Genomic DNA, 70286 nt, shown 5'->3' with positions numbered 1-70286 from the left:
ATTATAAACTAATATCCAATTACCATCTTCAATTGCCTTAGGTCGTAATAGATGTTTTTTTATCAAATCTTTCTTATTCTTTTCCCTTGCTTCTTTCAATCTCTCTATTGCCGCTTCAATATCATTAGATCTTCTTTCTAATTGTTGAATCCATAATGCTAAAAAATCTTCTTTGCTGAGATTATTCTTCTAAGATAATACATCCCATGTAGATTATATAATCCACACATGTGTCCTACCACCAAAACTTTTTTTACTTCAAATATTGATTTTATTCTTGATAAGGTTAAATAAACTTCTTCTAATCTTTTCAAAATCTTTTTACAATCATTAATATGATCTACCACAAACTTCTTACATCCTTTTGAATCCAAAGTTTCATATTTTCTTTCTTCTTCATATCCTTTAATTGATACATCATCTAAAAAAGGCATTTTTATTCTTAAAAAAAATCTCTTAATACCTTATGCATTCCATTTATCATCTTTGCTACAAAATTTGTACCTCCTTGTGGTAATTTACACATTCTAACCAATCCTAATGGTATCTTCATAGTTGTCAAATCTCTACTTTGCATTGCCAATTGAAATTGGTCATATCCTAAATAAAAATCATCTATTGAATATATTTCTCTTCCAGTAAATGCTTCTACAAATTCATCCACAATTGGACTTAAACCCATATTTCTAATAATCACTTTATTCACATGTTCCATGTCTTGTATAAATCTCATTGTTCTATTTTTTTTTAACACTATAAACCATCAATTAGAATAAAATGCCATAGATGGTTCTAAAATTCTCAATTTTATTTTTTCATTTAATGAATCTATTAATTTAGATAAATATTCTCTTAGAATTAGAATTGGTCGTAAATTCCATGATTCATGAGGAATAGTAAAAACAACCATGGATATTATAATATTAAGATCAATACATCTAATTTCATATGCTTCAAATGCAAAAGCCTTTTTCTGACATAAAAGCATATTTTTAAAATATTTTTGTTCATATTTTATCAAAAATCCATCACATCCAACATTTAAACTATCTAATGTAGCATCTAAAAATTTATGCCCTATCTTCCTTGAATCCTTTAAACTTGGTTGTATGGATGCTCTACATATCCTTTCTTCACAATTTTATGGTAGTGGCAAAGCCATTGATTTGACCTTTTTTGCTACTAATTTATATTTAGTTTCAACACATATCTCTTAGCGAGTTTATTTCTTATAAATCCTTAAATTTCATCATAAAATTCTTTAGAATATATATATTAATAACTCTATTCTCTCCTTGTAACTCACATTGCAATAAATAATTTAATTCTTCCATAGTATCTTCAAAACCTATTTCTTCAAATGCTTCTAAAATAAATTAATTTTCAACTAATTTTTTATTTTTTTTCAAATTTTTTTTAATATTTTAATATAATATTTTTCCATCTTTTTTTATCTTATCAATGATTTTAAAAGATAATATATAATCTTATGTCATCTTAATAAGTTCAATAAATAATATCTCTTCTTTTAAACTAAGCGGGAGTATTTTTTTTCTTTAATCCATTGCAATCCCACCTTATAATGGTGTGCGGTAAAAATCCTCAAGGTCCTCAAATTTCTTATTTGATAATAGCTTCTCTCTCAACTTATCATGATTTATCTCATGATTAGTACAAATAGTTAAAAATCGAACTGCTTTCATCCCATCTTGGCCTCTTATTCTTGCATAGGCTGAACCAATATCTATTACCTTTGTTTTTATTCGTGTAGCAATAATAAAATATGGTTTTTTCAATATAATAGGATATGTGGACATGTCTTGCATAAAAAAAAATTCTTTATGAATAACATTTTCTGTCGTCACCTTAATATTTGGACAATCTCCATACAAATCTTCTTTTGAATTATTTGTTGTTCTTATCATCCATCCATGTTTAGTATTAATAGGCCATTTTTCCTTGTTATACAATTCTTTTGACATCAAATTGATTTCAGAACCATAATCAATCAATACTACAAATGGTTCTTCTAAATCTCCCAATTTTATCAAAGTTTTTGTAGTAGCCCTTGCTCAATGATTTCTAAAATAATGATTAGAAGCTTAAATGACATTGTCCCTTTTTGTAAATCTTACTCGTAAGACATCTCCAAAATTTTGCATTTCATCTTTTTTATCTTCATTGCTTTTTATTGCTCTTGTTCTTTGTGTATTTGATGTCATAGTGCCTCCTATAGATTTTCCTTTCTTCTTTATTTTATCAATACTTCATGAAATTCATGCTTTGCAATTCTTAGAATTTCACCAATTATAAATTCAACCTTTCTACTTAAAATCAGCTCCTCCAATACCTTCTTCAAATTTGTAGCAGCTTCAATATTTAATTGTAATTTATAAGCAGGAGCCTTTGCTTTTTCTTTTCCAATTTTCCTTTCTTTTGTAAAAATATTCTTTGTTATTTCTTCATATATAAGATTCTTTTGTTGTCATGCTTTTTCTCCCCTTGTAGTTTTTTTTTAAGGATCCTCATTATTTTCATCTCGCCTTTATTTTTCTTCTATTAATGCTTCATGTTGATTCTTTGCAATATGAGCATGCACAGATAATCTATCTACTTGATCATCCCATCTAATAATTTGTTGAATATTATTACCAATACATTTTAAATCATTTTTAGTAAATTTTTTCCTTTTAACATAACTCATTGTATTTGTCCACAAATAACTAGATTTTCTTAAAAATTCAAGATTTATATTTAAACATTTACTAAGATTTGCTTCCACTTAATATATTGATGCTTTATTACTTAAGATTTTATGCACTTTAAAAGTATTTCCAATAAACACCTTCATTCTTCCTTTACCAAAATTTGTCTCCAATTTTTTTCTACTTTCTTTTAAATTTATCATATCATCTATAAAAAAAATAACTCCTTTATGTAGCACCTTTGTAAAATCTTCATATTCCTTTCTTGAATAATCTGTGCTATCACACCACATACACCTATGCATTATACCTTCCATTGGCTCTAATCTTTGACTTATTGATACTCTTGATGATTGGCCTTTCTCTTCAAGTTTTGTAAATTTTATTTACAAATCTCTCATTTCTCATGTAATTTCATCAATGCTCATTTCTTCTTTCTTTGATGTAGCCATTGAAGGTTCAATCAAAGATGTTAGATGGCTAATAGATATTTTTATCTTAGATACTTGTAATAGTCTTTAAATATCTATCCTATCTTTTCTCTTTTTCCTTTTTGCCAACAACCCTACTACTTCTTTCGCTTCCTTTCAATTTGTTGTCAATCTTTCATCTTCTTTTTTATCTTCAAGTAAGATTTTCAACTTCTCTTACAACTCTCTATCAACCACTTGAAGAAAGAGCTCTACTTTATTTGGCTCTAATAATTACCTTTCTTTCTTTGATAAAAAAGAATATTACTTTTTAAACTTTCTTAATAATTCTATTACTAAAAGATCCTTCTCTGGACTTTCAATCCATTCAAAAAATGATTTCTTTGTAATCTAGTCACTATCTTCCAAGAAAAATTCATCCTTCAATGTTAGAGATAATTTTTCCATAAACCTCCAAAATTTCCTATAATAGACCTTACATGATTTCTTATTTCTAGTAGAGTAGCCAATTCAAATAATTGAACCATCTCCCTTTCTAGAACATGCTTCAATTCTATTTCTTTTACATAGCACCTTAAATACTTTGTAATGTCATTTCCTTCAAATTGATCAATCTTATCCACAACCGCTCATAATGCTTTGTTTGCTATATCCTCTTTGCGCTCTTTAATTTATTTTTGTTGCATAAATATTACAAAAGCCTCAAATATACTTCTGAAATTGGGATCAAAATACATACCTTGTCTTCTACTAGTACTTCTATTTCTAGCTCCAATCAAAGTACCATCTATAGTCCTTCCTTCAACTCTCTTACCTTCCTTCTCTATAATTCAAATAATCCAAGAAAAAATTTCAAATACCTTCTACTTCAAGTTTTTCATGTTGGATTCACCAAATATATTGTATTATGTGAAGTGTTGCTTGAAAGTGCAATGGGTACTTGATTGTGGAAGATAGAATAGAAATTATAAAAACAAAATCCTAATTCTAATAAAATACTAAATAAACTCTAATTAAATCTTAACAATGCTAAAGAAGCTTTAATCAAATTCAAAAGAAACCTTAAAGAAATTACAAAAGAAAGAATAAGAAATCTTAAAGAAATTGAAAGATAATCCATAATAAATCATAAAAGAATCTTTAAGAAGCTATAAAAATAATAAAATAATCACAATATATATTAAATAAATTTCAAAAAAGTTTTAATTTAATCCTAGTTGAAATCCTAATAGACTTCAATCAAATCCTAAAAAATTCTTAAATCCTAAACCAAACCTTAGACAAATCTTAAATCCTAAATTAAATCCTAAATGAATCCTAAATCCTAAATTCAATCCTAATCAAATCTTAGCCAAATCCTAAACCCTAAATCAAATCTTAGACAAATTCTAAATCCTAAACCAAACCCTAGATAAACCCTAAATCAAATCCTAGATAAATCCTAAATCCTAACCAATTCCTAAATCTTAAATCAATCCTAACCAAATCCTAACCAAATCTTAAACTAAATCCTAAGTAATTCTAAATCCTAAACCAAATCTTAATCAAATCTTAAATCCTAAATCAAACCTTAAAGTAGTTTAGAACCTCAATATCTTTTGATTAAATCATTAATCTTATTTAAAATTTTATATACCTTTCAATCTCTTAATTATAAATAAGTATAAAAAATTTGAAGAAAATTTTACTTACCAAAAAGAAGAAAAATCCTAAGATTTGCTCTGATATTGTTTGGCCTTCTTCTCTAACTTTGATGCTGATCTTCCGAAGCTAACATCTTCTTTTTGCACCATTCAATTAATCTCAAAAAAATTATATACATAGAAAAACAAGTTTTTTACCTACATACATAGCTTTCATTTTAATCTAACTAATAGATTGTAAAAAATCTTAGAAACCTTCACTAGACTTAAAATTCTACTTTCTAAGACCTTGACCTGTTTAAACCTCAATAACCTTCAATTCAATTATTAGATCAAGCTCAAATTCATAATACTTATTAACTACAACTACAACCATTAATCCAAAAAACTTCACTTATAGATCTACTACAAAACTCCTGAAATTGCCCAAAACATCAACCCTATTTTATTTCACAAAAATCCGAGTCATCCAAAACAATCTTGACTTTGTAAGGCTCTTACAAAGTCATTACAAATTTAAATCACTCAAAACCAATGCTTATAGAAATCCTATCATGTTTGCTATCAAATTCCACTCTTTACTCTTTAAAAGAATCCTAGAAACACTATAAGTGTGCAGTTTTGTGTCTTGAGGTCTGATTTTGATTCAAGTTGACAACCGGTCCTCTTTGAGTATCAATTCTTAGCTTCTTGAAGTAAATTTTGCTTAAATCTATTCTTGATTCTCTCTCACACATATCTATATTATTTAATTTTCTAATTTATTTTATTTTATCTTATTAATGGTACTACAAAATAAATAGAAGCCCATTTTTGTAAAAGGAAATATTAGTATTTTTTAATTTTACTACCCTTTTGACTATTATCTATAATTTTAAAATAATTTTCTATAATATTTTGAATTAAGATCTTCTATAATATAATATTTTCCATTCTTTTACCTATTAGCTATATTTAGTTAATAAAGATCTATTCCATATTTCATATATCTCTTTTTAAACTATACAAGATAAAAAAATATCTCAAGAAGAAGATAAATGCCATTGCTTCTTATAGAAGTGGATAGTTATCAAGAATTTGAAGTACAAGAAATCTTACTTTCAAGGCAATGTCAAAATAGGTTGAAATGATTTATTTTTTGGCATAAATATAATATTAGTGAATTGACTTGAGAGCCAATAAAAATCTTTCAAATATAATAGAAAAATTTAAAACTTTTTATCAACAACATCCATCAAAATCAAGATGAAAAATTAAGCAATTCCTTGCTATAAAAGAAAAGATGTTCAATAAAGATGGTATGCTATCTTCTATTTTTTATTATAAGTTCTTTATATTTTAGTAGCACCAACAAGATCAAGAATCTATAATTGGCAGATTCAATTCAAGAGCCATCATTTGTTGACTTATCAAACAAATCATTGTAATTTTCACATCCTTCAAGTCGATGTAATTGACATGAAGATCTTCAAAAACAACATATTCTTTTTTAAATAGATAGTGAGATACAATGTGTTTGGTATCACAACCTTACAAGAGACTATTGATGTTTGATAATTTTATTGAAAGTAGAAATGATTCTTAATGGTGTAATCAATATTTTATTTGAAGGAAGTTATGAAGGTCTCAACAATGATCAAATAACAAGGTAATCTTGTCATCCTGGAATAGAATATTATCAATAGCTGAGAGGATCTAACAACTATTTTTAAAAGAACCAATGATCAAAGTATGTGACAAATATAATTTATTGCATCTTGGACTTCATCAATATATAATCACCACTCCTTGTAGAACTTCTCTTTGATAAGGAAGGGAGAAGGAGATAATATCATGGACATATTTATTTTAATAGTTATCTAGGTAATATGAACAAATAGAAGTATGTAAAAATAAATTAATTTGTTAAAATCTTATTAAAAAAAAACTTCCTAAAAGCTTCATAGACACATTTTCACCTTTATATATGTCAACAAGTGATTAATAAATTAGAAACTTAGCCAACAAACTAGCCATGTATTGCACATGTTAATAGCTTATAGAATAAGCTAACTTTGTGGTACACATATAGGAAACTTGTCTTGTAAATTAAATATGAGTCTTACAAATTGGACATGTGTTGGAGGTCTTATAGAACGTCGCCACATAGCTCTTAGGTAGATAGTATATTTAGAAGCAAGAGTAAAGCCTTCTTCACTCTTGTCAACTCTTTTTTTGTTTCTAATTTAGTTTTAAGAGTCTCTAGCTTCTTAGTCTTTGGCAATAGCCATTCCAATTTTTTATTAAATATATTTAATTTTTATTTCTATTTTATTATCTCTCTTTGATTCATTTTTCACTCATTTATATATCTTTTTTGAGTTCTTATCCTTTACAGTGAGTCATTTGTGAGTCAATGAGGAATTTATAAAAAATACAAGGTTATTCTTTCAAGACAATATATATAGGTAATGATACTTCATTATTCTATAATTGTTCCAATTTTTTAATAATATCCAAATAAATAATGGTTAAGGCCATTATAAATCAAGAAATTAATATATATCAACCTTAACTAATAGTAATATCTTTTAAATCTTTTTATACTTTTACATGTTTATTATGACATCTTTCTTAAATAAAAGACTTCTTAGGTTTGTTTAATTTTATTTAATGTTGTGTACAAAATAGCTTCTAAGTAGCCAAGGAAAATACTTAAATATAAATAATATAGCATAATATAATATATACTTAAAATTAGAAGGTAAACCTAAATTAATTAATCAATTGAATTATTTATACTAAATAAATCTTTTTTTCTTTTTCAAAAACTTCAATTTTTAAATTTTAGACATGACCTATTATCTAAATCATGCTTTGATTATTGGTTCTATGTTTAGATCATTTTTTCTGATTTCTATCATTAATAACTTAAACAACATGAAGTTGGACTTGCTATGGAATACTGTCAAGGACAAAAACTCGATGAAAAAACAATCCAGACAAGTGAGCCTTCACTCAAAAAAAAGGTAACAAAATATAAATAAATAAGTATGTATATTGAAAGAGAAACTAGAATGGCTATTGCCAAAAGACAAGAAAACTAGAGACCCTTGAAACTAGACTAGAAGCAAGAAAGGAGTTGACAAGAGTGAAGAAGGCTTCATTCTTGTCTCTATATATACTATCTAACTAGGGGCTACGTGGCAACATTCTATAGGACCTCCAATATGTGTTGACTTTGTAGGACACATGCCTTGACTCACAAGGCAAGTTTTTCTACGTGTGGGCCACATAATTAGCTTGATCTTCAAGCTAACAACATGTGTGGCACATGGCCAATTTGTTGACCACGTTTCTAATCCAAAAAGTCAATTAAAGACACCTATGAAGTCAAAGCAGCGTCTATGAAGCTTCTAGGAAGCTTTCATATTAAATACTATAGAATTAACTTACTTTTACCTACTTTTACTTACTTCAACCTATTTGTATATATAATTACTAGCTTACATGAGTATGTCCGTGACATTATCCCTCCTTTTAGGAACGAGTTCGACGAGGAGTGGTCATCATATGTTGACGAAATCTATGATGCGACGAATTATATTTGCCACATACTCTAATCTTTGTTCTTTTTGAAGATGATTGATAGGGCCTCTCAACCATCGATAGTATTCCATACCAGGGTGGGAAGACCACTCAGTTATTTGATCATTATTGAGGCCTTCATAACTTCCTTCAAATAGAACATTTGGAACACCATCAGGAGTTGTTCCTACCTCTAGCACAATCACCAAACATCGGGAGCCCCTTTCCAAATCGTGATACCAAGCGCATTGTATTTCGCCATCTATTTGAGAAAAAACATGTCGTTCTTGAAGATCTTCATCTCGATTGCGTCATCTTGAAGGTTGTGACAATCGTAATGTCTCGTCCGACAGGTCTGCAAATAAAGGCTCTTGAGTTGAATCCACTAGTTTTTGGTTCTCCATCTCCAGAACGTCACAACTACAAAGAAGCTACAAACAAGGATTGAAAGTAGAATGTTATCTTGCCTAGATGTTGTTTCTTTTATAAAGAAGATTTTCATCTTGATTTTGATGGATGTCATCGATGAAAAGCCTCTATCACCTTTGCTGCATTTACAAGATTCTTTATTGGCTCCCATATGTGTTCACTAATACCATATCCGTGCCAATGGACAAGATAATCTAATTTATTTTGGCGCCGCCTTAGGTCTAAGACTTTTTCTACTTCAAACTCTTCATTATTGTCCACTTCTATAGGAGGAGGTGGAACTTGTCATCTTCTTAGTATATCCACTGTCTTGTATGTTTCAAGAAGAGACACGTGGAATACTAGATGGATTTTCATTGATTCCAGTAGATGTAAACGATATGCAACTGGATTAATTTGTACAAAAATAGAAAATGGTCCTAGCCTTCGATAGTCCAACTTGTCACAAGGACAAGTGGTCTTGATATTGTGACGAAGTAGCCATATCTTATCACCCAAGATGAATGATGGTTGTTCTTTTTGATAGACATCCGCATTGATCTTTTGTTATTCTTGAGCCTCTTTTAACTATGCCTTCATCATTGCATATAGATCTGATAAATGAATCGCTAAATCATTCGCAGTAGGATTATCAACTTTTAAAAAGTCAAAAGTATCAAGTCGTGGATGATAACCATAATTAGCAAAGAAAGGTGTTTGTTTTGTAGAAGAATGTACCGTGTTATTGTAGGCAAACTCTGCCAATGGCAAAAGAGTTGTCCAATCATCTTGTTGATAGTTAATGGTATATCTTAAATATTGCTCCAAAACTTGATTAACACGCTCCATTTGTCCATCAGTTTGAGGATGGAATGCCGAAGATAGTTTTATATCCACTTTTAGAATCTTGAAAAGAGTCCACCAAAATCTTGATACAAATTGAGTTCCCCTATCTGATATAATATCCTTGGGTAATCCATGATAGGGATAGATATTGTCAAGAAAGAGCTTAGTTGTTTCTTCACGTGTCATAGATTTTGTACATGGTACAAAATGTGCCATCTTGGTAAAATGATCTACTGTGAAAAATATAAAATCATAAGAACCTGAGATTGGAAGATCCATGATGAAATCCATAGAAACAGAAGACCATAGTTGTTTTGGAATGGGTAATGGCTGAAGAAGTCCAAAAGGTCGATGACGAGGAGTTTTTGATCTTGAGCAAACATCACATGATTGTACAAAATCTTTGACTGCCTTCCACATTTGAGGCCACCAAAAATCCCTAAATATCAGCTCCAAAGTCTTATTATATCCAAAATTTTCTGTTGCTAGGAAGTCGTGACGAGCTTGAAGAACACGTAAACGTGCTTCTCCTTCTGGGACATATAGGTGTCCTTTGAAATAAAGTAGGTTATTCTTGAATTCAAATTTAGAGAGATTATGAGATTTAGAAGAATTATTCTTGATATCATGAACAAGAGGGTCTAAAGACATACTTAACTGGACTTGCTTAAGGAAAGTTAAATCAACAGTCAATGTTGATTTTATTGCTCGAAGATGAAGTTGCTCCCCCTTTAAGAGAACCGTTCTTTGTTGCTCAAAAGCTACATCTCCTTCTTTTGGTACAAGATACGAACATCTAGACAAGGCATCGGACAAACCTTATTGTTTTTCTGTCCGGTAAGTGATGATGAACTCGAATCTTGATAAAGACATGCTCCAACGAGCTTGACGACGATTTAATATGCGTGCTGACATAATATATTCGAGGTTCTTGTGATCCGTATACACAGTGACTAGACTGGAAGCGCCTTCTAGATAATGATGCCATTTTTGAAAAGAATCCACAATTGCAAGAAGTTCTTTGTCGTGGATCTCATAATTGATTTTTGCTGCTGAGAATTTTCTTGAATGAAAGGCTACTAGATGAATTTTGTCATCTGTTCCTATTTGTGATAAAACTGCACCTAGACCAAAGTCTGATGCATCTGTTTCCATAAAGAATGCTTTGGAAAAATCAACACGATACAAGATTGGTACAGAAACAAACGCTGTCTTCAAAGATTCAAAAGCAACTTCCGCTTCTTGATTCCATTGGAGTTTGTCTTTACAAGTCAAACGTGTAAGTGGAGCTGCAACTCGAGAGAAGTCTTTGATGAAGATCCGATAGTAGTTGGCAAATTCCAAAAAACATTGGACATCTCTTACCATTTTTGGGATCTTCCAATCTATAATAGTTTGAACTTTCTTAGGATTCATCATAAGTCCATCATTTGAAATGATGTAACCTAAGAAATCGACTTGAGTAGTGTGGAATATACACTTTTCTATCTTGGTATAGAGTCCTGCATCTCTTAATTTTTGTAACACATGACAAACATAAAGTTCATATTCTTCTGGATTCTTAAAATAGATCAAGATGTCGTCTAGATAACAGACCATAAAATCGTCCAAAAACTCTCAAAAAACATCATTCATTAGATGTTGAAAAGCTGCTGGTGCATTTGTAAGTCGAAAAGGCATGACATTGTATTCAAAATGTCCATACCTAGTTCGAAATGCAGTCTTCCATTCATCTCCTTCTTTGATGCATACTAGATTGTATGCTCCCCGAAGATCTATTTTTGTATAGATCTTAGCTTGATTCAGCTGATCAAGAAGTCCAAATATTAAAGGTAGTAGATACCTGTTCTTGATGGTAATCTTGTTGAGTCCTCGATAATCAACACACATCCACAATGATCCAACTTTTTTCTTCACAAATAGAATCGGAGCTCCTGTCGAAGATTTAGAATGGCGTATGAAATTCTTGGCTAGATTTTCTTCAATATACTCCTTGAGTTCAGTCAACTCATTTTGTGATAAACTGTAGATTGGTCCGAATGGTGGTTGTGCTCCTTCTTGAAGGTCAATTGAGCAACCATAGGGACGATGTTCCGAGAGTGTATCCGCATTTTTTTTTTCGAATATATCTTAAAATTTTTGATATTGGCTTGGAATGCCACTTGAAGTCTTTTCACCAGTATGAACAGGTGTGGCATAAATAATATATGGTGATTCTTTCATAGCAGCATGCAAGAAAGCTTTTGCACCTATAAATACGAGTTTAATTGAACTGGACTTATGACTCTCTACTTAATTAATTACATTGTTAGTTATACTTTTAGAGAAAGTAAGAGTTCGGGAAATCCAATCTATTTGAGGGTTATATTTTTCTAACCACAATAAACCTAAAATAACTCGATTAGAGGGAGATCTAATGATATTAAATACTATAAAACTAATGTGACTATTAATTATTATTTTTATAGGAAGGGTTTCGTGAGTATTATCTCTAGAAGACAATGGACGACCATCTATGACTTTTACATGAACAGGTTTAGTTTTCTTTACTAAAGGTATGCTATGTCTTTTAGTAAATTCTTCATCTAAAAAACACGCTGAGGCTCCCGAATCTAATAAGGTAGAGACTTTGTAATATTTAGGTCCTAAAATAATATTTAATTTAAAACAAGGAGAGGGCTCTGAGGAGAGAATAGAACCTTTGCTAGATGTTGTACAAGGTTCCAGCTGCACGGTCCCTATTGTAGTTGGACAAACTCGTTTTCCGACATATTGTCTTCTTTCATAGCCATACTCCTCATTTTGTGATTGCGTCGTTTCTTTGGACAATGTTGAGCAGTGTGCTTTGATTCTCCACAATATAAACATAATCCTTCTTGACTACGACGAGTCTTTTCTTGCTCAGTAAGAGGTTTGAAATGTACTGCATCAATTTGCATATCCTCTACTTCCGAATGTATATGTTGAAGAGGTGTTGGTGCTGCCATTGAATTATAGTAACGTTGAGGTCCACTTATACGGTTCTTAGATCGGAATTCAAAAAGGTGATTGTTGTACTTTAGAGCAAAGTCAATTGCTTGACTCAATGTAATCCATAGAAAAATTCGCTAATAAGTGCAACATCATCCCACTTGATATCAGTTGCAAGTTGTCGAAATTGTGAAGTATATTTAGATACAAGACAATTGCATCATGTTTTCCATACATGGATTGAAACTTTGCTAGAAAAGCCTCTAGATTATCCAATATTGGATCTTGTTGTTCAAGAAAAGATGAAAACCACGATAGTGTTGAACCTGAAAGAAGCGTACCAATGAATCTAACTTGTGATCTTGGAGTTGGATAGCTTTGGGATTGAAGTTCAATCATAAGTTGTACTTGATTGATAAATCCTTGAAACTTGGATCTTGTGCCATCAAACTTCTCGGGTAGTGCAATTTTTGGTTCTCTAACATTGGAAGGATGTTCCACCATAGGAGAAAGGACATGGTTTGGTGTAGATGTTGAAGCAGCTCCAACCATTTCTACATCTTCACTTCCTGCCAATCTTGTTGCTCCTTGTGGTGGTAAATTGAGTTGATGCATTGCAAGCATTAACTCCCTCAATTGCTCTTGCATTTGTGCCAGTGCATTCTTCATTTCAAGAAGTTCTGCTATGATAACACTTAGAAAAGAGAAGATATCTAATATCGCTCAAGACAAATAGAAGAGAGGACTTGAGAACAAAGAAAATACTAAGGACAATATCAGTTTAGAAGAGGGTAATCCGCAACTTCTAATATGCTTATATCTTGTCAAGAAAAAGGAATAATCCACTCTTAATCAAGATTAGACAAAGCTCTGATATTATAGGTGTACTCTTATCAATCTGTCAAGGACAAGAACTCGATGAAAAAACAATCCAGACAAGTGAGCCTTCACTCAAAAAAAGATAACAAAATATAAATAAATAAGTATGTATATTGAAAGAGAAACTAGAATGGCTATTGCCAAAAGACAAGAAAACTAGAGACCCTTGAAACTAGACTAGAAGCAAGAAAGGAGTTGACAAGAGTGAAGAAGGCTTCATTCTTGTCTCTATATATACGATCTAACTAGGGGCTACGTGGCAACATTCTATAGGACCTCCAATATGTATTGACTTTGTAGGACACATGCCTTGACTTACAAGGCAAGTTTTTCTACGTGTGGGCCACATAATTAGCTTGATCTTCAAGCTAACAACATGTGTAGCACATGGCCAACTTGTTGACCACGTTTCTAATCCAAAAAGTCAATTAAAGACACCTATGAAGTCAAAGCAATGTCTATGAAGCTTCTAGGAAGCTTCCATATTAAATACTATAGAATTAACTTACTTTTATCTACTTTTACTTACTTCTACCTATTTCTATATGTAATTACTATTTTACATGAGTATGTCCGTGACAAATACTACGTGGTATTTTTTAAAATCTTCATCAAACACTTTGTAATAAACCTTAAAAAAATGCAAAGTAAATCATAACTTAAATTTGAGAACAACACCATAAGCAAAAAGTTTAAAAAAGAAATAGAAGCAAAAAATTCATCAAACACAATAGACAACACTTGGATTATATCTATGTATAAGATACATGACGGGACTTTGTGCCTGCTAACTTTTCAATCCTTACTAATTCTTAACTATCTTATCTAACATTGATACGGCCAAAGGTAATAGTTCTTGATGAGTTACAGGCAACGACACATCAAGTCAAAAAATAGATATCAATTTTAAATAAAATAACATGAAAAATAAAAAATCACAAACCTAATTCTGAAAGCATCAAAACCGCCCATCATTAACTTCCAGATTTAGTTTTTTTTTCTCCCCGAAAAAGGATCCGAACATAGAACCGATAATCAGAGCATTGAAATAATGCTGATTTGGCACACTTACTTACTGCCCTGCTCATCGTGCAGGAAAAGCACCGGATTGCCATTAACGCATGAATCTAAAACGAAGAACACCTAAACTTCTTCTAGGTCAGAATAAAACTGGCGGCTAAGCACAGGATGCTGCTCTGCTGGATGCACATTAATGGAAGCAAAAAACTCTTACCAATATTGCAGACACCCACACACAACATACGAAAAGGGGGGCTTGAAAATCTGATCCCACCAGGGGCGGCGTTCACACGACGCGGCTCGCTGCCCCTGCTGGAGCTCGCCCCAGCTGGGGATGAATGACGCGCCGTAACGTGAATCCCGTTACGAAGCCGTTGACTCCCCACCTCCCGCAACGCAAAAGGAGCAGCAGTCCTATTCCCAAATCCCCATTTTTCAAGTCATACAATCAAAATCATTGTGGCTAGAATGAGTTGTTGACGAAGCAGCCAGCAGGTAACAAGCTTGCAGCTCATTCTACAATGTTGCGAGCAGGACTGGGAGATTCGTAACTTGCCTTGCGTCGCGCGACTGGATCGATCGGGTCGGAGTCGAGGTCTCCAAGTTGAGCGAAGAGGATCGATCCACCCTCGTGTGGAAGTGTCATTGAACTTGCAAAAAGATACTGACTTTGCTAAAGGAGTGTTCGGCATGCAATAGTCAACCTCGTTGCCCATTCACACGCGATGGAAAGCTGGCGATTTACGCTACACGATGAGTTACCGCTTGCTTTCATGATAATGGTTCTGTCTGTCCTACGGAGACTTCCAGAGGTCGGCCAGACATCCCCTACTTTGGCGCTGAGGTGTAGCGGAATCTGGCATTTCTAAATTCGGCCCAAGGGCTGCAACTGGGCGGGGAAGTGGTGCGCGAGTTTGCGGACAATGGTTGATGTGCTGCGCGTTTTGGCGCCTAGACTTTGTAGCGAGTTGGGGGGTTGGTTATCCTCGTGGGTGGCCTAGCCGTTTGTCCAGCCCATCGTTCGTGCTCGAGAATTATGGCCTGGTTGTCTACGCTGCGGGGAGGGGATTGTATTGGTGATTCGCTTGCGTAGCTGGAATTTGTGGGTTGATTCAGGTGAGCAGGTAGGGGTTGATCGAAGCGAGATCGGGTCCGGGCAGAAGAAGGAGGCTAAATATGAGAGCGTTGACGTGAGAATTCGTCGCGGGCCTTTCGAGTGCGCGAGGTGGTGGATGGTGAAGATGGGATGGTGCAGGAAGAAGCCCAAGGGTAGGGATTCCATATTTAGACGTAGATTTGGAGGGTGAATCAGTGGAATGGATGGGCAATCTAGGCGGTGGTGAAGTGGAGCAAAACTCGGCAACCCGTTCAGTTGCTGGATTATTGCAGGTTGTAGGTTGCATGCGATGGCGAATTGGTTCACCGCAGGGCGGTTTGCAATAGGGTTACTAGTCTTGCTCGGCTTGCACGCGCCGCTCTCGGAGGCGCAAAACAACGGTAAGTAGTCTGCTCTTTAATTGGGCGCCATCTGGGCGAGGGCTTCGTCGGAGAGCTAATTTGACAATCGCGTTTAATTTCAGACGCGGGAAACTTTTGTGCAATAGTTGAGGTTTTGTTTGAGATAGTTATGCGGCCGTCGCATTTCTAATGCCGCAAGTCGGTAGAACTAACTGGATGTCGTCGCTCGAGGCGATGAGTTGCGTAGAACACGAATCTGATGTAATTGCAATGCCGGTAGTGAAAGTGCATCTGGAAAACCTTGAGCTAATGTACGAGTTGTTTCAGATGCAAGACCTGAAACATGTACATGTAGACTAAGTTGTGAATATCGTAAGTCTTAAAGGGAAACTTCAGACGCTGCCACTAAGGTGATCCCCTGACGCGTCTCACGTAATTCACGAAGGGTGCAGACGCCTAGTTCTTTGATGGATCATATGACTTACCCGATTTTAGATTTTCTGAGTAGTGCCTGAGAACAAGAGATTCCGGCATGCCACAGCCACTCCCTAGTAGGCAGATTTGAAGTAATGAGGAGCGAATTCCAGCTGAACGGGGTTTCCACCGCAGAATGTGACCACACAGCGATTTTTCTTTGAATACTCCCGGTCGAATTAGACCAACACTTGCTTTGTCATGTGAAACGCCGAACTGGAGAGCGATGCCAGTTTCTAATACGAGTTAATGATTTCAGCAGATACGCTATGATTAATTTACCAATTATTTTTATTTTTTTATACTGAGCCATTTCGCTGGAGGTTTTGCAGGGTTTGTAAACATCGACTGTGGCGCTGAAGCAGAGTACACAGACACTTCCGGAATCACTTGGATTCCTGATGCTCCATTCGTCACAACCGGACAGATTTCACACAATGTTTCATCGCAAATTTACGGCGCCTCTAAGAGGCACTCAAGCTTGCGTTATTTCCCCGGATTGCAGTCCAAATTCTGCTACACTTTGAACGCAACGAACGACACAGCTTACATAGTCCGTATCACTTTCTTGTATGGAAAATACGACGGAAGGTTGCGATCTCCCACATTCCAACTCCTCATCGATACTGTTAATTTGGGTCTCATCCTGACGGATGGGTCAGACACCACGGTGGTGAAGGAGATCATCGTAACAGCCGTATCGGCCAACATTTACTTATGTCTAGCGCCCCTTCAGGTAGGAATTGATGTCCCATTTATCAATTCCATTGAGTTGCGGCCGCTGGGGTCGAGGATGTACCCAAAAACACGTCAGGGTTATATGATGATCAACAATTACCGGTACAACTTCGGTGGTGATGATGTCAGGTATGGTATCAGATTCGTGCCCAGGTCACGCAGGACAGGAATGCTTGCGGTTGTAGTCGAACGTTCTCGCTAGAAACTTCCGTGATTGCTTTTGTACTAATCGTTGTGGAAAATTTGATCTGTGTGCGCAGTTTCCCACAGGACAAGTATGACCGGACGTGGTGGAATTTTTCTGCTCCGGATGCTCGTTCCCTTGTCTCGACTCAGGATGTAACTGTGACAGATGGTTTTTCCCGAGATGAGGCGCCTCTGGAAGTCTTGAATACAGCGATTGTCTGGCAGAAGGATGTCAACTTCATAATGTCTCTCAATGCTAGCGGAGGAATAAATTACGTGGTTCTTCTGTGGTTTGCCGAGATTGAACAAGTAAACCAGATTCGGGAATTCGAGGTTGGTATCGACGGGAACTGGCAGGAACCAATCAATGTGAAAAATACCGTGGGTAAAATGTACGAAGCATATCAGTGGGGCTATCCCAGCGTAAATTTGACCAGCACTTCCTACTTAGGGCTGCGGTCCACAAATCGATCCCAGTTGGGGCCCATACTAAATGGATTGGAGGTTTATTTTGTATCCGACCCTGTTCTACCGAGAACCGATGTGCGCGATGGTAACATTCTCGTCTTCATGATTCCCGCAACCACCATAACTTTAAGGAATCATTGAGATAGCAAATAATTTGTATGAAATTTGCGTAGTTTGTCACTCTATCACTCTTTAAGAAGTGCTGTGCTTTTCAACTTTTCCAATGCAGTTGCTGCGATCGAGGCCGTCAAGAAACACTGGAATTTGAGCACTTGGACTGGGGATCCGTGCTTGAGTGTTCCTTACAGCTGGATCACTTGTTCGCTGGACATTATCCCTAGGATCGTCGAGCTGTGAGTGCTGATCCGTCTTCGAATGCTGATTCCAGAGTTATGTTGCGCAATCTTTTTGGCGCTTCTTGAATTTTGTGGCTGCCATTCTCAACAACGTTAGTTCTTTTTGAACAGGAACTTGACAAGCTACAACTTGAGTGGATCAATACCTGATGAACTAGGAAATCTGACGGAGCTTACAAGTTTGTAAGTATCAAACTTCCCTGCATCTAAATCTTGAGTAGCAGAATTACAATTTGGGTCTTTCATTGTCACGTAAGAGCTGAAGCTTACGTACTTATTCAGACATGCTGAGTTTAAAGCAGCCCTGATGCTTGCAATGTGCCTTGACACTTGGTGATTGCCGCTTCTTTCAGGTCATTAGAACACAATGCGCTGATGGATTCTATACCAGATTTAAGTGCACTAACGATACTCCAGAAACTGTAAGTACCTGTTGACTCTGCATAGTCTTTGCAGAAATAGGGTTTTATGTCGGCTATGTCTTGACTACGGCAATATTTCGAGTTTTGGTTTCCACCGTTCTCATTCTCACTACATGGCTTACAGGCATCTGCAGGACAATTCTCTCACAGGTGAATTTCCTGCATGGGTTGAGACACTACCTGCTCTCGAAGAACTGTAAGTAGTTCATTGCCATCTTCTTTCTAAAAGCCCCTAAGATTAATGTCAAAGGCTTGTGGTGGGGCTGGCCATGTTTTCAGTGCGCAGAACTCTTTTTAATATAACATGCTTTGGCGCAGGTTTGTAGAAGACAACAATTTGACTGGTTATGTTCCACCCAACCTACTTAACAAACGAAGCTTGTTGTTCACATATACTCCCAGTCCATTTCTCTGCACCGGCACCCGCACATCATGTACTCCATTGGCTTCACCGATGACGTCTTCGATAACCAGCGTCGACGACGGCGGCAACGGCAGCAGTACTGTTACTATCGTCATCGGTTGTGTGGTGGGTGGACTTGGAGTCACCCTTCTCATTTTCGTTGCTATTCTAATTTCTCGGTGGCGAAAGCGAAAGCTATTATCTAGGGCTTTACACTTTGCGAAGAAAGGCGGCGATCCAGGTACGGATTGCTTTTTTCAGTCAAACTTAGATGTTGCGTGCTTCTGCTTGTAATGAACCAGGTCATGATAGTTTTTACACAATTGTGTGGCAGTTCATGTTGCGAAAGGCCAGACGATGGCATACTCGTTTATTGAGGTCAAAGAAGCAACCAATGACTTCATAGACCAAATTAGGGAAGGAGGTTTGGGGCCTGTGTACAAGGGTAGGTTATCGAATGGAACAGAAGTTGCAGTGAAGAGATGCTGGCCTATTCATAAGCGGGGAGCCGTAGAATTTTTCAACGAGGTGGTAGTTCTCGCAAGAGTAAATCATAGGAATCTAACCTCCTTGGTGGGTTACTGTCGAGAGGGGCAAGAGCAAGCCTTGCTGTACGAATATTCCTCCAACAATGAACTTGGGACGTACCTGCATGGTGGGTACAAACCCCCAAAAGTGTCCTGACGCTCCATATCTGGGTGAAGAAAGTATATTTATCTGATCATTACTACATTGATCACAGATTGATTTGATACTACGACCTTATTTTACACAGATATTTATGATTTACAAATGTAAATGTGGGCTACAGGAAATGGAAAGCTCCTTTCATGGAGCACACGTCTAGCCATTGCTTTAGACGCTGCTCAAGGTACGTTCGTCTGCGAGCAAGCTCTAGTTGGGTTTTCTTGTGTGCGTTGCAGCTAGTGATCATTTTGATGTCCGCTTATTAACCCTTTGTGGTGGTTGTTGGCCAGGACTTGAATACCTGCACAATAATTGCATTATACACGGAGATGTGAAACCAGCCAACATTCTACTCACAAGCAAAACGGTTGTTGCGAAGGTGGTGCACTTCGGATTTGCTAATTTCAGCTGTGAAAGAGATACTACTCTTCAACTCCATAACGCTGATGCGAAGGGCACTGATGGCTATCTCGATCCCGAGTAAGTGCTTTACTTTGGACGCTGCGAGTATCTACATATACAAGGTCATGCGTAGAAGCAACAAACTAAGTGATGTTTTCTCCACTACTCAGGTTTCTGGAGAACAATCGGTTGACCGAGAAAAGCGATGTTTACGGCTTCGGCGTTGTGTTGCTGGAGCTCATTTCAGGGCAGGAGCCAATCAACATGACAGTGTTGGCTAGAGATCCCAGCTTGATCGAATGGGTATGCCCTCTACATGTTCGGGATTTCATCTGTTTATGGCTGAAGTCGTACGCAGTGGACACGTATTGTTTTGAGGCTTCTTCTTGCAGCCTCTGACTCTATCATTCGTAATTTTCCTGTTCAGATGAGGCCATTAATAGCAGCAGGGGAGCTGAAAGTGGTGGTGGATCCAGCTCTTGGAGATGACTACAATCTGGATGCTATGTGGAAGATGGTGGAGCTTGGAATGATGTGTGTGGAACCAAGGGATTACCACAGACCTAGTATGACAGAAGTGGTGCAAGAGATTCGAGACGCAATCGTCATTGAAGAAGGGTCTTCTGTCACCGCCCGTGGATTATAGTTGTAGGTTCAACGCTCAGAAAACGGCTCAACTGCATTGCCGCTAGAGCTAGGCGTTGGGATCGCACGTTGTTTGATTAGGTCACGATCCAAGCAAGCCGGAACCTCGTTCCCGGCTTGCACTTGTAACATACGAGAAAGAATGTTCCTCCACGGAGCTCTGGCAGCAGACCAAAGAAAGGGATTGAGCAATCCAGTTTCTCATATAGTTTCCTGCGAGGCCTCCACAATGTTGAGTCTTCAAGCAGATTGCTGCAGCCTCCTGAGGAACGACACCGACGTTCGAGAATCGAATGAGTGAGATTCTCTCGTCTTGTAATTCACAAAGTGAAGTTAGTAATCAGAAAAATCTGCATGGGGCCCTCTCGTTGAATTGGGCCCTTGCACCTCTCTTCAAACATCCTTGCACTCCATTCGCATGCCTTCAACATTTCTTAGTGATCTTCTTTGCTGCTTCAGGTTGTGGATCAGGCTGTCACTGCCGAATCCATAATAGCCAATCAGTGGTTTTATTGCATATCTAGCGATCCACCAAACATCGAGCGGCAGTACGGATGATTGTTTTTCCATCCCATAATCCCAAATCCTGTGAAATGGGCTCCGCTTGCAAAAGACACACGGCCCAAATTCTTTCTGAAGAGTCCCTGTGGCACACTCCTGTGTGTTATGTTTCGATGCATCCACCCGGCGATCGAAGCATCTTGTCACCGTGAATTCTACACAAGTCGCTGCGCATCTGGTGGCACACTCTTCACACCAGAAGCTAGCAATCAAAACGTGTCGCAGGCGAGACGATCTCCATGATCACAATTTGTGTGCGACGCTTACACCGAAAAGTTTTCAGTGAGAGACGAGAAACGTCAGTTAAGGATTTAAAATTTTAGGGTTGAGAGGGATCACTCACCCAGTAAGGACAACACATTTTACGTTTTGCTTCAACTTTTATTTACTGCATTAAATTTAAGAATAATTATAATCGTAGATATTGTTATTTATTTCAAATAATTATTAAATTTGAATGTGATATTATTTTAGATTTTTGTACAATATGTCAATGTTTTTTTCCTTCACTATATTGATCTAATGTACTTTTAAACAACATATTAGGATAGATGGCAAGCAGTTTAAAATTAAAAGATTAAATTGAGAACAAAAATTTAGTAATTCTAATCAAATTATTTCCAAGATGGTATTTGTAAATATAAAATACTTTTAAAATATTCATATGGAAAATATTAAATCAATCCACCTAAATCTTAAATTGATTTATTTTATTTCCATAATTTAATCTTTATAATTACTTGTTTAATTTGGAAATTAAAAAATCTATAAATTCATTCATTTAATTTTGCCTTAATCTCTTGGCAAATCTAAAGGTTCAACAACTATGTTTTGAGGCTCAAGAGAGGGAGTGGAGGGAAAGACTAGATAATATTGGGTGAAGATGTGCCCTCATAGTATGTGTGTGTCCTAAAATTAGAAACCAAAGAGTTTCAAAATTAAAGCCAACACAAGGCAATGCAAAAGAGACCCTAAATCCCTTCTCTTCCAAAGTACAATCTTGGATTCATCTCTATTATTGTCCATTAATTTCATAGGTTTTTCTATTGTCAAATTACAAAAGTAGTTGCAAAGATTAAATCACAAGAGTAAAATATGATAGTTTAAAATTTAGATAGATTGATTTGATATTCTCCTATACATATATGCTTAGATTTTTATTTATAAATATAAAATTTTAAAAAAACTATTAATTTAAATTTAAAACTACTAAATCTATTGGTCCAAGTCTACAATAATCCAACTTATTACATAGGGAACTTGTCTTGATATTACAACTAAATTTATGGGACCAATATTATATTCAAATATTAATAAAACTAAATATTAATATGTATTTTTAAATCTTAAAAAAAATATCATCAACATATTTTATAATTCATATATTAAAGGATACAATATGTAGTAATAATTTTGAAAGTATAAATATAACATAAGTATGAAATTTAATGCATCATTTACAATAAGTACAAAGATTTGTTGAAAAACAAAATATAGATTATATTATATCTTTCTAATTTATTATCCTTTCTTCTATTTTTTTTCTTTAAGAAATTGGCATAATACATACTAAAAACAAAAATCTTCTCTTTTGAAATCTTTTTGTTAACAATCAAATTAAGGACATGGTCAATGCGTGCAAGAATATAAATTTGTTTAATGGAAATCCTTAAGTATTATAAACAAAGAAAATATGAAAAAGACAAAGAAAGCCACAACAATATTGTTATAGAAATATACTAGGAAATGGTAACTATTGCTATTTTGTAAAAGAAATCAATATTATTTATATATTTTAAGTTTAAAATTATTTAAAAATTAAATTAAAAAAATCTATGTAAAATAAAATGTAACATGTTACATAATGTCTTCTTTATAAAACAAAAAAGCTTTTTATAAGCAAATTCAATTGATTGGTGTCATTCGAAGCACCATATGCTATAAGCATTCTTTAAAGAAGTTTATTTACATGTAGAAAACTAATATAAAAGCATCTTTTATTTTAGATATTTAATTTGCAAGTTTTGTGATCTTCAAGTTTTTGCTTCATGAACTTCTTGTTAGTCCATATGTACAAATAAAATTGAGATTGTTTTTAGGTTTTAATAACATTTGTTTTATACTCTAGTCTTAATTCAAGTCTCTTTTGTTTCTTTTAACTTGAAAATAGCTACATGTATTAAATATATATATATATATATATATATATATAATTTTCTTCACTTCTTTACTGTACATGAGTATATATTTGTCTTTTTCTAAGTTTACCTAGTTTCATACTCTCAACAAATACAGTTTAGAATTTAATTTTTAACTTTTTGGTTTTAGCATGTCTAAGAAACATATAACTTGTATATTGTATCTTATACATGCTATTCACCATTCAATATGATGTGATTTTAGTTTCATTCTTGAAAAATATATAAATATAAACATATTATATTAATTTTCTATTTTTAATAAATTAATTTTGTAGTAAACATGTAAGTGTAGATTTAATACTTATATATTATATTTTTGGACATGTAATCTAATTTGAGAGATATTATTATATACAAATATTTTATATTTGATTTTTTATAAATTTTTAACACTACCAAGTGCTGGAAATATAATGTAAATAAATTTGTAATGAAAAATTAATACATGTAGAAAAAAGAACAAAAAAAGAAGATCAAGAAGAGGTATATTTACTTGACAGTAAAAACCTAGACTTATGGTTGCAATCTCTTCTACTTTCAACTACTAACGTTGTGTTGATCCATACAATACAATACTCTTTTACAATCACTTAAGAATGATCAATATATAAAGTAGAAGTAAAAAATCATTCACTAACATCAATGTTTAGAATAAACATATATACAATACCAAAAATATTCCCCAGTTTCAACCTATTTCCAAAAACAACAAACGCCAATAAAACCAAAAACCACTACTATCTTACTTGACTTCAATTTTAGTTACCATAATACCATACTAGATTTACTATACCACCACAACCCATGCAAACAAACCAGTTGACAAACACTCCACATGGAATTGAGACGATGACAACTACTGCTTTAAAATCTTGCAGCAACAACAACAATCAACAAGATCATGAGGTCAACATGTTACACCAACATCGTCAGGAGAAGAGAATTTCCGGAGCCTCTCTGCAGTAGTCGTCGTTTACTTCCAACAGCAGTTCACCGGGCATTACAATAAGCACAACAACCACATTGAAGGATCACACTACCCAAAAGCAAAGAAAATAAAAAGATAATAAAAGAAAAAAAGAAAAAAAGAAACTGGGGGGTGGGGGGGGATCCTGACTTAGTTATAAACCCCGTTCTCTTTGCAACCTTAATTCTCACCGAAAACTCTGATCCATACCCCGACTTTCCTTTCACCCCCAGCATTGTTTGTTCACGAGAAGCTTTCTGCACATTCCGCATTCAAAGATGCAATATCGAGGATTCGAGAGGAGGTGTGGAGCAAGGGGATCACATTGACACCCACATGAGCAGTTGGAGGGAGTGTGAATCTCAAGAGGTAGATGTGTTGCTGAATCGATCAACTGGGTCCTTGGTGCCGTCCAACACATACTTGTCTTCGTTAGGGTTGTGCCCTGGACCATGCTTTCCACCACTCACTGCAGATGAGGTTGCATTTCCACCTATTCCAACGCTCTGAACAGGAAGATGGTCTCGAAGTGCTGCAGGAAGACGATCGGAGTCGTTACTGCTGACGGACTCAGTCGTTGCTGCTGCTGTTGATGCTCCGTGTTCTTCAGGTGTGCCGGCAACGGTGCTGAGGCGGGTCATGCTCGTGGAGCCCATGGGCACCGTTTCGTATGTGGCGGCTTCAGACTCTCGGCCGAGGTCCACCTCCACTTCTGAGTAGTGCTTGGAACCGCCGAGTAAGGGTGCCAACGCTGCCTTCACCTTTTCCGACATGCCCGTCAAGCTCCTCCTGTCCTTCACGTAGGGGGTTGTGTCGTCTCGAAAGCTTGTTCGCTCTTTGGTTCCTTGGCTTGGGCTGTTGCTGCCTTCCTCAGCCATGAAATAAAAAATGCTAAAGAAAGAAATCTGCAAAGAAAATGATTCACTGATTGACACTCAGCGGGGCTTCTCCACGGTCGTCCTCTTCGAAACTGCGAGAAATTAGACATGCTCAGATCATTAGGGTATGAAAATTTTCTCACGTGTGCATGCCAATGCAAGATCACAAAAAAATGTATTAAGAAACAATGACATTTCGATGCCTGAAGATCAAATGCCTGCGCCATGTAAACAGACGAACGATCTGCCGCTACTCACATACAAATTCTTTTGAAATCAACCCCTGATGCTGCAGATCTCTCCTAAAGAAACTGACCCGTCTCTATCTTTAAACCATCAACATTACAATTCACTTCATGGAGAATCACAAACCCTACGTCTTGGGAATTCTTCACAGGCTTCGCAAATGCTGATAAGAGTTCAATCCCTGCTGAATGTACTCACAAATCAACACACGACTGCATTCTCATCAAAAGTACAACCTCGTCTACAACCTCGAATGCCCGATCTTGGTTTCAGTCAACGAGTTCTCTAACTACTCAAAGAGAAATGAATCACAAAGAAGCATGTGGGGTTGGATCCACAGGACAGGGGTTAGCATGCGCATTTGTTGAGGCAAATACAACCCATGTTTATTGCAACTGCCAAGCACCTCTAGACTCTTCGCTGCCAAGTGTCATTGCCCATTACTAAGACCAATTGCCACTTGTCGTTCGTAATATCCCAGTGTCAGATTCTTAATCAGGTAATACGACAGGTCATATCCTTAAAGAAGGTAAGTTTAAGATCTAAGAAAAACGTAAAACTTGAGAGAACTTTGACGATTTCGAAAACCATTCTCTCCGTTCTTTTTAAATCATGCCACCAAGCTTTGCATTACAGAGTGGGTGTATTTGTGCTCAGAAGGACCTGACCTACGCTACGAACTAAAAAGTTTGTTTGCAAGTTTGAATATTCACCAATGTAGATTCAGTTTTCTGGGGATGCTGATGCCAACTGGACCCCGCCGCGGCCCCTTCAATGTAATCTACAATTGAAGAGGACGACATACGCCCTGAGAATAGAGTCGGTTGTGATCGTCTTTCATGGGAGATCGTCGTGTAGTCGCCGGAGCACAAAACATACAAGCGATTGAGAAGGGGAACCAGAATATTTAGGGTGAAATAGTTTGAGTGCTGTGTACTCTGCCGTTTTGGCAGTTAATTGTTCAGGTATGCGACATCACGCACATCCAGGTTTACAAACAACGTATGAGCAATCATTCTCATCCTGATGGAGAGCGAAGAGTGCCTGTTTTGCAACCATCTGCAGGTGTGCGTTTCGACATCGACGTGTAATCGAGTTGGAATTTTTCGCATGTGTGGAATTTTCGTACCTGGAGCTTTCTGTCAAGTAATTGGACTTAGCATTCTGTTGTAAACGATGAAAAGATTCTCACTTTTCTTTTTAAATGGAATTAGGTGATGCTGTCCATCTCGCATTCTCTGGAAGTCATTTTAAGTGTCGGCTCAGTTGACATTTTGAAGTCAGGGTTGCCTGATTTTGCAATTTGCTGATGGTTGTGGTTATGCTCATCGTTTTGTGTATGATAACATCTTCGCATCGAACAAATATTCCATAAGCATTATTAAGATTGGGATTGGCATTTTTATCTTTAGGCCACGTTGAGTTATGGAGCCTGCTCACTTGAGCAATCGAGGAAAAAACAAAAATCGACAGACTTTTCAGATTCTTGAAAGCAGTCCACACGAAATTTTGATTCAAACTGAGTACAAAGCTATGCCACCGGTTGAAGAAGGATTTACAGCTTCGATCCGGAAAGCCCTATTTTAGCTGGTGTATGTGGCTCAATTAGTAGATCTGTGCAGTCTTCTATGCTAAGCTTCAAGTATAATGCCTGAGCTCTGCCGTGTACTTTCAAGAGCAAATAAACTAACTACTGATTATTTAGCAGAACTTGAGAGGTTAAGCCTTACAAAGAATCTTAACAATAATTAAAAATTTCGTATACGAGGTAATTGGTTTGACGTTGATGTATGCAGCATCCAGATCTAATAGGTTATGGTGTTGCTCGAGAGACTTACGAGGAGCCTGCTGGACCTGATTGCATGAACCCTAATTTGCAAAAGCCTATTGATACTTCGCCTTCAAGTTAGATGCTTTGGACCGAACTATTTTATTCGAAAGTTGTTTGCTCTACTTGTTATGCACTTGCTTTCAGGTATCTTAACGTGGAACTGTGTGGAACAAGTCGCGAGGATACCCTTGCAATCATTCTATACAACAAATGTGATTAAATTTTATGAGGGTAGTGATGTGGGTCTGGCCAATCCCTTTACAACCACCTATCAACGTAAAAGTTCTGGAGCCTATCGGCCGTGTATTAAAAACTGTCGGAAAGGTAGTGCACTTACATCCTTGTCACAAAGTTTATGCTTGCGAAGGATCCGATCACAAACTTATCTTGGTTGTCTGTTCTTCAAAGTATGGACTGCTGAAATGTACAGCGTGTCGTAGACTAAGCCACGTCTTGTGTATGATCGATTACTCTTACAATCTCTTACAATTACTCTTAAGATTAGGCACCTTCTAGATATTTTGTACTTCTACACTTCATACCCAAGGTTTTTTAAGAACTCTTATGCTACTCAAGGTGTGAACTTTATCTTTTGCACTTGGATATTTGTTTTAGGTTTCTGAAGGGAAAATTTTTGTTCTTTTCAACATGATGTAAATCAATGATTTGCAAGGAATCCAATCACAAAGCTTAAAATAAGGACTTACACATGTGTTAAATCTTTTACAAAAAAATTTAGTCTAAATTTCTCAAAAAGTTGAATAATATCTACTATTCACAATACCATTTACAAATGGTTTTAGATTTTGTCATTCTTTCAATTTGCAAACTACTTGCAGTTCTCTCTTTTTTCTTATACTTTGTGCTTGATTGTAATTCAAGTTCCTCACTAATCAATTGATTAGTCAACTTTTCACTTGTGGCTTCTATATTTGATGTATTATTCATTGTTCTAATGAAAGAGTGATATAAAAATACCACATTGGAATGTCGTGATGTATTTGTAGTATTCAAACATTTAGAATTAAGTCCATATTTTATAGCTATGATATGATAGATATAATTCGTATTGAAATTTGTGTGGAATAAATATGAATTTATTCTTCAACAAGACTATCTTAATTGGATGTAGTTCCAAGATTGTTTATAATGTGGTATTTGCAGTAACTTCAAGAGTATGTATTATGTAAGACATACATATTTATCTAGATAAGAAGTATTAGGTAGAAAATAAAAATATATAGATTTGACATTATCTTATGGAAAAGTTTCTTAGAAGCTTCATAGATGCATATTTGAATTTATACATGTTTATAGTTGATTGGTAAATTAGAAACTTGGCCAATAAATTAGCCATGTATTGCATGTGTGGATATCTTATGATACAAGCTAACAATGTGGTACACATATATAAAACTTATTTTACAAGTTAAAACACATGTCTCACAAATTGGATATAAATTAGAGGTCCTATAAATTTCTATCTGAGATTGCTCTCTCTTGGTTTATACTTTTGATGGAAAAAGATTAATGATTCTTTTATGATCTAAATTCATTCTCAAAAGTCTTTATGGCTAAATCTAGAGAAAGCAATCGAGAAATGATAGTAGAGACCAAATTCCTAGCTTTACAATAAGGATCACATTTAATTACCATATATACTATAGAATTTAAAAACCTTGCTTGCAACATGGATTAGAATAACAAAGCTTTGATCAATCAATTCTAATATGGATTGAAAGACAATATCAAAGATTTATTATTGGCAATGTCTGAAGTAAACTCATTAGAGTAATTTATTACTCAAGCCATTGTATGCAACAATTAATTCTTTAAAAGACACGAAGAACAAAGGTTTGATAGAGAAGATACAAATTAAGTCATGGCGATAACTTCTAAGTTTGCAAAAGCTTATTCATCAAAGTCAAAATCTATTCAAATTAACATGGTATGTTTTAAATCACTTATTGAGCAAAAAAAGACTTAATGTTGTTAAGAAGGATTGTACTTATATTATGGAGAAACTAAGCACACTAGTCAACATTATCCAAAAAAACAAAGTAATCACAAAATGAAGAGCATAGTTGCCAAAGAAGACAATGTGTCAAAAAATAAGTTCTTTTAGTTAGAATATGGACTATGTAATTAGACTCTTATGTAACATCTAATAAAGGTTCTATTCTTTCTTCAAATCCTTCACCTTATTTTCTATTAAAAGACTAATTAGGTCCAAAAAATTGTAAATTCTTTGTCTTGTTAAATTCAAGAGCCTTGGCTTGTTTCATAAACAAAATCTTTATTAGAAAAAATAAAAAATATCTTTAATTAAGAAAAATAAATCCATGCATGTTGAAGTCATAAATGGTCATTTTTTGCCCTTTGGAGACGTTATCTATGAAACGGTTCTTTTAGATGTAGTAATTAAATATTATAATAATTTAATTTAATTTTAAAATTGTGATGACTTGATTGAATTTATCAAAAGATGATAGAGCTTGAATTTTTTGCATCAACTATATTTTATAAATAATTATGAAAGATTAAAGTTATTAAAGAAAAAAAAAAGGTTGGAATTGGTGTAAAGAAATGAACCATATTTTGGTGCATCAAAAAAAAATTGTCATTAAAATATAAAAATTTAGCAAATACATAATAGATTTGCACTGATGAGATTTATACTAAAAAGTTTTAAAATCATGTATTAATTAAATTAAATTAATTTCTTTTTATACTTATATATAATTTTTATATTATAATAATATTTTGATGTTTTTTTATGAGCTCAAGTTAGTAAGACCAGATCAAAGTATATATATAGATCATTCTAATTTTTTTATTGATTCATAGGTATTTTTAAAACCACCTTTGGTAGTTATGATAGTTAGAAATAAAGTAGCTTTATAATATTTAATTAATATTAAAATAAATTTATTATAAATTTTATAAATAGCTAAAAATTTATATTATAATTATTATAAGAAAATCATAATAAAGAGATTACAATTGACATATTCTTATATTATTTCATTTTATACTTGTTATCTATAAATAAGTTGTAAATATTACAAGATAAGGTTCATGAAGATCTTTTGGATTTTTAAAAAGAAAGAATTTAGAAGACAAAATTGACAAAAACAAGACAAGGTTCATGAAGATCTTTGAGATTCTCAATATAAAGAAGAAAGAGCTTTGAAGACAAGATTGACAAAGATAAGACAAGATTGAAGAAGATAAGACAAGGTTCATCAAGTAGAGGTTATGATCTACTTTGAAGTGGACATCATCAATAGTCTACTTCAACATTAACAAGGACATGAATGAGCATAAAGAAGAGATTAAAGAATAAAGTTATTAAAGATAGATTTAGAATTTAATTTTTTGACCTTGACTTTGACAAAAACTTCAATTCCAAGGACTTAAATGAAGGTTACAACTTTTAGAAGACAAAGAATGGTCTTCATCAAGGCTTGATATAAGTATAGAGATAGCTCCTATATAGAAACATAGAAGGGATATCCAACAATTTTAAGGTATGAAAATCTATGTGTTCAAAAAGTAATAGAACATTGTGATGAAGAAATTTATAAAATAAATGTTGAAGTACTTGATGAAGAAAAAAAATGTAAAGTTGTTCATTATTCATTCTTTTGGCTAAGAAAATTTGTCTAATAAACATAATAAAATTGGCAAAAATATTATAAAAGCTTGCAAAGGCTACCATTAAGTCTAAAAGTGATACAAGTACTTTTACGAGAGAATAAGATCTTAAGACATTGGAAAGAAGCTTTACAAAACTTGAAAAGAAAAAAAGAGTTGGATGGAAATGAGAACATAGGAACTATAAGATTTGAGAGATATTAAGAGTAAGCTTTAAAATTTTGAATGTTGAAGAAAAGAATATATTTTTAGACAAATGCTATAAGGTATATTGATTTATTAATCATTAATAAAAGCAAATAGAGATAGAATTTTAAGAATGCATGATCAACTATATGACATGGATAGAAACATTGTTAAAAAATAAATAGAATATAAATACTTACTAATGTGGAACTTGAATGTAGGTCCATTTTATGCATTATCAAAGAAGGTAATTTTACTTAACTATTATCTAAATAGCATGGATATAGTTAATAAAATAAAATAAAATAAATCAATATTTAAAGGTTGTAGTCTTTTATTGTTATATTACAAAAAATCTATTTTGATTTTTAGATGTATTTTAGTATAAAGTTATTATATAGAAAAATAAATAAATAAATAAATAACATATATTATATTTAAATTTTGTATGTACATCAAATATATTACAAATATAGAAATTTTAATATTTTATATATTTAATTATATTAATTTATAGTTAAAAGATTTATTTTAAAATAATATTATATATATATATATATATTGTATTATATAAGTTTTCATATTATTATTTTTGCATACCAAGTATTGTTATAAGGATACTAAGAATATTTTTGTATTGATAAAAAAAATCTATTAATTTAAAATATATATATATATATATATATATATATTACTAGATATGCCATTATAATATAATTTTTTAAAAATATTAGAAAATTTATTGCACATGCTATAAAATAAATATGTTTGTAGATAGTTTGAGGATTTAAATATCTTACAACATAACAGTTATTCTTTTATACAAATATTTTTCAATTTATTTTTTAAATTACTACATTATTAGAACTTGACTTAGAAGGATGTTCAAACTTGATTATGCTACCGAATATATCAGAGCATATGTCTTCTTTGAACATACTTAAAAGATTGTATAAGATTAAGATCATCATCAACAATAATGAAAGTCTTTTTACTTTAAAAAATCTTAATATTAACAAGTGCTCAAGCTTGACAATAGTACCAAATAAATTGTACAATCTCACATCTTAAACTACCTTTGATATAAGTGATTGCTTAAGCTTGACATCATTATCAATAGAATTGGGCAACCTCACATCTTTGACTACTTTATATATGAAGGGGTACTCAAACTTGACATCATTGCTAAATGAATTAGTCAACTTCATATCTTTCACTACCTTAGATATAATAAGATGTTCAAGCTTGATATCATTGCCAAATGAATTAGAAAACCTCACATCTTTCACCAATCTTGGTATAAGTGCTTAAGCTTAACAACATTGCAAAATGAATTTTACAACCTCGCATCATTGACTACCTTCATAATAAATTATTGCTTAAGCTTGAAATCATTTCTAAATAAATTGAACAATCTTATATCTTTAATTACCTTAGATATAACAAAATATTTAAGTTTTCTAATATTGCCAAATGAATTAGAAAAAGCTCACATCTTTTACTAAATTTTATAGAGAGGGATACTCAAGCTTGATATCATCATCAAAAAAAATTGTCAATGCATTTTTGCAAAGATATCTTTCAAAATAGGTTAAAATTTAATATATAATAAACTCATAAGTTGGTGAGAAACATAAAATTAAGTCTCAATATGACATGTATAAAATACAATAGTATATATGTTATATAAATATGTCCAATTTTTTTGACATCATTATTTTTAATTTTTTTGTGACTAATTGTTAATCTCACCAATTCATCTTAATTGGTAATAAATATTGAAATTTTTAATATTTTAAAAATTAATACTATTTAAAAATATAAAAATATAAATTATATAAATATTCTTTGATAATTTTAATATTCTTCAAAATTTAAAAGATTATATAAGTTTTAAAAGTTTCATTTTAAAAAAAAAATCATTTAATCAAAGTCTTAGATGTAATTATTATAGATGGTTTAGTATATTTTTCTAGATATTTATCATTTATATTTGGGTATAAAAATCAAGGTTTAGAATTTAATAATTTAGCATTATATAGGTATTTTGATTTTTTAACCTACTTATTTATCAATTTTAACTTAATCTATACATACCCTCATTTTTGCTATCTCTCATTCCAATGATGCAAATAACTTGTTCTACAAGTTCTTAGTTTGGAAGATATAGCAACTTTGACTTGTGCTTTTAAGGCTTTAACTCTTTATATAAACATATTTTTGAGATTAAGTTTTAGGATTTATGGTTTAAAATTTTAAGGTTTAGGATTTAGAATTTAGAATTATATAGATAGCCATGGTTTTTTTACCTTCTTATGTTTTGATTTTGACTTGATGTAACCTTCTAACCTCTCTATTTATTGTTATCTATAATTCCAACAATATAATTTACTTCCTTTACAAGTTCTTACTTTGCACAATATAGCAACTTTGTTTTAGGCTTTAGAATTTTTACCAAATTTAGGTTTTAAGATTAGGATTTAGGATTTAGAATTACATGGATGTGCCTAGTTTTATGACTCTCTTATTTTTACATTTTAACTCCACTTACTTCTTCATTTTTGTTCTCTATAATTGCAATAGTATAAATAGCTTACTCTGCAAAGTCTTAGTTTGTAAGATATAATAGCTTTAACTTAGGCTTTAAAATTTTGACTTTTGTTGTAGAAAAAAATTTAGAGTTTAAAAAACATTATTGGATCCATTTTTAGGATTTTTATTCTAAATATGATATTAAATTATTATAAAAGTGTATGGATTTGTAAATATTAAGAATTTGATTGTTTTGATATTTTAATTGAATTTACAAATGGATAGGAATTTATAAGTTTTGATTCAACCTACCTCTTTATCTTGGATGTCTACAAATCCAATAGTAGATTTAGATTATTCTACAAGTTATTCGATTTGAAAATACAAAATTTCTAATTTTTACACGTGGTAATTGCCAATTTTTCTAATAGATTTTTTTAGATTTTTTAGATTTTTCTGTTTGATTGTGATTTTGTTGCATCAAACTAGAAGTTTGAAGTTTTATAACGGTGTTAAAGAATTTGGCACATGATTTATTTAATGGAACATGCCTAGTTATTAAAAAAATCTACCATGTGAAAGTATTATTGAATTTACACCTAGAGCACAAATTGGAAAATAAATCTTGAAGCAATATAGAGCAAAACATATTTGATGTAGCTTAGACAAACAGGTGATAATTCAAAAAGGTTCTCAACCTAACGACGACAATGATATCCATTCCAACAAACACCCAGTATACAGTAAAAACATACACGCTTCCTTGTCATGTTCCTATTTAAATTCAGCCTCCAACCGTAGACCAACGTTAAGCAATCACAGTTTACAGTTCAGCACAACTGTAGATGAAGTAGCGCGCAGGCGAGGTGTTACTGATATAGATTTGGTTCATATAAAGAGGCATAAACAGGCAGGCCGTAGCGAAATGCTCAGAACGGGTCAGTGACTTTGCAGTTAACATGCATGATCGTGGCAATCACACTGACAGGGCTAATTCTGTGAGCATATGTTGAATTCTGCGGTTAACGCAGTGGAACCCAATCGAGAAAACAATTTCATTTAACGTATATACAAAACAAAAGTAGCTTGTAACAGCACTGTTCACTATTGACAATGTGTACCTACTATCATGATACTCTGGCATCTGGGGTAATAGAATAATGCTCTAGAGAATGTTCAGTCCCTCGACAAGCTCGATTGTCCCCGAGGTAACCTCTTGGCAATCTCCTGTCAAAATAAGATAACAGAAACCATTTCAGGCCCGGATTGAAGGGTGAATTCTGCGAAATTGATGGACCTTGGACAAAGAATTTCTCGACCGGCTGTACAGACTTGGATGCTTGGGCTTCCTGGCAATATCGCCTTCAGTGCATTGCTGCCAGGCAGTAGTGTCAGAAGCGGCTCATATACGAGTCATATTCAAGTATCCGAACAGTTTACTACTTCGTAGGTTCTGGTTAGGATTGAAATGAAGAGCGTAACCGACTAGACAAGCCAATCGAATAGCTTAGGAGTAATGTAGAGTACTTGCTACGCAGATATGAAAACAGACATTGCACTACTATTCACATGTGATAAGTGTCGATATTAGATCTCACTCCAGTGAACTCAAGCTGAGTACAAATCAGAGACATAACTGACGGACTAAAGGTTGAAGGGAGGATGAAGACAATGGCCAACTTCACAAAATTGATAGATATCTACCTCAAATAATTGGTTCACGTTCTCAGAAGTCTTCGCTGACGTTTCAATAAAGAACATGCCATTACTTTTGGCATAGGCCTGGGCTTCCTGCAGGAAGAACAAATTCACTCCACGCATCATACATCTGTTCTTAATGCATTCACAATTAGGCACAGGATCACTGAGAAAATCAATGTCTTGGAAAACCCAGATTATTTCACTATGAAAGAAAAGGATATCAGAAACTGAACCACGCTGGAAACAGACACCCATGATTTGAAGGTAAACGAGTTCTTACTGCATGAGAAACCTCTCGCTCATTCTCGAGATCGGCTTTATTCCCGACCAGAGCCATTACAATATCAGGATTCCCATGCTTCTGCAGCTCCTGTTACCAAAGATAAGGAGGCGATGAGTATTGTGATGAAAAGGGATCCAAGTTAACAATAACAAATAGTCAACTCTATTTCGGTAAAGCCAGTAACATTGAAATAAAGTAACTCCTCGTGCTTTTCGCTACAGCAAAAACTTAATACCCAGTTTTAAAAGACTCCTAGGGGTATGAATGCAACATACTTTGACCCAGAATTGAGCTTTCAGGAATGTCTCCGGGTTTGTGATATCATACACTACGACTGCCGCTGCTGCACCCCTGTAATATAAGGGCGCTAACGAAGCATATCTATTTCACAGTTCGAGAACACAGTTCAGAAATGCCGAAAACTAACAATGTTTAAGGTGAAAACTCCCGATTACGACAAGAGATCAATTAAACCTATAATCATAGGCCCACAACCTCCTACACAGAAGGATTAACGAAAATAGAATCTAATGAAATAAACTTAACTTCTTTATTAAAAGACTAAAAATAATAAAAGGGGTGATAAGTATTTGGGATGAAGTGACAAATCGGAACTGTAACTCACCGTTCTTGACCAGCAGTGTCCCATATCTCGAATTTAACGTTGGTTGAGTCTTGTAAGCTAATCGTCTGGGAGAGAAAAGATGCACCAACCGTCACCTGCACACGGCGCCGATGCAGCTGAATGAGCAAGTTTTATATACAGCCGGCTAGACATAATCTAGTTGTTTTCAATGACTCGTTGATGTAGATCAATTCAATCGGAACTGACCGTCCAGTTCGGAACCAAAACGAACCTTAGACGACGGATCGAATTGTCCACGAACGAACCGCAAGAGAATGCAGCTCTTCCCGACTCCTGAGTCACCCAACAGAACTAACTGCAAATCGAGGAAAGAGATCAATGGGCTGGAACACTTACTCTCCATGGGATTCTATAAAATACATGGTGAAAACAACTACAACTAATGAGAACTGGTGATACGACAAGTGAATGTAACCTTGATTCGTATTTGTTTGGAATCCAAAGCTTCAGCCTGAGAGGTGTGCAAGCGCCCAGAGCCTTTCACAGCAGCTATGACGAAAAATTTTGCTGATTAGGCACTCTGAAGACACGGCTGTCACACAGCAACACTAGGAACACTATGCTATCCCTAACTTGGGCCCACATTACAAGAATTTCCGATTACAAACAACACTTCTTCGATTGAAACCCTCTAAATTCAAGGAGAGGTAGATTCCGAGTCCGCTGACAGCAGCCCAAAGAAAAGAAGCCTCGGATCGTAACATCTGGAGCCCCACACACAGCTGTACAAAGCTTCACCCAAAAACTTCTAAGTGCACCTTGCCATCTATCGACGCTCGCATGCACTGAACAGAAAGGGAAAGGGACATACCGGGCGAAGAAGATGTACAGCCCATGGCAAATGGCTAATGCAACAAAACTAATAAAACCTGGTCTCCCAGAGGGGTCTGAAACAAGTGGGAACAACCACTGTAGTCATCTCGTCGCCATATCACGGACACAGAAAGCCACCACCCAGAAACGCTATCACACACTATCACCTCTTCATAATCAATTGCAAATCAAAGCCTCCGTATGCCTCCCTTCTTATCAAAGACCCTCCCAACAGTCCGCCTACTGGAGACTCCGACCTAAGGATTCACTGCTCAGGCTCTTCAGATCTGCGAACCACCACCCACAAGGCCTCTACAAGCAATGGATTTCATCGAACTCTGGTCTTATCGCACCACATTCTTTCGAACAGACACATTCCGCATGTTCCAGAAACTATATTCAAAACTGAATATCTTCCTCCCAAGCAACCCCGTCACCGAAACACTGCCCAGATATGGAGCAAAACTTGACAATCCAAGCGAACCCCAACTGTCACTCCCTCACTCTGGGTAAGGTGACGTTACTGTCGCACCACATACGCATCCAAATGGGGAGTGTGAGGCTTATGGGAGGCATGTGCCAGCTCCGGGTCCTGACAGCGCACCCCGCGAATTTCTGCACTACCGGTGAGTAAAGCGAGAGCTCGAAGTAGGGGACGGGGAGGGGGGAATTGGCTACAGAATGACGTTGGGAAGGCGAACACGGGATCAAAAACGCGGAATCTGCAAAGCCCACCACCCGCAACTCACAATCAATCAATGTCCCCGCAGCAAACAAGCTCTCCTCCCCGCACCACCTCCTCCACTTCCCGCTCCGACGCCGCCGCGGCGGCTCTTGGGATGAACACCCCCTCATTCATCCATTATTCGATTCCACCATCTACTTTCATTCGTTAACGTTCATCCGTGTGTCCGACGAACGACTCTCTGTGGCCTCCACGGGTATTAATGCCAAGTCGTAAGTTTTACTATTCATTTATTAGTGTCTGTGTGTTTGTGAGTGTAAGTGGTTTAAAGTTATATTTTGTTTGTAATGGATAGCCGTGTACTAAAGATACACTATTCATTATGAGATATTTTGGGTACAAAGGACTCAAATGTGCATGAAATATAATTGATAGAAGTTTCCTAAGAATGTTTTTTTTTTAATTTTTATTTATTTTTATTTTTATTAAATTTTTTGGTTTGGGAATGACTGTTGTGTCCATATTGCAAGTATTTGTTTGTAAGATTAAAGTAAAATAAAATAAAAATCTTAACTTTTCAAAAACAATTCTCAGTACTTGGTCAGCCTCATTTGGTCGAGTTTTCTACATTCGCTATCATGTTTAGGAATCCCTTTGCTAGTATTAACCAAGTGATCTTTGTTATTGAAATCCTTTCATAAATTATTTGAAGAAAATGTGTAATAATGGAACATGTGCATGCATATATGAGTGTTTCTATATATGTGTACATACGATTGTGTTCTTTAGTTCATTCAAGCAATAATGTGCAAACTCTAAATTTTTTTAACTACTACTTTTTGAATTTGAATGGAATAAACTGAAAAGTGTATTCCGATTACTCCCAATAAGTTGACTGCTGTAAATAAATGGCAGTGGCATTTTATGGACAAATTTTGGACTTAGGCCAATTTTCGTAGATGGTTCAAAATTGGTACACTTCCTTTACAAGAAATAAAAATAAGTCACATTATAAGCAAAGGTTATCTACCCATTTTTCAAAAGACTAATGAGATGAAGGTTTTCTTCATTTTTTTTTTCTGTATTTTTAGAATAACCCAGTTTTCCATGTATGGAATGCAAGCTTGAAATCAAAATGTCAACCATTTAATTTCATTGTTTTATGTGTTTCTATAAAGACAGTGAAACAGTGTTAATAACTTTTTCAACAAATGAAATCCTACTTGTAGTTACCCATTTAGATATTCTAATTGTAGAAGTCATGATGCATTTGATAATTAATTAATGCTTTTGTAAATTGATTTGTTAAATAGAAAATGATATGAAGTAAAATACCTTTCTGTTGCAATCAAGATTCTAGAGATATGGTTGACCAAAGCAATAGTCAAATTTCTTAAGTGCAGATGTCTAAAAATGTGTATATATATACTTTTATATACACTTATGCATATACAAGTATCATAAAAATACATGAAATCTCTAATACATCCATATAATTAGATCTTGCAAATTAAAACATAACTGGAATTACTTTTTACATATTGTATTGTATTTTTGGTGATTTCTAAGCCAACATAATGAATTTAAGTTACCGTATATGAAAATTGAATATTTTTAATATTAATTTGAATAGTAAAAACTTCTATTCTAAAATTATTTATTTGTGTTGAAATCATATATATATATATATCCTAAATTATACCAAACTATCCTAAAAAACAACGAAATACAATCCTTGCTCCAACACATGTTAACCCATACAAAGCTCCTTGTGTATTGACCTGTATGTGATACAAACATATGTGGTTCTCATTGCAAAATAAAATCTTGGATGTTTTTATTTAAGGTTTGTATATTTTTATTGCTTTGAATTTATTGATAATATCAGTATGTAAAATTAAAATCAACAATATATGAATAATAGATAAATGTAAATCTACCTTGTTAATATTTTAGTATTATTTAAACTTTTGTTTTCATAGAATAAAATACATTTTTTGGTTGCAAATTTTACCAAAAATTGTATTTTTATTCATAGAGGTTTTTTACAAAATACTTAAAATATTTGTATTGATTTTATTTTAATTTTTTATTATGAATAACTTAAAACTTTGCTTGAAAAAAAATGAAATGAAATTTGAATGCTATTTTTGCAGTCATGTCAAATTTAATTTAAATTTAATTTAGGTTGCATGCATACAATTTCATTTCATTTTTTTGAAAATCAATGCTATTTTGAAAACGCATCCAGCATATTTTTTATGGTGACATGTGTGACCACGGTTAGATTTTATTCTCGATGCATAATAGAATTTTAAATTCCAAAATAATGAATAAAAATAAAGGAAGAATTACACAGCATACCATCAAAATCCCGAATTTCAACAGTTCGACCTCGAGCAGCTCCTAACTTTCATCGTCTTCGTTCGCATGTCCGTCGTCGTTCACGACCCGTTCGTTGACTTGTTTGTTCGTTGGTTGGCTGCTTCGTTGGTTGCATGATTGGTTCGTTTGTTCGCTAGTTGGTTGGTTGGTTGGTTGGTTCGTCCGTCGGTATCAAGTTCGAAACTGGCTCTCATCCGTCCATTCTTCCACCCATCCACCCCATCTATCCATCCTCCAACAACCACCCATCCACGTTTCATCCACAATCCATCCATATTCCATCCACGTTTCATCCACAATCCATCCATATTCCATCCACATTTCATACATCCATCCATTCATTTCATGGTGGAGAAGGGAAAAACAACGCCGCCCCACAATGATGATGGAGCATTGTTATAGCAGGCATCACGAGCAGAGGAGGAGCCACTTGCAGTTGGGGATCCACATCGCAAGTAAATACCACCACCAGGTGGGGGGGAATTGGGTTCTTCTCCTCGAGGCCGAGGAAAAAGAAGAGGAGGAGATTGGGATCTGGTTGTGGAAGCGCCGCTTTGTGGGTATCGAACTGTATAACTTGATTGGGGTTTTTCGGAGGGGGAGGGGGATTGATTAACTCCTTCATTTAAGTATTCATGCCAGGGGGGCGGGGGGCGTCAGCTTGTCCCCCATGGTCGGCTACCTATAATTGGTGGCCCATGACAGAGGAGTGCTGCTTCGAATTTGTACGACGGTGAATAGGCATTGATGAGTTAGGGGAAAAGCATCTTGATCGGGTGCAGGGTACAATGGGGAAGGGCGACAAGTGGGCGCGCTGTTGCCATATGCATATTAATACTGGAATTGAATAGGGGATGAGCAATCAATCCGGTTGCAGTCGTTGAGACTGATACGCCAGCATGCGAGCATCGTGTGTGGCTTAGACTGGGACGTGGAGTCGTGAGTGTGGGAATTACAGCATCTCCCCGCGAAGCACACACTGCTCTTTCGAGCTCCGACAATGTCACAGAACACAAGACATGTATTGTTGTGGACGAAGCGTAATGTTGTGTAGCCCCGGTCACGGAAGATGTACTGCAACAATCTGCTTGGACCAATATTAGTAACACGCAGCTGGTATTCAATCAAAGGGATTCTCGCATTTTGCCCGTTCATTTGCCTCTCGTGTAGGAAAAGCTGACATCATCTGAGCAATGCTTTTTGCCTCGACCACAGAACCTAGCATCTCTGCAAACCATCCAATGGTGAGCGAATAATCGTGTGGTAGATCTCAATTCATTCGACAACCTCGAAATGAAAGTTTGAAAGTCCTTGGATGGCGATTATCAATCATGGGTGGGGATCTAAAAATGTGTCCAAATCTTCTAGCACCCACTTTACAGAGACTCGTTTCTGATGACCGACTTGCTACTTCTTCCAATTAGCAACTTCGTGAACCACAGAATCGAATAACTCGATGACCCACTCATATAGTTGCGCGGATTCACTGAGCGTAGACTTGGTTTCTGCTTTTAGCGCTATTTGCCAGTCAATCAAAAATCAGGTTCTGCAATAACAATGCTTTGTTTCTTCAGAAGATCAAGTGAAGTAAATTCAGATAGCCAACTATTTCACATCAAAACTTATCAAATTGTCCCATCAGCGACAGAATTTGATGAGCCAACACATAATTTCGTTCCCTTGCTGGTAGTTTCTCAGGCACGACATTATTCACCTGAAATCATTAAGAAAGCTCAGATAATGATAAAGGAATTACGGAAAAGTGAAACATACGACCAAGTACAACAAAGTAATGAAGCTGAAGAATTGAGGCTAAAAGAGCCCACTGAAGTCACCCAGTAACGCTTATGATTCATCAGAATAATTTTGAGCATTCAAAAAATACGCCACAACGTATAAGAGAATAGAAGCTTACCTCCGTTTCTACAACTCGAATATCACGTTGTACCATTGCCGAATCACCACCGCCATCTGATGTTGGCTGCGGCTTCTTTTCAGGAGCTCCTGATAGAAATCTTAGTCGAATTTCAGGTGCTCGAGTAGGATAGTCCACACCAATTGTTACCTACAAACCATGTCACGTCCCAAAAATTAATAACGCCAGAGAATGATGTGCATAGGGAATATCTCAGTAAGCACATTGTTTAGGGGGAGTGCTGAGGCATTTCATCGTCGCAAATTTAGTGAAGCTTCCACGTGCGAAGGTTATTACCTGCGCCTCCAACTCGACACGCTTTCCAGAGGCTCCATTCTCTCTGCGTAGCACAGCCCTGAATGTACGAGCCCCTGGGGTGTTCTCTGGTGAAGGAAGTACTGTTTCCTCTTCTGCGTTGGGTGCTTTAGCTTCTGCCATCTCAACATCTTGCTGCCTAGTCTCTCCCTCAGAACCTGTAGTAGCTCGTGTCTCATCACTCGTGATTTCCTTAGCCGTGTCTTCACCCTGTTCTGTTCCTTCAACAGCCATACTATCTGCACCTTCAGTAACATCCCTCCTAATTTCAGAAGTGTCAACTGCAGGTTTAGTGTTGCTCATTGTAACATCCATGTCGGTCGGACCAGTAGACGGGAGTTCTCCGTCCTCTTTTCCAGTGTCACTCTCTGCAGTCAGCGAATTTATATTTGATGGCCTTCTATTGGTAGGTGAAGTTTCATTCGTCGACAGCTTTCCATTTTTACTGTCTACTTGAGCCCAAGCTTGCAGAATGGTCTTGGGAGTATGGGAAGTCCAAGACAAGGAGGAATCAGATTTGACAGAGGGACGTCTCAACTTTCCTAGAGAATCGAGCTGGTCTCTGCATGGTTCCAGGCAATACTTCCAGTCAAATGATGCTAATGGACATAAAATAATATGCCTGAAATTAATAGCCATCATGATGTAGTTAATTGAGTGATGGTGTTGTCGTAGTTCCATAATAATAGTAATAATAAGCCAGCGTTCATTGTATAGACCAGATTTGCATAAAACTAACCCCACAAAGAATATTAACTTCGAAAAATGTAAGCAACAATTTCAAGAATATCAGATTTGTTCGGGTTTCATTCGTAAAGCTCTTTCAGATGTAAGAGTACTCACTTCAATGCAATTTGAGCTTTTTTACGAGCTCGAAGATGCTGCAGAACATTCTGAACCCGATGCTGTTGACGATAGACCCGTGATTCTTTTCCCTGTGGAGGAGAGATGGGAAGACTGTCTTTTCCGCCAAGATATTGTACCCACTTATAGGGCCGTAATGTCCTTTTCGCGTCGAATACAAAACCAAAACCTGCTCGTAGCCTTGATGCCTGAAAATGAGAACGGAGTTAGACCAACAATTGAGTCATTATCTTAGACGGCAACTGTTGGTTTTGTCCTAGAATGTTTCTTTACCTTCGTTGGCAAATCTAGGCCCGGGTCGTTGGGAAACAAGTTGGCCAGTGAGAAAGCAGGAGACACGCCTCCCAAAGTCGTGCCTTCCTCACCAACACATAACACATCCAGTGTCGTGAGAAATTCAACCTTCAAGGTAAGAAGCTTGTTCCCTCTCTGCTTTTCATCATATACATGGATTGTGAGAGTCAATGGATGAGACTGGTACACATTGTCCTTCTCAAGGGCATCCTTGTCATGCGGCTTCTTGGCTCGTTTTCGCTGCCTTTGGTTGTCATCATCTTCTGCAAATTCCTGATCACGTCTTCCTCCAGTGCTGCCTGCCGACTTCCTACCTGGAGTAGGAATCAAAATCACAAGTTTAACAATCCAGTTCATCATCGTGATCACAAGATGAGCCAAAATATACAGTCTGTTCCTCAGTGCCTGTTCAGGATGTAAGCATACTCAACCAATTTACACAATTAAATCAATTAACTGTAATAAGATACAAGCAGATGCATGTTTATCGACATCCTATATGATCAAGCGGGGTCATTAGCAGAACACAAATCCTCTCCAGAAAAATAGTAATTATATTCACCACAAGCACTTTAGAGCATAATTAACTTTAACTGTAGAATTCCGGTTCTAGATCAAGAGATATATTACCAGCCTCCTTCAGTGCAAGCTGTTTTGCCATTGTAAGAGCATCCTTGCTACTCCCGACAATTTCCAAATCTATAGCTTCACCAAAAACTTCTTTGTGAGACAACAGCTCCGTATAAAAAACATACAGTGGAGCAGGTAGAAGCTCTGCAAGAGAATCCTGCTTGCTCCGCTTGGTGTGTGGAATCCCCAGCTGATTCTGAACTGGTACAGTGGCTTTCTTTAAGGTTTTAAGATGAGAAGCAAGAGTTCCGAGGAACTTCCGTCGGTTAGCGATATCCCCTTGCAACAACTTCTTTCGAGATTCTAGGATGTCTTTTTGTTTCAGCAATTCCTTACGCTGTCATCGTACAATGCCACAATGTGAACAATTCTTTTTGTTACTGTATGTAGAAGGAAAGAGCAAATAACTAAATGAACAAATCAAAAATAAAAGACCCATCTTGTTCCTCCGAATTAAATCTAATGATCCACAGAATAAGAGAGTTCTGATCTCATCTACTCCAACTGCTGGCCGGAGACACTATGATTGTCAGACACCACTGAGAACTCGTTCAAATTCACAGAAAAGTGAGGAGTGACAATCACCTGATAGAGCTCGAATTTTAGACGCTGTATCATAAGTTTATGAGAGTCATCTCGCAATGCAGGATCAGATTGAAGTTCTTGTGGTGCACTTTGAAAAAAAGTTTCCTCAGGCACTAGGTCAATGTCAGGATATTTAGACCTAAAATCCTTGCAAGTCTTAATAGCCTTAACATAGTGATTCTTTTCGTACAGCAAATTATGAAGTTGCAATGTGATTTGATCGATTGGAGCTTTCGCAGCCTCTGTCTCTAATTTAATTTTGTCCTCCTCTTGCAAAATCTCTCGGTTTTCCTGCATCCATCAACACTTTAAATACAGATGAAAACTTCGTTGCACTGCAAATCACAGCGTAGAACTAGCGAAAGCCTCTGTACCAAGTTATCTTACCCACGCAAACCTAGAATATTCATCAGATTACAATCCATGGAGCTTCATAATCTTGATGTCCCACTTCAGCAGGAAAAAAAAAGAAGAAAAAATGGGAGTCTCGAACACATCTTCCATATCCCCCTACCAAAAAGAAAAACCAAGACTCGAGAGCAGCACAATTCAGCTGAAAGTGGTAACTCAATCACCCAGTTCACCATTTCATGACCAAGATCAAACCAAACTTAGCCCAAGTTCAGAACTCACCCGCCGAAGGTCAATAAACAATACGGAGGCTTCGGTGACGATTTCTCCCATCTGCACCGAGCCCTTGATAATCTGCCCATCGCGCTTCAAGGCCAACATCCGCGCCATCAAGTCCTCCAAATTGCTCCGAATTTTCGCCACGCCCTCGTAGGACGCCTTCTCCACCTTCTCCATCTTCTCAATCTTCTCCGTCGTCTCCATCGTGCTCAACCTTGAGAGTCGTCCCGCTGATACCAATTTGCAAAATGTAGTTCTTCACTACCCCATAACTTCGATAACCTTTGTGGGGTCTAGCTCAACATCATCGGCATCAGTAATCCACATTCTTCGCCATTGTCATCGGCATACACCTTTCCTTTTCAATGCCCAATAAAACCCACGTTCGAGTTACACAATTCCTCTGTCAGGGTTAGGAAAAAAAAAAAAAAAACAAAAACAAAAACAAAACGCACACACACACACACACATTGCCGCGAGCGCTTCGTAAAGAAGCCACGGACGTGATAGCATCGAACAACGATGGTACTGTGACCGAGCATGTGCATGCCTGGTCTTCGAAGGTGCTAAACCAGCTTTTTAGGGTTAGGGCCTAGGGGTTTACTTCTCCTCTGCCCCACTTTCTTGACTTATAAATTTTAGTGATTTTATGTCACTTTTCATGGAGTTTTATCTTTTGTTATTGTTTTTGTGAGTTGTGTTTTAAATTGTGAACATTATGTAGTAAGATAGAAAAGTTGAATGTTAATCATTATTCTAGTAAAGAAAGTTTTTTAAGTAAGTGTTATTTTTCTTGTATATTATATTTCAAAGTTGTAGTGCCACCAAAGTAATAATTATCACATGACATTAATAATCCTTTACAATGGCATTAAATAATATCATTAAAATAAGTATTTATTGATTTGAGTCTAATTATCTCATTGCCCTCTCTTTGTACAACAAGCTGAGTGTTTTTGAATTGGTGAGACCAAATCATGTGTTTTGTTTCTCAATCTTAAGTCTCTTTTTCGTATTTTTTAGTATTTAAATTTGTAAAATAAGACAAAAGTATATGTATAAAATAAATAATCACAATTAATTGTGAGTTATTTGTTTTTTGATAATGCCTCTAAAATACGATTGTCCTTGCTATTTCATAACACCGATGATGCAAATAGGATTTGTTGAATAAGTAATACTAAAATAAAGATCTTATCTAAATCTATAAGATATAATATCTTAATTTAGAACCCTCTTATAATAGTACATGTATATTAATACAAGGTTATTAGGATTTTTAATTTTTTTAGAGTGTTATAATAAATATATCTAAATTTTAATCACACCAAATTATGTAATGATTCATTCTTAACCATTAAGTAACAAATTATTCTTTGAATATTCAATCATAGAATTTTAAGATATCAAATTTATTTTCTTATAAAATTCCTTATAGACTAGAAGTACTACATACAAAGAATGTATGTTTTATGAAAACCTTAAATACTAATTTATTGATGAAGATTATGATAAGGCATCTTAATTGCCACCACAGTTGTCTAAATATAATTGCATGCATATACATAATTGTGGAAAGATGCTATCAATTTAATAAATATTGCAAATCTAAAATAAGTATTATCAACTTATATCTTTGTGTAAGGTATGGACAATAAGACAGTCATACATAAAAGATGTCAAAGATTTACAAATAAATTCACAATCACAATGTGACAACATTAAAGAATGCCAAGTTCAATTTATTCTAAATTGTTTAATAGATAAAAGCTTAAAATTGATATTTACAACTAGTTATGCAAATAAAGATTGTCACTATTAGTATAGTTGAAAGAAAAGAATGACAAAAATATATGTGAGTTTTTTTACATTGATATGAAAATAGTTATAAGTTGTCATATTAATCCATTGATTTATAAAGCATTTTAATATACTTCATCAATATATATGGGATGTGATAAAATAGAAACATCTATTAAAAAAATGTTTATATATATAGTATTTATTAATAATTATGTTATATTATATTTTAAGAGGAATGTTAAATAGACTTAGATTTTTGCTAAAACAACCTATCCATAATGAAGTATAAGGTAATCATAATGAATGAGGTTGGTTTTTATCGAATTTGGATCAAATAGTGGAGAAATGAATCCCGAGGTCATTTTTCTTTTTTCTTTTTTCATGATGAGTATGTGAATTTAGTGAAAACCTTGGTCTATTTCACATTCAACTATTTTAATTATAAATAAATTAGATTCAAGGTTTTGCAAAACTTGTTTTGTGGGCCAAGGGCTTCATTTGTATATGGCATCTAATACAACTAAGTGTTTAAACTATCAAAGCCTTAAAGTCTCAAATGTTGTTTGTTTTTACTTATTTGTGATGCATGGCTTGTCCCTTGTTTTTTTAACAATCCCACCTGTAATATTCATACTTGCAATATTTTAACAAACTTCAAAAACTTAAATAATTTCACCTAAAAACATCTCTATTTTCAATTCACGATATATTTCTAATAAAACATTATCCCAAATGGTCAAAATTTATTACCTATATATCATAATGGTTCTTTTTTAATACTACAACAAATCAAAGTACAATAGAATCTACAAAATGATTCATATTAATAATAAATGCTAAAAAAAATTACGAAGTAAAAAAGACAAGATCAAAGGTTAGTTTAGAAAATATTAATCTATGTTTATAGTTATTATTTAAGGATATGTAATCTTATAGAAAGCTTTTTTGTTAGTTATATTTATGTATGAAGGCAAAATAGAAATGTTTTTTTTTTTTTTTTTTTTTTCCAATAGCTTGCTCATATTTCAATCCTAATTCAAAAATATATATATATATATATATATATAAAATTTTATAGCCATTTTAAATCCTTTTGCTTTATAAATACTAATATATATATATATATATATATATATATGAGAATATTAAATAGACCCAAGCTTTTACTAAATCAACTCACCCATGATGAAGAATCCAGTAATCATGATGAATGTGGTTGATTTTCATTAGTTGTAGATCTAATAGTAGATAAATAAGTTTAGATGTCATTTTTATTTTGATGAATGTTAGGATGGGTTTGTTGATTTAGTCAAATCCTAGGTCTATTTAATATATATATATATATACATAAATACAATATATATACATAAATACACTTTATATATTATCAATAAATATTTTAAATTATTCATTCTTTAAAATAAAAACAGTTGGTTTGTTTTCTTCCTTTAGTATTCCATGTTGCACAAATAAATTAAAATATGCATACACAACACAATAATGCACAAAATAAGATTTTAATTTTTAATTATCAAATAAACAAATAATCTAATTTTACATTTGACTCAATATTTTGATGAAATCCATTGTTGTTGTTCATTTAAGAGAATATATATAACTTGCTTATTTAAGAAAAAATATTTTGTATTCTTATCTCTCCAATTGGATTATTGATCAACTACTGTATAAGTGATTTTAGAAATGGGTATGCTAAGTTGCCACTGTTGAAAGGTATTGATTTAGTGAATGGGTTAAAAATGTTTATTATTTTCAGACCTTGGAACTTTTTTAATGCATACATTGGGTTTTAAATATCTAATTAATCAGTGATATAATTTGAAAATAGAAAAAAAAAGTTAAAAAGTACAATTATTATACAGAAGAAGTTGTAAAAAGTAACTTATCTCAATGTTGATTTAAAAAGAAAGCATATTGTGTATTGATACAATCAATCATTAAAAGAAATTTGTTAACAATCTGCTTGCATAACACATGTGCACATGTGTGCATAACTCTTACAGTGCATCAATGTCATCAATTATGATATTATATGTTATTGTACATTAACAATCTGCTTTAGCATATTTCTACTACTGCAAATCAAGGGTCTTTGAATGCTACTATGCAGAGATACTATTAAGATTTTGTTTAAGAGATTTGTGTAAAATTATGATTTTAAAAGTATGAATTTTTATTTTTTATTTTTTATAAAAATGAAGTCTAAATCTAAAACCACAGGATTTACGAAGTTAAAATTTCAAATCTAAGTGTGTTTCTTATATATGTATACATATATATATATATATATATATATATATATGGTTTGTTTTTGTTATGTTTTTGTGTATGTGTAGGTTTTTGTTTGTAAAAGTTGATTTAATTTTAATGTGGTATTATTGAAGCATGTTTGTACAATACTTGGTTTACATTTTCAGCATAGAAATTTATTAATGTATTTACTAATGTATTAAATTTTTATTTTACGTCAAAAACTTGCTTTTTAATATATCGCTCCTAAACCAAGCAATTCCCTCTAATCCTATTTATTCTTACCATTATATTTTCCTCAGTCCTCAGCTCGCATGGGCATATGGAACATGTTCCCATTTCCAACGTTCCCTTCCTCCCTATTCAAATGACTCACAGAGAACATTATGGTACTCGGTCGAACGAATGAGAACGTTAATGGGAACAGAAATTAGGGTTTGCAGCATCGGACGGCAGGGAGCGGAGCCGGAAATAGGGACTGCGAAGTTTGGTTGTAAGGGTTTGCTGGAGCCTCTGGTGCTCTCTCTTTGAAGCGCCTCCCCCTCAGGTTGCCCCTCGTCGCGCTCTGGTGCCGTTGCCCTGGGAGCTCGCTTCGCCATGGTTCGTGTACCTCACTGTTTTTACTACTTCGCCCTCATCAAACAAACAAACCACCTCTGCTCTTGCTTTGTTCGCCGTTTCCTTCGATTCAGCGCCACTCACCGTATTCGTTTTTCTATGTTGTGATCAGGCTTTTATCAAGCCTAACAAGACCAAGGCCTACTTTAAGAGGTTTCAGGTCAAGTACAAACGCCGCAGAGGTAAGGTTTTTATTGTCCCGGACTAGTTTGTGATTTCGTCAGGGTTGTAGTGTTTTACACTACTGTGTCGAATTTTTAGTTGTTGATGAGGATTAGGGTTTGATGGACTAGTCCATGGAGCTGACTGCGAGTGGCTGTTTATACAGCTGGAAAGACCGACTACCGAGCTAGGATTCGCCTGACCACCCAGGACAAGAACAAATACAACACCCCGAAGTACCGTTTGGTCGTGCGATTTGTATCCTTTTATGTGTTGCTTTGATCATGAGGATCTTTTTGCAAGTCGTTCCAACATTTGAGAGAACTATGACGGTGGCTTTTTTGAAGCGTATCTGTTCATCGCCGTCCTCTGACCTTGCTGGTAGTCATTGTCAATGCGATTCTGCATTGCGTTTCTTCTATCTATTGTGTTAGGTTTATTAGGGTTTACTCTTTTATGTGTCATTATTACCTTCCTGTCGTTGGAACGCCTTAATTCTACTCTTCCAGACCAACAAGGACATTGTTGCCCAAATTACCTATGCTACTCTGGCTGGTGACATTGTGCTCACCTCTGCTTACGCCCATGAACTCCCCCGATATGGGCTTAAGGGCGGTCTAACTAACTACGCAGCTGGTACGTTTGCCACATGAATGCCTATCCTTTGTATGTCATATGTTTTGATGCCTTCCCTTGAAGTAAGATTATGTTGACGAATGCGGTATCGTGGACAGCTTACTGCACTGGTCTCCTTTTGGCCCGCCGTCATCTGAAGAACTTCGAATTGGACCAGGAGTACGTTGGTAACGAGCAGGTTCGCTTCTTCACCTGCGAAATGTTGAAACGTTCATGATTTGGTCAAATGCAGGCATTCGATTAGACATTATCGCGGCTGTACTCCAATATATATCTATCACCTTCATAGTTTGGAATCGGATCCGTACATCACATTGATTTCCTAGAATCCTGTTCAACATGCAAATGCAGATGTGTAGTCTACAAATAGAAATGTACACATGATACACCAATTACGTAATTTTCGTTTTTTTGTTTACATGAATTTCGCGGTTTTGTTTTGAACAGGCTACTGGTGAGGACTACAATGTTGAAGAAGGAGAAGGGAAGAGGCCATTCAGAGCTCTTTTGGATGTTGGTCTGGTGAGAACCACCACAGGCAACAGGGTTTTTGGTGCTCTCAAGGTATTTTGTCCCCTCCTCGATGCTGGCTAATGAGAGCTTCGTTTATCACGGGTGAACGGCGCTGATGACCCAGTAATCCATAGGTTAAACTTGCGTGCTTACATGATAGTGCTCTGCTGTAGTTGTATTTCGATGAGAGGACCAATACGACCCTAGAGTATGTGCCTAGCTGTCTACGTATTCACGATCCCTATTGCGAAAAGGATAAGTAGATATTTCTTAACTTTTGAGATTTGAAATTCTGCAGGGTGCCTTGGATGGTGGATTGGATGTTCCCCATAGTGAGAAGCGGTTCGCTGGTTACAGCAAGGAGGATAAATCCTTGAATGCTGAGACACACCGCAAGTACATTTTGGGTGGACACATTGCAGACTACATGAGGGTGTGTACTTTTATTTCAAACTTGAACTTCACATTACTTTTGTAGCGCCGGTCATCTCTTCGTGGTGACTTACCTCACTTCATCTTTTCCTGGGTGTAAATTCAAATTTCAACTCTCATTTTATAACCGTTTCGGACTCAATATCTGAGATATCTAAGTTGTTTCCTTGAGGTTTTGCAGCTCTTGAAGGAGGATGAGCCTGAGAAGTATCAATCTCATTTCAGCGGATTCATCAAGGCTGGTGTCGAGGCTGATAACCTTGCAGAGATGTACACGAGTGTGCATGCCGCCATTCGTGCAGACCCCACTCAACAGAAGACTGAGAAGAAGGCCCCGGCTGAGAAGAGGAAATGGAAGATCCAGAAGTTGACCTACGAAGAGCGACAGGCTGCCTTGGTTAAGCGTCTCAACGCCGTCAATGGTGACAATGACGAGTAGTCCTAGGATGGAATGCCTGCCACCGTTTTTCGGAGATAGGGGTGTTGTAGGTAGGTCCTGGCTTTTGCTAGAATGTCGTACCTACTTTGTTCATGTGCAATCGAGTTTAAGATTCTCATCTTATCATCATTTTATCACACGATCTGATCCCTTACTTGTTTGGACTTCCTTTGTGTAATACTGTTTGAGTTCGAGTACGTAATCAAGCTTAACACCTGGTGCTACTTTCATGGTTAGAAGCATGTCAGTGAAATCTTGCTGTTTGGCTGTGACCCCACACACTTCCTTTATGTCTACTTCCACAGCGAGTCCAAAATAGCCTTGTTGAGTTGCAGTTAACGCACCTCGCTAGTGCTGTGCTAACACCGGATCGTTTTGCACCTGAGTTGTGTATTAAATTCAATTTGCATGGTGTTCTCATAATTCGACGACACGGAACTTGTGTTGAATCTGTCAGTACACTCTCACTGTACAGATTATACAGTATGTAAGAGATGTACGTGACTAGAATCATTCTATCCATTGCTCTGGATTTTCTTTTGGCACATCTGTCTCTAGATAATTAAACTTTTTCCAAGTAGGTTCCTAAAACAGTAAGTATTCGTTTTCTACTGTTAACGTTTGAGGATAGAATTCTGTGATCTGCACAGCTTTCAAGACTATCCTTCCCAGACAGATAGAAACAATGAACCATTGAAATCAACGCCCGAGGGCTGCCACTGTTCTTGTGTGGGACTCATATTTTTTTGTCCCTTCCTTGGCCGCCCATTCGGTTCGAATGTGCCCACAACGCTATGTACCGTACAAGTCCCTTGGAATGGACCACTCTACTTCTATTGCTGCAAAAAATCCGAGTTCTGGTCCACACCACGTGTGGATACCACACCCTTGAATGTCATCCTATGGCTTTCAATCGAGTAGTTTGTGCTTTGTGACATATATATTATGTTCATATTTCACAGGCACACATTCTTCACGTGCCAACACAAAAGCGCTAGAATGTTCAAAACTCTCCCCCAGTTGTGAAGACAAGACTTTTGTGTCCTTCTTGATCTGTGTCTCTTCCGATGATATTGGACAACAACCAAAAGGATAAAAGCGTCGTTTTTCTTACGCAATTTGGTATCTTAAGTAAAAAAAGATTACATATATATATATATATATATATATATGTATAGATATCTACTAGCGGAAACCTGTGGAGTTGGGGACCATGATCGCTGCCATCCATCCATTCCCTTGTTAATCCATGTTTGGTCAATGAGAAGGTTTCTTTATGTGCTTATTTTAGACCTAAGATGTTATATATATATATATATATATATATATATAAACTGAAATTGAAATTCTAATCTTGAAAGAAAATAAATCTGTAATTTGTCTATGATCCAAATTGTAGATAGTAACCATTGTGGGTGAATGTCCCACTTAAATCCCATGCATTTTAAACAATATATGTGTATATTTTAAGTCAAGGTTATATAATATATATATATATATATATATATATTTTATTAAAGAGTTGTGATGATTTTATGTATCACTAATTTTAAAATGATTGAATTTCATTCTTTTATTATTATTATTATGGTACTATAGTTATTGATATTACTTCTTACATGATTGAAGTTTGTTGAGTATAATATTAAGGATGATTTTAAAAAAATAAGAGTGTGAATGAGTGAGGTTAGAAGAAATGTGATGGTTCTTTATCATATGTATGCATGTATGTATATTTGCACACAACTCAAATCACTTTTGATGTTGAAATAAAAAAGTTCAAAACTCATTATTGTTAAATGTTGAATGTACTTTATCACATTCATATAGTTATCACTTTCAAGACCATTCGAAACTGGATTTCAAGATAAAACATGTTCATGGAAACACAATTCATTTTTGGTCAAGAATGAAAGATCTGCTACAAAAACTCCACATCGAAAAAATGAAGAACACCTTTAACATTGCCAGGAAGGAAGTTTAATGATGAGATTTACTACCTCAGAGAAAAACAACATGAATACCAATAAATTTAGAAAATCCAAAAGTCTCTCATTATTTATTTATATATTTCTTCTTCTGCTTCTTGAGGCAATTTTACTGAAGAGGGTGAGAATAAGGGAGATCTTTATCCCGTCAGTAAACCCAAAGCAAAACATGAATACATGAATCATTGAATTATGAATCCAATGATTCATATATTCATATTTTTATATGTCAGAGGAGAAAGCTGGACAAACAAAAATAGACTGTTACTTTAATCCACCACTTTTACTGACCACCGGTGCCAAAAAACCCGCCAGAATTTTACACTTTCTTTTATAAGCCTGTTTAGCAGTTTGATTAATCTGATATTGAAAGCCGTAGATACCCAACTCCAACACACTTCACAATCACTGCTGTACTAAGCATTAAGACACATCACCGCTTTGCAAACAAAGTTGACGAATTCATTCAACAACAAACTCCCAGGCCATGCTAAGAAACATACGTTTCTTTTTTCTTTTTTCTGAGCATTGCTATAATTATATAATTACATGAAAAAAGGATAAAACGTACACCACTGCTTTCTGTCATTCTGATTCTTCTGTCACTTATTTGTTGTTTTGTTGATTTCTGGCTTTCTCTGTCTCTGCGCTGGGCCTCGAGAAGAACGGAGCTCATTGGGAGTGGCGATGGTGCTGTTGAGCTCTGACTGCAGAACGAGACCACCGTAGACTGAAGCTCCCGTGTGCGAGTGAGGCTGTTAGTAAGTGGCTGCAGAAAATGAGTCCCATACTCTTCATGGTCATTCTGATGCTTGCTCCACAACGCTAAAGCATGGGTGTTGATTCCCTCTTACCTCTTTTACTATTGTTGTTGTTGGTCTCGCTCCATCTCGAGTGTGCATGCTCCTTCCTCTTTCTGCACAGGGAAACCTCCTATCTTGCCGCTCCTCGACCTCACCATGCTGCTTCACACGGAGGAGCCTGCTGACATGGATCCATTGTTTTTATCGTCCCCCTCCCCACAAGCACTCAGCTGGCACAGCCAGTCAAGATTCTTTGGCATGCTAGCCATCGATTCGGAACAGATTTCTGCACTAAAGTTGTATTAAAATAAAAAGAAAAATAGAACTAGGGCTTGGGGTTTGTTGAAGTGCTTTATTTGGAGTGTTCGTGTGAGTGAACCTGGGTTGGTGCAGTGAACCCAGCAGTCGGTCGAAACTGGGGGTCCTCCGAAGATGCCTGATTATGGTAGAAAAAAAAAAAAGAAAAAAAAAGAAAAGGTAAACATTTCAGATTAGGCCCATGGAAATCCCCGTTCCATCGGTGTGGCTAACGGACGGAACTTGACCAACACTGGTCCGCTGCCAAGTGACGCCTCGGAAAATCACCTAGCGCCGCCCAGTCGTGGAAGCCGTCGCCGGAAGATTCTGGGTCAATTGCGTTTCCTCACATGCGCCTAGTTGCGTCACTCTCTGCTGCTGCTCCTGCTGCAGACGCTGTAAATGCGACGAGTGGCATGGTGTCTGAAGTCCAACACTCTCTGAATGTTGCAGTTAGGAAAATCATCACATTTTGTATAAAGAAATGCATTTTTTATTTCTTTGTTCTATTTGTTTTTTGTTTTGTTTTTTTTTTTTTTTTATAGTTTCCTGGTGCTTTTATTTTATGCTTTTGGCAGTATTCGAATGGGAATCAGGTGCTAGATCTCGAACCAATCAAAATTTTCAGTTTGACGGATCGGTACATTGCAGATGTAAAAATAATAGCAGGATGAAAAATCTTATGATATTTCACGTTTTGAGTTTTACTTGATATTTCAACGAATCCACAGAACGTGAAGTGTAGAGAGAGAGAGAGAGAGAGAGAGAGAGAGAGAAAAAAAATAAAAAAGAGAGAGAGAGAGAGAGAGAGGAAAAAGGATCCCCATAGGAATAGGATTCATCAATTAGATTTAAGACAAAATTTTGACATCCAGGGTCGTCATGCTCACGATCCAAGAGGAGGAAAGACAGAATACATGACGTAGTAGTACAAGTTTTAATTGGCTAATAATAACTAGCAAAAGTTAGAACAAGTATCATTAACTCTTACATCGTTTCGCAGGAATGATCTTGTTTGTTTCTACAATTACGTGCCTGACCACGTCCACCAAAAACCTTTGAGACAAACTCTTTCACTGTGAACCAAAATCACATCACAAATTTCAAAACAAAACCAATATTGACCTACTTGAACTTCACACTAGAACCTCCACAAACCGCAATGAATTTTTGGTGGAGAGACAACGTCGAGGAAGTGTGGGGGAGTATAATGAGTAAAATATATCCCAAGGCAACTTAATTAAACATAACTTCTTTCGTGTGACTAGGTAGTGGCAAGAGTTAAAAAAATCTGCTGTGGATGTACGTATATTGCGGCAGGACGGACATCCTCTGCTGCAGAATGGAGGACAGGGGCATGTCATGTCATGTCAAAGGCACGATAATTCATGAAATGAAGTAAAGGCCAGACTGGAACTTTCGGTGCTCACTGCTGGAGATTCTTTGCCGGGGTAGAAACTAGATTGTTTAACCGGCTGCGTTAAGTTCAAGCTCTTAAGATAGATTCTTAAGAATAAGAGTGACTGAGCACATGTCTGCAACTCGGTTCCGGGGGAAGGCTTCTCACATGCATGAAACATGCCCGGGATTGGCGCCCGCAGTTTGACAATAAGGAGAGCGTGGGCTATTCCGGTCAACCTCGTGGGGGTGGGGATCAGTGAGGTTAAAACCATATTGTGGCGTAGACTTTGTATAGTCGTCGTTACCGAGTGTGCATTGTGGGTTACATTCGTATACACTACCGAGTGTAAAGAGCCGACTTGGAATCCGGCCCTAGCAGGTGCACAACTTGGGGTGTCTGTGTAGTTGGGAGTTGTTGGGGAAGCTTTCAAAGTATAAGAACAGGATTTGTGAGGTGGGCGTGGTGTGTGTGTGTGTGTGTGTGTTTGCAAGTCCTGGTGGTAGTGTTGGGCAAGCATGGCAGTCCCTTCATCCAAGCTGCCGTTGAAGGCGATTCCTGGAGACTATGGAGTCCCCTACTTCGGTGCCATAAAGGATCGACTAGACTACTTTTGGTTGCAGGGGGAGGAGCAGTTTTACCGAAGCCGGATGGCCAAGTACAATAGCACGGTGTTTCGTGTCAACATGCCGCCTGGCCCTCCAATTTCCGAACACCCTCAAGTCATCTGCCTCTTGGATCAGAAAAGCTTTCCAATTCTGTTCGACGTTAGCAAGGTTGAGAAAAAGGACGTGTTCACAGGAACATACATGCCGAGTGTGAGCTTCACCAGCGGGTACCGCGTTTGCTCCTACTTGGATCCCTCTGAGGAACGCCACACGAAGCTCAAGCAATGGTGCTTTGAAGTCATTGCGATGAACGGGCGGAACTTTCTTCCCGAGTTTCACAAGTCGATTGAAGAGTCGATGGTGCTCTGGGAGACGAGTCTGGCCAAGGGCGAGAAGACTAGCGTATCGGATGAGGTGAAACAGTTCGCGTTTAATTTCCTGATGCGCGCTGTATGCCATCACGACCCCGCTGCGCCTGGAGAATACAGCTTAGGGCGTAATGGTGGCCCGTATGCAACCGCCTGGGCAAATCCCCAGCTCGCTCCGATTGCAGGACAGACGGGTCTCCCCCATGTCGTGGAGGAGCTCGTGTTACACACCGTCCCACTCCCCTCTGCCCTGGTCAAGAAGAACTACGATGCCCTCTACAATTTCATCAAAAACTACGCCACCGAGGCGCTGGATAGGGCTGAAGCTATGGGCATCGAGCGCAATGACGCCACTGCCAACCTGCTGTTCTTCCTTTGCTTTAACGCCTACGGCGGATTCAACATCTTCTTCCCCCTCATCACTATCCTCATTTCTTCATGCGGTCCGGAGCTCATGCACGATCTCCACGACGAAGTCACCAAGGCCGTCGCCGCCACAGATGGGAAAGTCACTCTTCAATCCATCGAGAACATGCCATTGGTGAAGTCCGTCGTCTACGAAGCTTTCCGATTCAAGCCCCCAGTGCCATACCAATACGGCAAGGCCAAGTTCGACTTCACCATAGAGAACCACGAAAACTCCTTCGAGGTCAAGAAGGGAGAAATGCTGTATGGTTATCAACCTATCGTGATGCACGACCCCAAGGTCTTCTCGGACCCAGATCAGTTTCTACCTCGACGATTCATGGGCCCCGACGGCGAGAAGCTCATCAAATACATCTTCTGGTCCAATGGTTACGAGACTGACAAGCCGACTACCGCAAACAAGCAGTGCGCCGGAAAGGACTTGGTGGTCACAATGGCGCGAGCATTCGTCGCAGAAATGTTCTTGAGATATAAAGAGTATACCCTGACCATGGAGGGCGCAGGAAATGCGACCAAGGTTTTCTTTTCCGATCTCAAAAAGTGAGGAGTTCGTCTCCGAGAACAGCTCTAGGACTTGTATATAGGGAGCACCCAAGACATAGCCAAACCCTGTGCATCTGTCGCCTACTTCAGATTGTCCGTTTCGTTGCTGTGACTAAAGTTAGAAGGACCTGTATGCCGAGATGTGAGGACTAGTTGTCCCACTCTCAGTTCATCAACTTCCAGAGCTTTTGTAATTTTGCATTCGAGATTTTCGAATGCCCGGGTGAGAAATGGATTCATTTCTGCGGCGAGAGCTTGGAGTTGTTGGCGCGCAACTTTCTGGTGCGGCATGGCCACCAATCGATCTCCAAGTGTTTGCGTTATATAATCAGAACTAGGGCTATCTGTTCAAAATTTTAAGAGAACGCTCTGATATCGTATAGTTTGTAATTAGTTTCAGATTCCAAGCACCCTTTCTTTTCTTTTTGTTTCTCCTGCTTTTTCATGCATTCCTGCAATTATGTCCGTTTTCGCGAGGTCTCTCTCCTACATCCAGCTTTTGCAAAAATAAAACTCTCTTCGGCTTGGAAGCTGAACAAATGAAAAGCTGTAATGTCACTCTGTATAATCTCTTTGGAGAAACGTGGTTTTTCTGAGTCAAAGTCCGACAGCTACAACTCAGAGCTCAGTACCTAGTCTCAGCTGTTGGATGTGGAATCCTTGATATCTTCCATTGGTACCAAACCCATTTGAACTACTACTCCTGGAAACGGAAGCCGTGTGCCCAGTCAATATCGACATCGATACGGACAGTTTTCTTCCAGGAAACTTTGGTAGGGATCGCAAAGCTAGATCATCTTCACCGTATATTTATACGCTTGAATGGCCCTCCCTTGTTTTCAGATTCCAAACATAGTCACACTCCTTGAAATCGTGACGCTGTTTTAAGTGGATGGATATGGCCTTTAATCACGAGCATACAAGCGTCTCGACCGTCGATTCTTCGGTGATGTAGTCGCCAGTGAAGCACAGGTTTGCTCATTTATAATACCAACATCCAACGAGGCTGTGAAGTTGTGTCTTAACATTAATCGACGTTGAGATTTTGCTCACATGAAAATGTCTCCCATTTGTAAGATCACATTTCTTTCATTGAATATATATATATATATATATATATATATTATCTTTAACTGGTGTAAAAATACACTTCTGACTTCGTAAAGTTAATCTGGGTGTTGATGATGGTTGACCTAGTGTGGAGAACAGGCTAATAGAATCCTTTTTTTGGGTGGGAAGTAAAAAAACATGTGTTATATAAATCTGTAATAAGATAAACATGATATTATTTTAAAAGAAAAAACTGCAAATTAAGAAGATCGAATCAGAATTATTCTTTTTGTCATATGTCAAGTGGTTGTGAATGTGAAAGTGGATGCCAAGACAACTTAATGACACAAAAAGAAAGAAGTGGGAATCCACATGGACTTATTGAAGGTCCCACAATGACATAATTTTATAGCTTGTGATGTCACTAGATTCCCTCTACAAGTCTATGTTCACCCACTCAACTAGAAAGATTCACATAATGAAGATGTGATGGCATATGGTGTTGCATGATTCTATGTAACTTGTCATTAGAAAGCCAAAAGAGCAAAGAAGATGCACATCATGGCATACTTTGCGTGTTGACCATAACCCATCGTCTTCATAAACCAAGAAGATTTGTTAACTACATCTACTTAAGCTAAACTTAAAATAAAATAAAATAGATGTAGTTTTTAAATGGTACATACACTTTAAAGTTATTAGAATTTTTTTTTTAAAGAGATATGTACAATACTTAACTAATTTTTGTATTGTTTTACTTGTTAACAATCTTTGGATACTTCTTTGATACTTTCTATTTTCTAATATAATAAATGCTTTCATAAACAAATCTCAACGCATGGTAAATTAAATTCTTCTATTGTCTAGTTTTATGTTATATATTTTATTTATTAAAAAAAATCAATATTACATATATTTGAAATAAAAACAAGGATAAAAATGATCAATGTCATTTTAAAAAAAAATTTAAGTATTTTTTTTCTTAATCATTAAATATTAAAAAATTAATATATAATAATAAGTATTTTAATTATATAATTATGTGTATAACTATAACTATAAATAATATTTTTATGTTGTGTTAAAAAATAATATTCAAATATAAAAGTATAATTTACATAAGAAATTATATCAATCTTTATTGGCTAAAGCAGCAATCTCTATATTCTTCTATGCATAATGTTTTTTATTTTTAATTTTTTTTAAATATCAATTTATTCTAAATTATTTCTATTGGATTCTAAATTTGTCAAAATAATGAAATGAGTGTAATTTCTACTTATTAAACTTTGAAGTTGATTATTTTTTTAGAAGATTTAGATTACAAGATAAGTTCTTTAAAATTTTGAACCTTGTTTTTAAAATTTGGTTCTAAAAAATTTATACAGAAAAATGTCACAAAAAAATAGACAAAATTTAGTATAATAAAGTTACTATGACTTTCATCTTCTGTAAAGCAAGATCCATAAATGACATTTAATTTGTTTTTTAACTATTGTTTTGTTGTCTAGGTGCAACTTAATCATTACTCATCTATCTATTTCCCTCTCATTTTTTAGTATTTTATTTTAAAAATATTTCGTCCGTTTCTTCATTGAACTCCAGGATAATATCTCAAGCTTTCAACGTATTTCTTCTCTTTTTCTTCTCGTTTTGTTTTTCTCACTTTTGTGCACATTTGACCATGTTAAGTTGGGGAAAGGAGGGGAGATTATGAGACATCGATTTTATTGTGAGCAACACACATACTTGTAGCAAGAGAGGAGCAGCAGGAGGAGGAAATTAAATGTTAAACGTGGAGGATGAGGCCTCAGGTAGCAGTAGAGAAGGTTTTTGGCAGATTGAAAGGATGGCCGATTCGAAAAGCAGGGACAGTTTTGTTTCATGGGAGTGATGTTGCTGTTTGTGATTGAAGTGGTTGTATGAGCGGTTAAACAACCAATTATTTTTCACTTGATTAATCCCATCACCATAAGTTCAATTTTTTTTCTTTTTCTCCAGTGCAAAAGAATTATTCAGTTTCCTGCATCACAGTTTTTAAACAACAAAATTGGTTGTCTGGAGTTTGATCAGTTTCGGAGGTACCTCAGTTGTATGCGGAGACAGTGTCACAAGCGCCACTCAACTGGGTCCCTTGGGCTCGGGAAGCAAATCAATGAAATGCTGTCTGACGACGTCGGAGATGGAAGATATTTGCATAGAAGTGCATCTTTGGTCGATGCAACTTTTTCTTGAATGGTTCTTCTAGAATGTGCTGTAGGGCAGAGACCCAGAATAGACAAGTCATCGGGCTGGCAACGAGCAAACTTCCTGTTGCAATTCTCAGAGCTTTCAGCATTTTGGGATTTTGGCATTTCACCATAGTATCGATCTGAGAGCTTCATGTGTGACTGATGTGGGGACTTCTCTTCGATTTTACTTTACTCATACGCTACATCATCACAGTACCGACGTTAGAACCAGGCATTGCAGTTTGAAAGTTCCAAAATCTACAGTTGCGAGTGCATGTGAAAAGGCTAGAGAATTCGAGAAATGAACATTGAACAACTTGCACACTATAGGTTCTTCAAAATTCTCGTGATAGTAGTGGGTGTTTGATGTTGGAGGAAGAAATTTTCCATCCCCTGTGCAAGATTATGTAACCAGTCAGGGTTTGAAACCAGAAGGATGTGTGCTTTATCCCTGAAGCAACATGCATAAGCATCTGTAAACATGTCTTGGCTCCGCTGATGTTCAGTCATGGAGAGCTGATCTTGCTCCGAGTATGTCACGTACTTCTCTTTTCGGAGGCGGCAAGCAGGATGGCGCATGGGCCAAAACACTTAATCACTACCATATACAACATGTGTTCGCAGTAAACTCTTGAGCAACAACGTAGAGATTCCAATCACACGAATACTGGATATTTTAAGGCTTCTCAACATATGAAGAGAGTTCGTTTAAACGTGCTTGCTCCTCGCTGCTTCTGCCACAAAGAATGCTCCAACACGGGCCGTCGGCAGTTTAAGTCAACATGCCGAAAGAGCAGTGTCATCTTCCTGTAAAATTCCCAAGAGGTAAAGAAAGCATCCATTTCACCGAAACCCAGTGCGTTCGTTCGCAAAGACGCATGCGGCATCTTCAGCCTGCGAAGCAAAGTGGGCCTCGAATTAACCCAGAATCAGCCACTGAGGCCTCAGCAGTCCCTCATAAACGACTCAATCCGCACGATGACGAGCTCCAAAACCAAAGACAAGAAATTCTTCCATGTTGAATCATGGTTGAAGTAGGTCATATCTGTGTTAGTAAACATGCTTGCAAGAGTGAACCCAGGCTCGCTCCATCGCAGAACCCTGTACGGGTGTTTGTCTCATGTGAAGGAATAACAAACTTACACAAAACCCAACTACTAAGTCTGCAGGTTGAAATACAAGCTCAGCGATCACATCAGCTCTCAAATACTGGCAGCCTACAAGAGTTACTGCATGCAATTCCGCACCCACTCATACCTAATTTGCTGCGGAGGTCAATCACCATGAGATCAAGACTCATGGCCAACGGAGTCGCTGGAACGAAAATCTCGCCGAGAGCCTACAAGATTTGTGACCTAGTAGAAAGACATCGCCAACGATACATACCATCACAGAGAGATATTAGTCGCTCACTTGTACAGCTCAACTACCCAACATCAGATTTTTCACTCGCCTTCGAACACTTTGCTCAAACCCGATGCCTCATTGGCTCGCCGGCTCCGACATCCACTCTCGCATTATGAAATAAGGAATTACTTCCCAGCACAGGAGTCCATTCGCAACCACAGTCTTGACGCATCACGCCCAATGGGTACTGCAATTGTCTTGTATTTATCTATATATGTATGGTAAAACAATGGTCAGATGAGTAAAACCAGGAGAAAAGAAAACGGAAAGTCTGGATACACACACGACGGAGGCCATCATGCAGCTAATGAAATGCATGCCACCACACCACTAAGTCAAGTCACATGCAGGATCTGAACAGCTGCTGCGACTGGCTTCGCGGGTGGGCCCGAATCGGTGACAGGATTTGCATGCCAGCGAATACTAAGCATGGGTCCCATGCGTGTTATTGTAGCTGGCGTTTGTGGCCAGGAGCTCGCCGAGGTCAGTACTCGCGGGGATTGGTCTCCTGGATTGCCGGGTGTTATCGATACCTGCCCCCTTACCATTGCTCGCCTTGTACTGGGCCCCTGCTTCTAGCACGCATTCATTCCCAAAATTTCTCTGCTTACTGGGCGTCGTTGCCACTGGGATTATTTTAACATCCTATCGCGCAAAGAGATAGGGCGAATCGGAGTTGACGATCGTTTTCAGCCCCTCGCATTAGCGGCTGTGCTGCTTGCAATACTGCGCTCCAGGTTTCCAACGCTTCAGTTCACTGCAATTCCCAGCCCCTTATTATATAATCACTTTTGGGTTCTGATATGTTGCGTCATCGCTGCAACATATCTACATTGGTTGACGCATCTGGCGCCGTGGATCCGACAATCTTAATGCCGCTCCCCGCCGTGCTTCCGACGGCTATCGCTAGCTTGTGAATCACGCCGGTCGACTGTACTTCGTTTTAATAGTTTCCTTTACTGACAACTGCCCTGACCGAGACGTCTCTTCATGTCATGCATTATTCATGAAAACTCAACTCTAACTCTCTGGCCTTTTTGCCACGCCTTTTTCTACCCATCTCATGCCCACTAATGCGACAAGGGACAAGTTGGGGGCAGGCCCAGAAATAACCGGACTCTGCCCGGAGCCAAAAGCCTGGATCGTCTCGCTCGCTTCGCCTGTCTAGGTCCCCCATCCCTTCTCTGGAAGTCATTTGAATCCCGCGAATGTCGAATTCTCGCGGAGCTTAGATTTCTGCCCGCTTCGTCTCTGTCTCTTTCTAAACCATAGTGTCACACAACTTGTTGACACTTCACAGAATCTCGAACAGGGCTGCGCAGCTTTCCACAGTTCCGAAGTTGTTGAGGTTTTTCAAGCGGGTCGTAGCTTTGAGTTTTCTAGAGTTTCGAGTGGTTTTGATAGATTTGTTGGGGGGGAGGGTTAGCATGTGAGAGTTTGTGTGGGTAGTTCGGATCTGGGAAGGGTTTGGGCTGTTGTGTATGTTGTTCAGCGAAGACGGTGAAATTTTCTATCGGAAGAAACGGGTTTTGATATTGCAAGTGTTTTGATAAGTAAGGTGAGGGGTTGAACGCCCCGCGCGTCTTGAAGCTTTCACGAGGAGTTGCGTGTGGTCGGTGGAGGGGTGGAAGGGCGGAGGTCTGTGCTGAGCACTCAGGGGAGTATGCCGAAGTCATGCGATGCATGTCACATTTCCAGTGCGGTGGTGTACTGCCGGGCAGACGCCGCGTATTTGTGCGCTGGCTGCGACGGTAAGGTGCATGGAGCCAACAAGCTTGCTTCACGACACGAGCGCGTATGGATGTGCGAGGTCTGCGAGGTTGCTGTAGCCGTTGTGACTTGCAAGGCGGACGCAGCGTCGTTGTGCGTTTCTTGCGACACGGATATCCACTCTGCCAACCCACTGGCTCAGCGCCACGAGAGAGTGCCCGTGCAACCCCTGTTCGATTGTGCTAGCTCCGCAAGAGAAGCGCACATCAGCGTGCCATTCCCCGAGAGTGAGTGCCATGAGACGCTGAAGGGTGTAGAGGACTCGTGTGTGGCCGAGGCGGGTTCGTGGCTTCTCCCACATCCCAAAATACCTACCAATGCCATCATTAGAGGCAGCGCTGCAGGTAGGACTCAAGTTGTGGGTCTACTCTGCAAGGTTAAATAAAAGAGTGGGGCATCGGATGCAGTAGAGAGTAGGAATTCTCAGGCTCTTGCAAGAAGGTGTATCATTCTTGGGTAATTTGAAGTCTCAGGAGGGAGGGATGTTTGGTTATCGTCGTGGGGATTTTCGCTCCACCTTTGATCTGTGTGTAGATTCTTGGAGTATCAGGGTGCCGTCTGTCTTGACTTGGGTAGACCCAGGACCTCATTGTCGGTCTCTTTTATGTTGCAGCTGATGAAGCACCGGACTCACCCTTCCGTGCGCGACCATTCAGTCCTAAGCTCAAGAAGCAAAAAGTCGATCTTGCAGCGGATATTTTCTCAGATGTTGACCCTTTCTTGGAATTGGACGATGCTACCGTAACAGGAATTCAACCCGACAGTTTGGTGCCCGTGCACATTCCTGAGGGCTCCGAGGACAGTCCCTCACTGGCCCATTCAATGGAGCCTTCCTTCACAACTGATTTTCATCTGTCGGAGAAGAGCGGTTACAGCTTTGGCACTTCCACCCTCACCCACAGCGTAAGTCCCATGTCTCTCCATAGATTATGGGAAGAGTGTTCTCAAGCTTATGCAGTTTTCCACGAGCTCGTGCTATTGCCCTGTATGATTCCCTCTTATCTCTCGACATTTTTTTTACTTTTATTTTATTATTTTTTTTTTTTGTGCTCTCCATGCCATCGACCTGCAATGCTGATTTGAGGGCATGGTTCGGTTACTCTCTACAGATTTCGTGCTCGTCTGTAGACGCTGCCGTGGTCCCGGACTCCAGTCTAAGTGACATCTCAACACCCTATCCACTGGATTCTCAAGGTGCTCAAGAGTTGTCTGGCACCCGCATGCCGCAGCAGGTGAGCGGGCCCATCGACACAGTGGATCGGGAAGCTCGAGTGATGAGGTACAAGGAGAAGAGGCAGAAACGCAAGTTTGAGAAAACCATCCGGTATGCATCCAGGAAAGCTTACGCCGAGAGCCGGCCGAGGATCAAAGGCAGGTTCGCGAAGAGGACGGACTCCGATGTGGAGCAGTTGTTCAGCTCTTGCTCTATGGACTCAAGTTTTGGAGTGGTGCCTTCTTTCTGAATATCTGTATGATCAACCTTGCTTCAATCAAGTTGAGTGTTTCACGTCGAATGCCTATTTTATGTACCATAGAGGAGTTGCCTTAAGACTGCTGTAAGAACAGTGTAGAGCTATCCTTGTGTTGAAAGCGCCTGACGCAGAATGTAAAAAGATACAGTCGGAGACGCTAAGTCATGCCATTCTTTTCCCCTGGTAGGGCATCGCTTACTGATGGACACTGCAGGAGGCAGGACAGAGCAGGAGGTTCCGGTAGTGTTATTTCTTTTTGTTGATTTCGAACGCTAGAAAAGGTGGACATGCCGCGCATGTTTCCTGTGTCTTCACATGGAGCAGCACATTCCTCCGATTTTAAACGTTTTGCACTTCACTTGAAACGATCTTGGACCTGATACCCATCTATTTTGAAAGTACAAGATGCTAGTCATGTGCCAGTCAGTATCTATTAGTAGTTGATGTCAACGATGACCATGGTGAGGAAGAGTATACTGAACTAACCGAATCTAACTATGGTGTCATACCTATCGCACTTATCTTCACGTTACTTGATGAATTTACCCCCCCATCTCTATTCGGATATTCGAACTTCAATATCTGTATTTCAAAAAGAAAAGCATCACTCGGAGATTTTACTTTCAGCTTGACCCGCAAAAACTTTGAACAAGTCGATGTAGTCTTCTTTTGTTCCAGGATCGACTAACCATCGCAAACGCACGCTTAATGATATTGAATTGCATCTAACTGAATGAGATCAAATTTCACACAAGCTACCCATGAACCACAGTCAAATTCCCTAGCTAGTCTTCTTTGACCAACACCCTGTGCCCTTGCCATAATCCTTCCATCCGGTGTAACTTGCAAGCAGTCTCCTGTGGCGCGAGATTGCAGCACAGAGCATCCGTGAAAGTGTGAGAAGACGTCACCCGCAGCTTTACGCTGACGAAGCCAAGCAATGGCTAACACTAGTCAATCAATGTGTCATTGGATTATATTCTCCGCGGGCAACGTGTCCAATCCTTCCCTGTAGGGTAGCAGCTGCTGTAATTGCTGTATAAGACTCAACATCTTATGTCAATGAGAAGGAATTCTTTGGAGACCTTCGCGTTTTCTTCCAACAATCTCTTGCATTTGCATTTGGTTGACAGCAAGGTGATTACGTCTTTGGTTTTAATCGGTATGTAGATGTTAAGGTATCCGGCAGGTTGACAGTCCCGGTGATTAGAGAATGGTGGCAATTGCCTGACATAAACAATGACGCTTTCATCTGAAGTAGAAACAAACTTGGGTCTTAAAAGTGGTAAATTTGTTGATAGTGTGAGCACCAGAGAAGAGACAGTTACTGACATAGCAAGCTTAACATCAACACTCCAATATCTGATCGTATTTTCACGATCTTGACTGTTGCCATTTCTTAATCTAGCTTCAAAAGACATGTGACGACAGATTTCTTCCACCTAAATGCGTCACATCTACTTCAAATTTGGATGTGGGTTGATTGAATAGGAAATTATCTCCAACTCTTTATCTGTGCCGGCTCGTTAATATCTTCTGTACAAGAGCTGAAATCCAACACTTAGTAATAACCTTGTAGCAACTCAAGTCTAGTTTTTTCTAGAAGTGGATGGGAATTTGCTAAAGCTTGTTTCTAAACATTTTGAGTGTTCATTGGTACTAGGATTGAGTGTTTTTTTGTCCATGCCAAAAAATGTCTTAAAATTGAAGATTAACAAATGAAGGTGTTCGCTATCTAATGCAAATGCAAAGGCATCTTGGATATTATGGTCAACAACAGAAATACACTGAATAAATCATGTGGATGTTTGTTTGCTTTAAAATTTTATAAGGATTTTGTAGTGGTGATGTGTTTGAAGTATTAAAAAAATATAAATGTTGTATAATCAAAGTATAGTGTTCTTTATAGTAACAATGAGATTTTTGTATGGTAATAATTAGTTTTCTAGAAAAAAATATTTGCATGTTAATTAAAGTTTTTTATTCAATTCAATTTTTGGCACTCCTCTCTGGGATAGGACAACATTGCAATTGGTTTGTTTTCATAGGAGATATGAAAAAAAATTTAAAAATTAAATTAGATTAAAATTAAAATGCATAAGAGTTTAAATCAAAGTTGTTTAGATGTAGCACAAGAAAACCATAGTTACTTTAGAGAGGTTTTACAATTTGTTTTCTTTTTTCTTTCTACTGTAATGAATGTGGATGTTGTAGATATTGCAAATAATCATTAATTTTTTTTTGTCAGAATGAATGTGGATGTTGTAGACATTATTAACAATGATTAATTTACAGATTTATGCCAATGGCATGTTGCATGTGCTTATGGCTATGTACAAGGGCTAGACTATAAGTATATTGTATGAAAGTTTGTGCATGTGATATATACCATTGTAATATAGAAGAAGTTGCAAAAACTCATGCTTAAGAAATGATTTCTTTATTATTGTAGAATATATATATATATATATATATATATATATATGTTTGATATTATTTTGGAGATTTTTTTATAAAAAATATATATTTCTTTCATTAACATACAATTTTTTGTATTAAATTATTATTTTTAAATTATAAATTTTTATAATATTAAAGGTATAGTAATAATTATTTTTTTGATGATGAAAGTATGTTAATTATTTAAAAATGTAGACGTTTTTAGAAAATAAAATATATAGCTAGATATCATGCTAAATTTTATTTCATTTTCTAATTACATAGAGAGCTTACTTTTTCTTGTTGTTCATTGTTCACAAATATTGATAAGAAAGACTACAAGAGAGTCTACAAATTTTTGTGTAATTTTTTATTAATTGGTAGCTAATATTTTACAAAATCTTATCAAACTCTAACTTGCCTTCATATTTTATAAATTTAGTTAGTAAAAAAATATAACACTATAGATTATTATTGCTAAAATATTTGGGATTGGTATTAAAACTATATATTTTTTAAAAAATACAATTATTACAGTAATTTTTTGGTTTTATATGGACGTCATGTTTATTAAATTAACTCACAATAAAATTACACATAAAAAAATTTACAATTAAAAAAATAAAACACTTCTACGTACCAATTGCAATTTTGATTTTAAACCTCGTAAAATAAGTTATTCAAATAATTTCTAATCTTTTACATTCAATCATATTAACCATTTTTATTTTTATTTTAAAAGATGAGGGTATAGGAAAACTTCAATTTCAAAATATTTAATTTCAATAAAAAAAAAAATTTGTTTTTCTTTTTCTTTTTATAACTACCAATTAGATTGTGCAAAATTCTTTAAACAATACAACTGTAAAATTCAACTCTTATTATGCTTTTATATAAGTCATAATAGAATAATGCTTAAATGTGTTAGAAAATATGTTCTAGAATTTTATAATTCACAAGTAAAATATAAAAGTTAATTATTATAAAATAATAATAACATATATATATATATATATATATATATATATTTCATAAAATTATAATTCTATCTCTAGTTCAAATAGTTTAGAATTATACTAAATTTATTGTTCTTAATAGTTT

At 36.4% G+C, this 70286-nt stretch overlaps 7 protein-coding genes and 3 long non-coding RNA genes across 17 annotated transcripts; 5 read left to right on the top strand and 5 right to left on the bottom strand.

Moving 5' to 3' along the window:
* The first annotated feature begins 15343 nt into the window (after window positions 1-15343).
* LOC112285078 (putative LRR receptor-like serine/threonine-protein kinase At1g67720) lies at window positions 15344-21106 on the top strand. The gene is made up of 13 exons (XM_024525610.3): window positions 15344-15966; window positions 16734-17268; window positions 17400-17878; window positions 18023-18146; window positions 18261-18332; window positions 18503-18571; window positions 18696-18767; window positions 18890-19215; window positions 19309-19629; window positions 19786-19845; window positions 19952-20141; window positions 20234-20366; window positions 20491-21106. Exons 1-13 carry the CDS (start codon window positions 15876-15878, stop codon window positions 20707-20709), a joined length of 2691 nt encoding a protein of 896 aa, XP_024381378.1. The 5' UTR covers window positions 15344-15875; the 3' UTR covers window positions 20710-21106.
* Window positions 21107-24399: 3293 nt separating this feature from the next.
* LOC112284475 (uncharacterized) lies at window positions 24400-26978 on the bottom strand. 6 transcript variants are annotated; one of them, XM_073535144.2, is made up of 2 exons: window positions 26754-26978; window positions 24400-25407 (listed from the first exon to the last, which is right to left on the bottom strand). In XM_073535144.2, exon 2 carries the CDS (start codon window positions 25313-25315, stop codon window positions 24800-24802), a length of 516 nt encoding a protein of 171 aa, XP_073391245.1. In that variant the 5' UTR covers window positions 25316-25407; window positions 26754-26978; the 3' UTR covers window positions 24400-24799. The 6 variants fall into 6 exon arrangements, with proteins under 6 accessions (XP_073391245.1, XP_024380064.1, XP_073391244.1 ...); XM_024524296.2 differs by lacking the exon at window positions 26754-26978 and adding an exon at window positions 26275-26416; XM_073535143.2 differs by lacking the exon at window positions 26754-26978 and adding an exon at window positions 25632-26085.
* LOC141045584 (uncharacterized) lies at window positions 26568-27674 on the top strand. The gene is made up of 3 exons (XR_012217821.2): window positions 26568-26707; window positions 26974-27153; window positions 27358-27674. It is a non-coding gene; the product is annotated as an uncharacterized LOC141045584 (long non-coding RNA).
* A 7098-nt stretch (window positions 27675-34772) lies between these two features.
* LOC112284713 (ras-related protein RABF1) lies at window positions 34773-37973 on the bottom strand. 2 transcript variants are annotated; one of them, XM_024524817.3, is made up of 8 exons: window positions 37209-37973; window positions 36813-36886; window positions 36609-36692; window positions 36377-36471; window positions 36027-36132; window positions 35749-35838; window positions 35472-35558; window positions 34773-35142 (listed from the first exon to the last, which is right to left on the bottom strand). In XM_024524817.3, the coding sequence occupies exons 1-8, from the start codon at window positions 37231-37233 to the stop codon at window positions 35023-35025; spliced, it is 681 nt and encodes a 226-aa protein (XP_024380585.1). In that variant the 5' UTR covers window positions 37234-37973; the 3' UTR covers window positions 34773-35022. The 2 variants fall into 2 exon arrangements, with proteins under 2 accessions (XP_024380585.1, XP_024380586.1); XM_024524818.3 differs by having other exon boundaries at window positions 34773-34994; window positions 37209-37968.
* A 3601-nt stretch (window positions 37974-41574) lies between these two features.
* LOC112284712 (THO complex subunit 5A) lies at window positions 41575-46093 on the bottom strand. Of its 2 annotated transcripts, none has more exons than XM_024524815.3 (8): window positions 45517-46093; window positions 44884-45174; window positions 44299-44635; window positions 43648-43982; window positions 43354-43562; window positions 42493-43072; window positions 42196-42345; window positions 41575-41994 (listed from the first exon to the last, which is right to left on the bottom strand). In XM_024524815.3, exons 1-8 carry the CDS (start codon window positions 45715-45717, stop codon window positions 41896-41898), a joined length of 2202 nt encoding a protein of 733 aa, XP_024380583.1. In that variant the 5' UTR covers window positions 45718-46093; the 3' UTR covers window positions 41575-41895. The 2 variants fall into 2 exon arrangements, with proteins under 2 accessions (XP_024380583.1, XP_024380584.1); XM_024524816.3 differs by having other exon boundaries at window positions 41575-41826; window positions 45517-46015.
* A 4030-nt stretch (window positions 46094-50123) lies between these two features.
* LOC112285151 (large ribosomal subunit protein uL18) lies at window positions 50124-52523 on the top strand. The gene is made up of 8 exons (XM_024525729.3): window positions 50124-50184; window positions 50315-50384; window positions 50531-50622; window positions 50874-51000; window positions 51099-51178; window positions 51448-51564; window positions 51812-51946; window positions 52127-52523. Exons 1-8 carry the CDS (start codon window positions 50182-50184, stop codon window positions 52382-52384), a joined length of 882 nt encoding a protein of 293 aa, XP_024381497.1. The 5' UTR covers window positions 50124-50181; the 3' UTR covers window positions 52385-52523.
* A 2337-nt stretch (window positions 52524-54860) lies between these two features.
* LOC149988596 (uncharacterized) lies at window positions 54861-56163 on the bottom strand. Its single transcript, XR_016504329.1, has 2 exons — window positions 55227-56163; window positions 54861-55127 (listed from the first exon to the last, which is right to left on the bottom strand). It is a non-coding gene; the product is annotated as an uncharacterized LOC149988596 (long non-coding RNA).
* Window positions 56164-57032: 869 nt separating this feature from the next.
* Window positions 57033-59362, top strand: LOC112284722 (allene oxide synthase CYP74A2). The gene has a single exon (XM_024524845.3). It carries the CDS (start codon window positions 57390-57392, stop codon window positions 58815-58817), a length of 1428 nt encoding a protein of 475 aa, XP_024380613.1. The 5' UTR covers window positions 57033-57389; the 3' UTR covers window positions 58818-59362.
* A 3279-nt stretch (window positions 59363-62641) lies between these two features.
* LOC112284673 (uncharacterized) lies at window positions 62642-63487 on the bottom strand. Its single transcript, XR_002970481.3, has 2 exons — window positions 63355-63487; window positions 62642-62991 (listed from the first exon to the last, which is right to left on the bottom strand). It is a non-coding gene; the product is annotated as an uncharacterized LOC112284673 (long non-coding RNA).
* A 1221-nt stretch (window positions 63488-64708) lies between these two features.
* Window positions 64709-67111, top strand: LOC112284672 (zinc finger protein CONSTANS-LIKE 3). Its single transcript, XM_024524697.3, has 3 exons — window positions 64709-65618; window positions 65888-66177; window positions 66384-67111. Exons 1-3 carry the CDS (start codon window positions 65168-65170, stop codon window positions 66735-66737), a joined length of 1095 nt encoding a protein of 364 aa, XP_024380465.1. The 5' UTR covers window positions 64709-65167; the 3' UTR covers window positions 66738-67111.
* The last annotated feature ends 3175 nt before the right edge of the window (window positions 67112-70286 follow it).

The sequence above is a fragment of the Physcomitrium patens genome, chromosome 7 (genome assembly GCF_059467195.1).
Source record: "Physcomitrium patens ecotype Gransden chromosome 7, ASM5946719v1, whole genome shotgun sequence".
NCBI classification, from domain to species: domain Eukaryota; kingdom Viridiplantae; phylum Streptophyta; class Bryopsida; order Funariales; family Funariaceae; genus Physcomitrium; species Physcomitrium patens.
Note: the sequence above shows the minus strand (reverse complement) of the source record. Positions and strands in the feature narration are given on the sequence as shown.

Bases quoted from the DNA above. Each gene is read 5' to 3' on its own strand.
- LOC112284712 (XM_024524815.3), bottom strand. From the start codon at position 45,717: ATGGAGACGACGGAGAAGATTGAGAAGATGGAGAAGGTGGAGAAGGCG. The intron at 44,636-44,883 runs GTGATTGTCACT...GTACGATGACAG, and splicing joins TAAAATTCGAGCTCTATCAG to CGTAAGGAATTGCTGAAACA. The intron at 43,563-43,647 runs GTAAAGAAACAT...TCTCATTTTCAG, and splicing joins GCCTAGATTTGCCAACGAAG to GCATCAAGGCTACGAGCAGG.
- LOC112285151 (XM_024525729.3), top strand. The intron at 50,623-50,873 runs GTATCCTTTTAT...CTACTCTTCCAG, and splicing joins ACCGTTTGGTCGTGCGATTT to ACCAACAAGGACATTGTTGC. The intron at 51,001-51,098 runs GTACGTTTGCCA...TATCGTGGACAG, and splicing joins TCTAACTAACTACGCAGCTG to CTTACTGCACTGGTCTCCTT.
- LOC112284713 (XM_024524817.3), bottom strand. From the start codon at position 37,233: ATGGGCTGTACATCTTCTTCGCCCG. The intron at 36,133-36,376 runs GTGAGTTACAGT...ACTGTGAAATAG, and splicing joins GACACTGCTGGTCAAGAACG to ATATGCTTCGTTAGCGCCCT. The intron at 35,143-35,471 runs GTAGATATCTAT...ACTGCCTGGCAG, and splicing joins ACGTGAACCAATTATTTGAG to CAATGCACTGAAGGCGATAT.
- LOC112284722 (XM_024524845.3), top strand. From the start codon at position 57,390: ATGGCAGTCCCTTCATCCAAGCTGCCGTTGAAGGCGATTCCTGGAGAC.
- LOC112285078 (XM_024525610.3), top strand. From the start codon at position 15,876: ATGGCGAATTGGTTCACCGCAGGGCGGTTTGCAATAGGGTTACTAGTC. The intron at 17,269-17,399 runs GTATGGTATCAG...CTGTGTGCGCAG, and splicing joins TTCGGTGGTGATGATGTCAG to TTTCCCACAGGACAAGTATG. The intron at 20,142-20,233 runs GTAAGTGCTTTA...TCCACTACTCAG, and splicing joins GATGGCTATCTCGATCCCGA to GTTTCTGGAGAACAATCGGT.
- LOC112284475 (XM_073535144.2), bottom strand. From the start codon at position 25,315: ATGGCTGAGGAAGGCAGCAACAGCCCAAGCCAAGGAACCAAAGAGCGA.
- LOC112284672 (XM_024524697.3), top strand. From the start codon at position 65,168: ATGCCGAAGTCATGCGATGCATGTCACATTTCCAGTGCGGTGGTGTAC. The intron at 65,619-65,887 runs GTAGGACTCAAG...TTTATGTTGCAG, and splicing joins CATTAGAGGCAGCGCTGCAG to CTGATGAAGCACCGGACTCA. The intron at 66,178-66,383 runs GTAAGTCCCATG...TACTCTCTACAG, and splicing joins CTTCCACCCTCACCCACAGC to ATTTCGTGCTCGTCTGTAGA.